This window comes from Hordeum vulgare, chromosome 2H, assembly GCF_904849725.1.
Source record: "Hordeum vulgare subsp. vulgare chromosome 2H, MorexV3_pseudomolecules_assembly, whole genome shotgun sequence".
Classification (NCBI taxonomy): domain Eukaryota; kingdom Viridiplantae; phylum Streptophyta; class Magnoliopsida; order Poales; family Poaceae; genus Hordeum; species Hordeum vulgare.
The window spans coordinates 620,828,459-620,900,169 of NC_058519.1; the positions used below are offsets into that span (position 1 = coordinate 620,828,459).

The 71,711-nt window shown below is 45.9% G+C and overlaps 3 protein-coding genes and 1 pseudogene across 5 annotated transcripts; 3 read left to right on the forward strand and 1 right to left on the reverse strand.

The window, feature by feature from the left end:
- Positions 1–40,146: 40,146 nt before the first annotated feature.
- Positions 40,147–42,718, forward strand: LOC123427937 (pentatricopeptide repeat-containing protein At3g20730-like). The gene is made up of 2 exons (XM_045112076.1): positions 40,147–41,024; positions 41,403–42,718. Exons 1-2 carry the CDS (start codon positions 40,427–40,429, stop codon positions 42,455–42,457), a joined length of 1,653 nt encoding a protein of 550 aa, XP_044968011.1. The 5' UTR covers positions 40,147–40,426; the 3' UTR covers positions 42,458–42,718.
- Positions 42,479–46,472, forward strand: LOC123427939 (peroxidase 1-like). 3 transcript variants are annotated; one of them, XM_045112079.1, is made up of 5 exons: positions 42,479–42,689; positions 44,442–44,539; positions 44,616–44,804; positions 45,024–45,192; positions 45,871–46,472. In XM_045112079.1, the coding sequence occupies exons 1-5, from the start codon at positions 42,677–42,679 to the stop codon at positions 46,302–46,304; spliced, it is 903 nt and encodes a 300-aa protein (XP_044968014.1). In that variant the 5' UTR covers positions 42,479–42,676; the 3' UTR covers positions 46,305–46,472. The 3 variants fall into 3 exon arrangements, with proteins under 3 accessions (XP_044968014.1, XP_044968015.1, XP_044968013.1); XM_045112080.1 differs by lacking the exon at positions 44,442–44,539 and having other exon boundaries at positions 42,481–42,689; XM_045112078.1 differs by lacking the exon at positions 42,479–42,689 and having other exon boundaries at positions 43,842–44,539.
- Positions 46,473–50,933: 4,461 nt separating this feature from the next.
- LOC123428792 (mitochondrial metalloendopeptidase OMA1-like) lies at positions 50,934–52,381 on the reverse strand. The gene is made up of 3 exons (XM_045112935.1): positions 51,665–52,381; positions 51,459–51,553; positions 50,934–51,195 (listed from the first exon to the last, which is right to left on the reverse strand). Exons 1-3 carry the CDS (start codon positions 52,379–52,381, stop codon positions 50,934–50,936), a joined length of 1,074 nt encoding a protein of 357 aa, XP_044968870.1.
- Positions 52,382–54,261: 1,880 nt separating this feature from the next.
- Positions 54,262–55,998, forward strand: LOC123428793 (annotated as a pseudogene).
- The last annotated feature ends 15,713 nt before the right edge of the window (positions 55,999–71,711 follow it).

The window sequence follows — 71,711 nt, forward strand, 5'->3', positions numbered from 1 at the left end:
CCCAACATTGGTGTTAATTTGCTAATCACTTAATAATAAACTGCATAGGGAATAGCTACCCCGAGGACTTTAATCAACAACCCGGGCCAGTGCTCCTCATGAGTGTTGGTCCAATCTGAGCACTGTGCGGGGCCAACTCAGGGCAACTTGAGAGATTTCTATCAGGCCACTGTACGCGTAGCTCATCCGGCGTGTCCTGAGACTGAGATACGCGGCTCTTATCGGGGTCGTCGACACGTCGGGAGGTCCTGCTAGCCTTGCCTTACCTTAGCGGTATATCTTGCGTATAGGAATCCCGATGAAGCTTTGGTTTCCCCCAGAGTTGAGGTTTTCCTCTAAGGAATCCGACGAGATCACGAGATTCATGATACAGGATGCCTTTGCGGCATGTGTTCGTTTGTGATGGACTAGTTGGAGCACCCATGCAGGGTTTACTCTTTCGGAAAGCCGTGCCCGCGGTTATGTGGCAACTTGGAATATTTTGTTAACATCCGGTATTAGAGGACTTAAACATAAGCTAATAAAATTGCCAACTGTGTGCGTAACCGTGACTGTCCCTTTGAAGATCTCTCTTCGATCGGGAACACGATGGGGTTATGAATGCCGTAGGTAGGTGTTTAGGGTCACTTAGTGATCAAGTAATCCCGACCGCTAGCGTAGACCACCTTCACTTCTACTTGCGTAAGTTAGCCACTTAATCAAGCATAGGATGCTGCAGTCTGATACACTTCACCCTTACCCTACCTAATAACATGACTAGTTCTCGCACCAAGGTCTTAGATTGGTGAGTCCCCGTGTCTCACGGATTCCTCCGAAACTCCCAGCAGGTACAGGTACCCCAGAGACAGATGATCCCGACGGCACCCAGCTGGTGTGGCAGTACGACGAGGAGACAGACCGCCTCTACGTGAACTATCCAGAGGACTGAGGCGTGGTCGTGATCGTGGGCCTGCAGCAGGGTAGCATAGCATTTTCCATGTTTTGTAGTCGTTAGCGGAACTACCTTGATTGTATCTGTGATGTACTCTGAGTTATTAATAAGAAGACAGTTGAATCCCGAATTGTCTACTTCTATTATTATTTGTGCTATGTTACTTGCTTGCGAAACGCTTAGATGCGCTTCTTTCCTATTCGGGGCCTCGACCCCCAGATCGAAAAGGACCGCATCTTGGTCGTTACACACTATCTGCCCTCTGGGAATTGTGAGAGACGTAGAAGTTCTGTGTGGTAAGACAAAGTATCCTACTGATTTCCTCGTCCTCGCTACTGCACAAGATAGCTTTTGTCCCGTCATATTTGGTAGACCCTTTCTCAACACAGTCAATGCTCACATTGATTGCATTAAACAGACTGTCACTGTTAGTTTTGATGGTGTGTCTCATGAATTTAACTTCTCCAAGTTTGGGAGACAACCCCATGAAAAAGAGTCGTCTGGTAAGGATGAAATCATTGCTCTTGCCTCTATTGCCGTACCTCCTACGGATCCTTTAGAGCAATATCTGCTTGAGCATGAAAATGATATGCATATGGATGAAATAGATGAGATAGATAAAATTGTTTTAGAACAATACCCTATTCTCAAGAATAATCTACGTGTTGAACTGCTTGGGGATCCTCCCCCACCAAAGGGTGATCCTGTGTTCGAGCTAAAACTGTTACCAGATACTCTTAAGTATGCCTATCTTGATGAGAAGGAGATATATCCTGTTATTATTAGTGCTCACCTCTCGAATCACGAAGAGAAGAAGTTATTAAAAACTTTGAGGAAGCACCGTGCTGCTATTGGATATACTCTTGATGTTCTTAAGGGTGTTAGTCCCACTCTATGTCAGCACAAGATTAAAACCGATCCTGATTCTAAGCCAGTTGTTGATCATCAACGGAGATTAAATCCGAGGATGAAAGAGGTCGTGAGAAAAGAAATATTAAAGCTTCTGGAAGCAGGAATCAATTATCCTGTTGCTCATAGTGATTGGGTAAGCCCAGTACATTGCGTACCTAAGAAGGGAGGTATCACCGTCGTTCCTAATGATAAGAATGAACTAATCCCACAGAGGATTATTACTGGCTATAGGATGGTGATATACTTCCGGAAACTAAACAAGGCAACTAGGAAAGAACATTATCCTTTGCCGTTTATCGACCAAATGCTAGAAAGTCTATCTAAACACACACACTTCTGCTTAGACGGTTATTCAGGTTTCTCACAAATACCCGTTGCACAATCTGATCAAGAGAAAACCACCTTCACCTGCCCCTTCGGTACCTTTGCTTATAGACGTATGCCTTTTGGCCTATGCAATGCACCTGCCACCTTTCAAAGATGTATGATGGCAATATTCTCTGACTTTTGTGAAAAGATTGTTGAGGTTTTCATGGATGATTTCTCCGTTTACGGTTCTTCCTTTGACGATTGCCTCAACAACCTTGATCGAGTCTTACAGCTATGCAAAGATACCAACCTCGTCTTGAACTGGGAGAAGTGTCACTTCATGGTTAATGAAGGCATCGTCTTAGGACACAAAATCTCTAAGAGAGGCATTGAAGTTCATAAGGCTAAGGTTGATGCAATTGAGAAAATGCCTTGCCCCACAGATATCTGAGGTATACGAAGTTTCCTAGGTCATGCTGGTTTCTATAGAAGGTTCATTAAAGACTTCTCTAAGATTTCTAGGCCTCTTACCAACCTCTTGTAGAAGGATGTTCCTTTTGTTTTTGATGAGGATTGTGAGGAAGCTTTCAAAATACTTAAGAAGGCCTTGATAACCGCACCTATTGTTGGGGAACGTCGCATGGGAAACAAAAAATTTCCTACGCACACGAAGACCTATCATGGTGATGTCCATCTACGAGAGGGGATGAGTGATCTACGTACCCTTGTAGATCGTACAGCAGAAGCGTTAGTGAACGCGGTTGATGTAATGGAACGTCCTCACGTCCCTCGATCCGCCCCGCGAACAATCCCGCGATCAGTCCCACGATCTAGTACCGAACGGACGGCACCTCCGCGTTCAGCACACGTACAGCTCGACGATGATCTCGGCCTTCTTGATCCAGCAAGAGAGATGGAGAGGTAGAAGAGTTCTCCGGCAGCGTGACGGCGCTCCGTAGGTTGGTGATGACCTTGTCTCAGCAGGGCTCCGCCCGAGCTCCGGAGAAACGCGATCTAGAGGAAAAACTGTGGAGGTATGTGGTCGGGCTGCCGTGGAAAAGTCGTCTCAAATCAGCCCTAAAACCTGTGTATATATAGGTGGGAGGGAGGGGACCTTGCCTTGGGGCTCAAGGAGCCCCAAGGGGGTCGGCCGAGCCAAGGGGGGAAGGTCCCCCCCCCCAAACCGAGTTGGACTTGGTTTGGTGGGAGGGAGTCCTTCCCTTCCTTCCCACCTCCTCTTTTTTTTCTCTTGATTTTCTCTTCTTGGCGCATAGGGCCCTTTTGGGCTGTCCCACCAGCCCACTAAGGGCTGGTGTGCCACCCTCAAGGCCTATGGGCTTCCCCGGGGTGGGTTTCCCCCCCGGTGAACTCCCGGAACCCATTCGTCATTCCCGGTACATTTCCGGTAACTCCGAAAACCTTCCCGTAATCAAATGAGGTCATCCTATATATCAATCTTCGTTTCCGGACCATTCTGGAAACCCTCGTGACGTCCGTGATCTCATCCGTGACTCCGAACAACATATAACTCTAATACGCATAAAACAACGTCGAACCTTAAGTGTGCAGACCCTGCGGGTTCGAGAACTATGTAGACATGACCCGAGAGACTCCTCGGTCAATATCCAATAGCGGGACCTGGATGCCCATATTGGATCCTACATATTCTACGAAGATCTTATCGTTTGAACCTCAGTGCCAAGGATTCATATAACCCCGTATGTCATTCCCTTTGTCCTTCGGTATGTTACTTGCCCGAGATTTGATCGTCAGTATCCGCATACCTATTTCAATCTCGTTTACCGGCAAGTCTCTTTACTCGTTCCGTAATACAAGATCCCGCAACTTACACTAAGTCACATTGCTTGCAAGGCTTGTGTGTGATGTTGTATTACCGAGTGGGCCCCGAGATAACTCTCCGTCACACGGAGTAACAAATCCCAGTCTTGATCCATACTAACTCAACTAACACCTTCGGAGATACCTGTAGAGCATCTTTATAGTCACCTAGTTACGTTGCGACGTTTGATACACACAAAGTATTCCTCCGGTGTCAGTGAGTTATATGATCTCATGGTCATAGGAATAAATACTTGACACGCAGAAAAACAGTAGCAACAAAATGACACGATCAACATGCTACGTCTATTAGTTTGGGTCTAGTCCATCACATGATTCTCCTAGTGATGTGATCCCGTTATCAAGTGACAACACTTGCCTATGGCCAGGAAACCTTGACCATCTTTGATCAACGAGCTAGTCAACTAGAGGCTTACTAGGGACAGTGTTTTGTCTATGTATCCACACAAGTATTGTGTTTCCAATCAATACAATTATAGCATGGATAATAAACGATTATCATGAACTAAGAAATATAATAATAACTAATTTATTATTGCCTCTAGGGCATATTTCCAACACCTATTGTTCAACCACCTGATTGGAACTTGCCCTTTGAAATCATGTGCGATGCTAGTGATTATGTTGTTGGTGCTGTTCTAGGACAAAGAGTTGACAAGAAGTTGAATGTCATTCACTACGCTAGTAAAACTCTAGACAGTGCCCAAAGAAACTAGATTTTTTAGCAGTCGTGTTTGCATGTGAAAAGTTCAGATCTTATATAGTTGACTCCAAAGTCACTATTCACTCTGATCATGCTACTATTAAGTACCTTATGGAGAAGAAGGACGCTAAGCCTAGGCTAATCAGAAGGGTTCTTCTGCTACAGGAATTTGATTTGCATGTTGTTGACCGAAAGGGTGCTGATAACCCTATAGCAGATAACTTGTCTAGGCTAGAGAATGTCCTTGATGACCCACGACCTATTGATGACAGCTTTCCTGGTGAGCAATTGAATGTCATCCGCACTTCACATAGTGCACCGTGGTATGCTGATTACGCAAACTATATCGTAGCCAAATACATACCACCCAGTTTCACCTACCAGCAAAAGAAGAAATTCTTCTTTGATTTGAGACACTACTTTTGGGATGATCCTCGCCTTTATAAGGAAGGAGTAGATAGTGTTATTAGACGTTGTGTGCCTGAACATGAACAGGGACAGATCCTGCAGAAGTGTCATTCTGAGGCTTACGGAGGACACCATGCTGGAGATAGAACTGCTCATAAGGTATTGCAATCAGGTTTCTATTGGCCCACTCTCTTCAAGGATGCCCGTAAGTTTGTCTTGTCTTGTGACGAATGCCAAAGAATAGGGAACATCAGTAAGCGTCAGGAAATGCCTATGAACTATTCACTTGTCATTGAACCATTCGATGTCTGGGGCTTTGATTATATGGGACCTTTCCCGAGTTCGAATGGGTATACTCACATCTTAGTTGTTGTGGATTACGTCACTAAGTGGATAGAAGCTATCCCCAATAGAAATGCTGATCACCACACCTCTATTAAGATGCTTAAAGAAGTCATCTTCCCAAGATTTGGAGTCCCTAGATATCTGATGACTGATGGCGGTTCACACTTCATTCATGGTGTTTTCCGCAAGATGCTCGCTAAGTATGATGTCAACCATAGAGTTGCATCTCCTTATCACCCTCAGTCTAGTGGTCAAGTGGAGTTGAGTAATAGGGAGATCAAATTGATCTTACAAAAGACCGTCAATAGATCTCGGAAGAATTGGTCTAGCAAACTTGATGATGCACTATGGGCTTATAGGACTGCTTATAAGAATCCCATGGGCATGTCACCGTATAAAATGGTTTACGGTAAGGCCTGTCATCTACCTCTTGAACTGGAACACAAAACTTATTGGGCAATCAAAGAGCTCAACTTCGATTTCAAACTTGCCGGTGAGAAGCGGTTGTTTGATATCAGCTCATTAGATGAATGGAGGGCCCAGGCATATGAGAATGCCAAGTTGTTCAAGGAAAAGGTTAAGAGATGGCACGATAAAAGAATACAAAAACGAGAGTTCAATGTAGGTGATTATGTCCTACTATACAATTCTCGTTTAAGATTCTTCACAGGCAAGCTTCTCTCTAAATGGGAAGGTCCCTACGTTGTCGAGGAAGTATATCGTTCCGGTGCCATCAAAATCAATAACACGGAAGGTAATTTTCCTAGGATGGTAAACGGGCAAAGAATCAAGCATTATATCTGTGGTACTCCCATAAATGTTGAGACCAATATCATCAATATCACAACTCCAGAGGAGTACATAAGGGATGTTTATCAGCCTGTTTCAGACCCTGAAAACAAAGAGGTATCTGTTTCGGTAAGTAATTGGACTCCGAAACTTTTCCAATAGGAAATTTTCTCCGTTTTGGAATTTATGGAAAATTAGAAAAATAAAAAGCAGTCCGGAGAGCGCACGAGGTGGCCACAAGCTTGGTTGCCGCGGCCTACCCCCCCTGGCCACGGCAACAGGGCTTGTGGGCACCTCGTGTGCCTCCCGGACTCCGTTTTCTTGCGGAGCACTCCTTCTGGTCCAGAAAAAATCATTATATATATACGCCCGAGGGTTTTGATCTCCGTATCGCGCAGTTTTCCTCTGTTTTCGTTTCAAGCCTGTTTCCCCAAAATTTCCTAAGGAAAAGATCTTCGAGAAGGTCATCAATCCCTACCTCACAGAAGTATTGCAGCACCCCCAATCTATCAAGATGAGCGAGGGGATGTTGCACATCCGTGATGTTTAGGGGCCTAAGAAGACCGGAAGCGTGGAGACAAGGCTCGAAGCAATGGAGCAACAAGTCTTCAAGTGCCAAGGGATGGTGGAGTGTGGACTCAACGCCAACCACATGATGATCACGGAGTTCACCAGCAATCACAAGATGGATGCCATTGACATTGGGAAGCACCTCTCCAGGCTCTATGACAGGGTTGATCAACTTTAGGGCCAGATCTATGACCTGCAGAACCAAAACTGTGAGTACGAGTATAGATTTAAATCAATACGGTTGGCTGCAGATTTGAGGATTCCAGCGACTCGTTCATCCTGCCATCATGGAGCACCTATGCCTTGGAAGACGGAGGACCAGACTACTTCAACAACACCACCACCATCACCACCAAAGGAAGACAACTAAGCATTGCTATGGGCAATCCCCTTGGCTTATGCCAAGCTTGGGGGAGTTGCCCTGGTATCGTATCATCTTTATATATTTTGCTTTTACCTTTGTTTTAGTTCTTTCCTTTTCAGTTTTATTTCTTCTCTTAGTGGAATAAATCTTTAGTGTTTTAGTTTGAGCCTTTTGCCTTGTGTCTCCCCCGTTGTATTCGAGCTTGCGAGCTATATAATAAAGAGTATCTTAGTCAAGGGCTTTGCTTTGTGCCGGGATCAAAAGTATGAAAAGAACGATAGCATGAAAGATCATGAGATGATCTTATGGAAAGTGATAGCTTCACATATAACAAGTATGATGATTGAAACTTGTTGAGAGTAGACCAACATAGACCTCAGTCATTGTTGCAATTAATAAGAAGTAATAAGGAAAGAGAGGTTCACATATAAATATATCATCTTAGACACTTTCTATAATTGTGAGCACTCACCAAACTATTACATGCTTAGAAGTAGATGACGGACAAGGAAGACAACATAATGAATTATGTTTGTTTGGTTCCAAACAATGTTATATGATTAGAGATCCCTTAGCATGTGACGATTGCTTCCACCTCATATTAGCCAAAACTCCCGCACCAAGTAGAGATACTACTTGTGCATCCATAAACCTTCAACCCAGTTTTGCCAAGAGTGTCCACCATATCTATGGATTGAATAAGATCCCTCAAGTAAGTTGTCATCGGTGCAAGCAATAAAAATTGCTCTCTAATATGTATGATCTATTAGTGTGTGAAAAATAAGCTTTGTACGAACATGTGATGAGAAGACATAAAAGCGACATACTGCATAATAAAGTTCTTTATCACAAGAGGCAATATAAAGTGACGTTCCTCCGCACTAAGAGGACACGCATCCAAACCTCAAAAGCGCATGACAACCTCTGCTTCCCTCTGCGAAGGCATATCTTGTACCTTTACTTTTGTCCTTGTGAGAGTCATGGTGATCTTCACCAATTCCTTATTTAGCCTTTTTCTTGGTGATCGTCATATGCTTGGGAAAGATCTATATTCATATATCAACTTGGAGATGAGTACTTATGCTTTATTATTGTTGACTTTACCCTTGAGGTAAATGGTTGGGAGGCAAAATTATAAGCCCCTATCTTTCTCTGTGTCCAACTGAAACTTTGATACCATGAGTACCACGTGAGTTGTAACAATTGTGGAAAACAAAAGAGATGATTGAGTATGTGGATTTGCTTTACGAGTTCTTATTTGACTCTTTCTGATGTTATGATAAATTGCAATTGCTTCAATGACTATAGACTGTTGTTGGCTACTTCTCGGTAAGGTTTTTGTTTCATACTTTGCTTTGTGAAGGAATTGTTACTTTCCCTTAAGAATCCTTATGATGTATTGTTGTTCTACGTGTGATCATGATGCCCTCATGTCCGTATTTTGTTTTATCGACACCTTCATCCCTAAAAATGTGGACATGTTTTGGGTCTTGGTTTTCGCTTGAGGACAAGCGAGGTCTAAGCTTGGGGGAGTTGATACGTCCATTTTGCATCATGCTTTCATGTTTATATTTATCGCTTTTTGGACTGTTATTATACCTTGTGGAACCTTACTTACGCCTTTTCTCTCTTATTTTGCAAGGTTTATTTGAAGAGGGAGAATACCGGCAGCTGGAATTCTGGACTGGAAAAGGAGCAAGTCTGAGTCCTCTATTCTGCGCAACTCCAAATGCCCTCAAAATCAACGTGGATTTTTTGGGAATATATAAAAAATACTGGGTGAAAGAACTGTCAGAGGGGAGCAACCAGGGGCCCACAAGCCTGGATGCCGCGGCCTACCCCCCTGGCCGCGGCAACAGGGCTTGTGGGCACCCTGGTGGCCCACTGGCCCCCCTCTTTTGCTATATGAAGGGTTTTGTCCGGGAAAAAATCAGGGTGGAGCTTTTTCATGGGTTCTCCGCCGCCACGAGGCGGAACTTGAGCAGATCCAATCTAGAGCTCCGGCAGGACGATCCTGCCGGGGAAACTTCCCTCTCGGAGGGGGAAATCATCGCCATCGTCATCACCAACACTCGTCTCGTCGGAGGGGAGTCATCTCCATCAAACATCTTCATCAGCACCATCTCCTCTCCAAACCCTAGTTCATCTCTTGTAACCAATCTACGTCTCGCGACTCCGATTGGTACTTGTAAGGTTGCTAGTAGTGTTGATTACTCTTTGTAGTTGATGCTAGTTGGATTACTTGGTGGAAGAGTTTATGTTCAGATCCTTGATGCTATTCATTACACCTCTGATCATGATTATGATTATGCTTTGTGAGTAGTTACTTTTGTTCCTGAGGACATGGGATAAGTCATGCTGATAATACTCATGTAAATTTGGTATTCGTTCGGTATTTTGTTATGTTGTATGTTTTTTCCTCTAGTGGTGTTATGTGAACGTCGACTACTTAACCCTTCACCATACTTGGGCCTAGAGGAAGGCATTGGGGAGTAGTAAGTAGATGATGGGTTGCTAGAGTGGCAGAAGCTTAAACCCCAGTCTATGCGTTGCTTCGTAAGGGGCTGATTTGGATCCACTAGTTTAATGCTCTGGTTAGACGTTGTCTTAATTCTTCTTTCGTAGTTGCTGATGCTTGCGAGAGGGGTTAATCATAAGTGGGATGCTTGTCCAAGTAAGGGCAGTACCCAAGCGCCGGTCCACCCACATATCAAATTATCAAAGTAACGAACGCGAATCATATGAACATGATGAAACTAGCATGACAGAAATTCCCGTGTGTCCTCGGGAGCGTTTTTCCTCTTATAAGACTTTGTTCAGGCTTGTCCCTTGCTACAAAAGGGATTGGGTCACTTTGCTGCACCGTTGCTACTACTTGTTACTTGTTACTTTTCGCTTGCTACGTTTCACCTCACGACACCATCACTTGTTACCGCTACTTTCAGTGCTTGCAGTTATTACCTTGCTAAAAACCGTTTATCAGAGCCTCCTGCTCCTCGTTGGGTTCGACACTCTTATATATCGAAAGGACTATGATTGATCCCCTATACTTGTGGGTATCAGGTACTAGCCATGGAAAAGTGAGAATACAGTAATCTAACACCAATATAAATAGAAATCAAGTTTGCTACAATACCTAAAGAGGTGGTAGTTTGTTTTCTTGTGCTAATGATATCACGAGTTTCTGTTTAAGTTTTCTGTTGTGAAGTTTTCAAGTTTTGGGTGATGTTCCTATGGACGATGAGATAAAGAGTGGAAAGAGCTCAAGCTTGGGGATGCCCAAGGCACCCCAAGCCAAATTCAAGGACACCAAAAATCCTAAGCTTGGGGATGCCCCGGGAAGGCATCCCCTCTTTCGTCTTCAATCCATCGGTAACATTACTTGGAGCATATTTTTATTCACCACATGATATGTGTTTTGCTTGGAGCGTCTTGTATCGTAGGAGTCTTTTCTTTTTGTTGTGTCACAATCATCCTTGCTTCACACCTTTTGAGAGAGACATGCACTCATCGTGAATTTGCTAGAATACTCTTTGAGCTTCGCTTATATCTTTTGAGTTAGGCAATTTAGCTCACATGTGCTTCACTTATATCTTTTGAGCTAGATAACTCTGCTCTATGTGCTTCACTTAGATCTTTTAGAGCACGGCGGTGAGTAACTTGGTAGTTGGCTTGTGCCATGAAAGTAGTCCCAAAGGTGATAGGCACCCAAAGAGGATACAATAAAACTTCCATCTTCATGAGCATTGATTAGAAAGAGAAGTTTGATTCCTCTCGATTAGTTTTGAGACGTGGATTTGGTAATATTAAGAGTTATGTTAGTAGGGTGTTGTTAATCTAGAAATACTTATGTTGAAGTTAGTGATTCCCGTAACAAGCACGTATGGTGAACCGCTATGTTAGGAAGTCGGAGCATAATTGATCTATTGATTTTCATCCTTTGTGTTGCGGTCGGGATCGCGCGATGGTTAACACCTACCAACCACTCCCCCTAGGAGTATGCGTTTAGCACTTTGTTTCGATTACTAATGAAAACTTTCGCAATAAGTATGTGAGTTCTTCATGACTAATGTGAGCCCATGGTATAGATGCACTTTCACCTTCCACCATTGCTAGCCTCTCTAGTGTCGCGCAATTCTCGCCGGTACACAAAACCACCATATGCCTTCCTCAAAACAGCCACCATACCTACCTACTATGGCATTTTCATAGCCATTCCGAGATATATTGCCATGCAACTCCCACCATTCCGTCTCATGACTTGTGTCGTCACTCTCATATTGCCATTGCATTATCGTAAGATAGCTAGCGAGATGTTTCAACGTCATACGCCAAGCTAGATCGTTGCACATCCCGATACACTGCCGGAGGCATTTCCTATAGAGTCATCATTGTTCTAAGCTTTGAGATGTGAGTAAATAAAAGTGTGATGATCATCATTATTAGAGCATTGTCCCATGTGAGGAAAAAAATAGGCCAAAGTTGCCCACAAAAAAATAGATATGGAAAGAGGCCAAAGAGCCCAAATAAAAAGAGAAAAAAGAAAAAAAAAGAGAAGGGGCAATGCTACTATCTTTTCCACACTTGTGCTTCATAATAGCACCATGTTCTTCATGATTGAGAGTCTCTCAATTTGTCACCACCATATGCTAGTGGGAATCTTCATTATATGACTTGGCTTGTATATTCCAATGATGGGCTTCCTCAAAATTGCCCTAGGTCTTCGTGAGCAAGCAAGTTGGATGCACACCCACTAGTTCTCCTTTTGAGCTTTCACATACTTATAGCTCTAGTGCATCCGTTGTATGGCAATCCCTACTCATTCACATTGATATCTATTAATGGGCATCTCCATAGCCCTTTGATATGCCAAGTCAATGTGACCATCTCCTCCTTTTTGTCTCACAACCTCCACCACACTCTATTCCACCTATAGTGCTATATCCATGGCTCACGCTCATGTATTGCATGAGAGTTGAAAAAAGGTTTGAGAAAGTAAGAGTGAGAAAACAATTACTTGGCCAATACCGGGGTTGTGCATGATTTAAATTAGTTGTGTGGGGATGATGGATCATAGCCAAACTATATGATTTTGTAGGGATAACTTTCTATGGCCTTGTTATTTCAAAAGTTCATGATTACCTTGCTAGTTTGCTTGAAGTATTATTGTTTTCATGTCAATAGCAAACTATTGTTTTGAATCTTACGGATCTGAACATTCATGTCACATGAAAGAAGTTACAAAGGACGAATATGCTAGGTAGCATTCCACATCAAAATTCAGTCTTTATCACTTCCCTACTCGAGGACGAGCATGAGTTAAGCTTGGGGATGCTTGATACGTCTCCAACGTATCTATAATTTTTTATGGTTCCATGCTATTATCTTGTCAAACTTTGGATGTTTTGTATGCCTTTTATATCCTTTTTGGGACTAACTTATTAACTCAGTGCCAAGTGCCAGTTCCTGTTTTTTTCGTGTTTTTGACCCTTTTCAAACGAGAATATTGAACGGAGTCCAAACGGAATAAAACTTCTGAAAAGATTTTTTCCAGAACAGAAGATACGCACGGGACGTGAGAACCAAGGCAGAGGCCACCAGAGGAGGCCACAAGCCCCCTAGGCGCGGCCAGGGGGGCACCTAGCAGGCTTGTGGGCCCCTTGTGGCTCGTCTGCCCTACTTCTTCCGCCTATAAATCCCCAAAAAATACAAAACCACGAGAGAGATCCACGAAAATACTTTTCCGCCGCCGCAAGCTTCTTTCTCCGCAAGATCCCATCTGGGGCACGTTCTGGTGCCCTGCCGAAGGGGGGATTCGGATACGGAGGGCTTCTTCATCAACACCATTGCCTCTCCGATGATGCGTGAGTAGTTCACCATAGAACTTCGGGTCCATAGCTAGTAGCTAGATGGCTTCTTCTCTCTCTTGGATCTTCAATACAAAGTTATCCATCATCTTCATGGAGATCTATCCGATGTAATCTTCTTTTGCGGTGTGTTTGTCGAGATCCGATGAATTGTGGATTTATGATCAGATTATATATGAATCTTATTTGAGTTTCTTCTGAACTCTTATATGCATGATTTCATATCCTTGTAATTCTCTGCGAGTTGTGGGTTTTGTTTGGCCAACTTGATCTATGATTCTTGCAATGGGAGAAGTGCTTGGTTTTGGGTTCATACCGTGCGATGACCTCACCTAGTGACAGAAGGGGTAGCGAGGCACGCATCGTGTTGTTGCCATCAAGGGTAAAAAGATGGGGTTTATAACTATTGCATGAATTTATCCCTCTACATCATGTCATCTTGCTTAAGGCGTTACTCTGTTCGTCATGAACTCAATACACTAGATGCATGCTGGATAGCGGTCGATGTCTGGAGTAATAGTAGTAGATGCAGAAAGTATCGGTCTACTTGTCTCGGACGTGATGCCTATATGTATGACCATTGCCTTAGATATCATCATGACTTTGCGCGGTTCTATCAATTGCTCGACAGTAATTTGTTCACCCACCGTAATATTTGCTATCTTGAGAGAAGCCTCTAGTGAACACTATGGCCCCCGGGTCTACTTCACATCATATTTCCAGCCTTACACTTTTACTTTGTTGCACTTTCCGCCTTCAGATCTCACTTTGAAATCAATCTTGAAGGGATTGACAATCCCTTTATAGCGTTGGGTGCAAGCTCGTTTGTGTTTGCGCAGGTACTTTGGACACTTGGCTTGATTCTCCTACTGGATTGATACCTTGGTTCTCAAACTGAGGGAAATACTTACTGCTACTGTGTTGCATCACGATGACCCACAAGTATAGGGGATCAATCATAGTCCTTTCGATAAGTAAGAGTGTTGAACCCAACGAGGAGTAGAAGGCTGTGATAAACGGTTTTCAGCAAGGTAATAACTGCAAGCACTGAAAGTAGCGGTAACAAGTGATGGTGTAGTGAGGTGAAACGTAGCAAGTGAAAAGTAACAAGTAACAAGTAGTAGCAATGGTGCAACAAAGTGGCCCAATCCCTTTTGTACCAAGGGACAAGCCTGAACAAAGTCTTATAGGAGGAAAAGTGCTCCCGAGGACACACAAGAATTTCTGTCATGCTGGTTTCATCATGTTCATGTGATTCGCGTTCGTTACTTTGATAGTTTGATATGTGGGTGGACCGGCGCTTGGGTACTGCCCTTACTTGGATAAGCATCCCACTTATGATTAACCCCTCTCGCAAGCATCCGCAACTACGAAAGAAGAATTAAGACAACGTCTAACCATAGCATTAAACTAGTGGATCCAAATCAACCCCTTACGAAGCAACGCATAGACTGGGGTTTAAGCTTCTGTCACTCTAGCAAACCATCATCTACTTACTACTCCCCAATGCCTTCCTCTAGGCCCAAAGATGGTGAAGTGTTATGTAGTCGACGTTCACATAACACCACTAGAGGAAAAGACAACATACAACATATCAAAATACCGAACGAATACCAAATTCACATGACTATTATCAGCATGACTTATCCCATGTCCTCAGGAACAAAAGTAACTACTCACAAAGCATAATCATAATCATGATCAGAGGTGTAATGAGTAGCATCAAGGATATGAACATAAACTCTGCCACCAAGTAATCCAACTGGCATCAACTACAAAGAGTAATCAACACTACTAGCAACCTTACAAGTACCAATCGGAGTCGCGAGACGGAGATTGGTTACAAGAGATGAACTAGGGTTTGGAGAGGAGATGGTGCTGATGAAGATGTTGATGGAGATGACTCCCCTCCGACGAGAGTAGTGTTGGTGATGACGATGGCGATGATTTCCCCCTCCGGGAGGGAAGTTTCCCCGGCAGGATCGTCCTGCTGGAGCTCTAGATTGGTTCTGCTCAAGTTCCGCCTCGTGGCGGCGGAGAATCCACGAAAAAGTTCCACCCCCATTTTTTCCTGGACGAAACCCTTCATATAGCAAAAGAGGGGGGCCAGTGGGCCGCCAGGGTGCCCACAAGCCCTGTAGCCGCCGCCAGGGGGGGTAGGTGGCGGCTACTAGGCTTGTGGGCCCCTGGTAGCTCCCCTTTGGCACTTCTTTCGCCCAGTATTTTTTATATATTCCCAAAAAATTCCACGTTGATTTTCACGGTATTTGGAGTTGCGCAGAATAGAGGACTCAGACTTGCTCCTTTTCTAGTCCAGAATTCCAGCTGCCGGTATTCTCCCTCTTCAAATTAACCTTGCAAAATAAGAGAGAAAAGGCATAAGTATGGTACCACAAAGTATAGTAACAGTCCATAAAGTGATAAATATCAACATGAAAGCATGATGCAAAATGGACGTATCACATCACCCTTTCCTCTTCAAGGGAAAAACCAACACAAGCTCAAGAGGTAGCAGCGCCACAGGAACAACTCCCTGCGCCCTGCTACACACTGGTTCAAGTGACAGTTCAATAACCTCATCAAGTTCCACCACCCTCACACCCAATTCTTCTGAGAGAAACTTTTCCTCGAGAAAGGACCCATTTCTAGAAACATGCACTTTGCTTCCGGATCTGAGATAGGAGGTATACCCAACTGTTTTGGGTGTCCTATGAAGATGCATTTATCCGCTTTGGGTTCGAGCTTATCATGCTGAAACTTTTCCACATAAGCATCACAACCCCAAACTTTTAAGAAACAACAGGTTTCTCCAAACCATAGTTCATACGATGTCATCTCAATGGAAACATGTAGTGCCCTATTTAAAGTGAATGCGGTTGTCTCTAATGCATAACCCATAAACAATAGTGGTAATTCGATAAGAGACATCATAGTATGCACCATATCAAATAGGGTGCGGCTATGACGTTCGGACACACCATCACACTATGGTGTTCTAGGTGGCATGAGACGTGAAACAATTTTCACATTTGTCTTAATTGTGTACCAAACTCGCAACTCCGATATTCATCTCTATGATCATATCGTAGACATGTTACCCTCTTGTCACGACGATCTTCAACTTCACTCTGAAACTACTTGAACCTTTCATTAATTCATATGTGTGTTTCATCAAGCAAATATACTAGTATCTACTCAAATCATCCGTGAAGTAAGAAAATAACGATATCCGCTGTGTGCCTCGGCACTCATTGGACTGCATACATCCAAATGTATTACTTCCAATAAGTTACTTTCTAGCTCCATCTCACTGGAAAACGAGGCCTTCAGTCATCTTGCCCATGTGATATGATTTGCATGTCTCAAGTGATTCAAAATCAAGTGAGTCCAAACGATCCATCTGCATGGAGTTTCTTCATGCGTTTATACCAATAAGTATGGTTTGCATGTCTCAAACGTTTGAAAAATGAGTGAGTACAAAGATCCATCAGCATGGAGCTTCTTCATGTATTTTATACCAACATGACTCAAGCGGTAGTGCCACAAGTAAGTGGTACTATCATTACTACTTTGTATCTTTTGGCATCAATATTATGAACATGTGTAGCACTACGATCGAGATTCAATAAACCATTGAAGGTTTTTATTCAAGCAAATAGAATAACCATTATTCTCTTTAAATGAATAATTGTATTGCAATAAACACGATCTAATCATGTTCATGCTCAACGCAAACACCAAATAACAATTATTTAGGTTTAACACTAATCGCAATGGTAGAGGGAGCGTGCGATGTTTGATCACAACAACCTTAGAATTACTTCCAAAACACATCGTCACCTCACCCTTGCTACTATCCATTTAATCCGTAGCTATAATTTCGAGTTACTAACACTTAGCAACTGAACCAGTATCTAATACCCTGGTGCTACTAGGAGTACTAGTAAGGTACACACCAATATCATGTATATCCAATATACTTTTGTCGACTTTGTCAGCCTTCTCATCTACCAAGTAACTAGGGTAGTTCTGCTTCAGTGATTGTTCCCCTCATAATAGAAGCACTTAGTCTCGGGTTTGGGTTCAACCTTGGGTTTCTTTACTAGAGTGGCAATTGGTTTGCCATTTCATAAAGCATCCCTTTTAACCCTTACCCTTCTCGAAACTAGTGGTTATACTAACCATCAACACTTGATGCTCCTACTTGATTTCTACCTTCGCGATGTCAAACATCAGAAATAGCTCAAGGATCATCAATTCTATCCCTGGCATGTTATAGTTCATCACGAAGCTCTGTAGCTTGGTAGCAGTGACTTTGGAGAACTATGCCAATCACTATCTTATCTGCAAGATCAACTCCCACTCGATTCAAGCGATTGTAGCACCCAGACAATCTGAGCACATGCTCAACGATTGAGCTTTTCTCCCTTACTTTGTAGGCAAAGAATCATGTCGAAGGTCTCATACCTCTCAACACGGGCACGAGCTTGAAATCCTAATTTCATCTCTTGGAACATCTCATATGTCCCGTGATGTTCATAACGTCTTTGGCGCCTTACTTCTAAGCCGTTTAAGCATTACACACTGAACTATCATGTAGTCATCAAAAACGTATATGTGAGATGTTCGCAACATCTACATACGACACTCTGGGTTTAGCACACTGAGCGGTGCATTAAGGACATAAGCCTTCTGTGCAGCAATGAGGACAATCCTCAGTTTACGGACCCAGTCCGCATAATTGCTACTATCATCTTTCAACTAAATTTTCTCTAGGAACATATCAAAACAGTAGAGCTACAACGCAAGCTACAACATAATTTCCCAAGACATTTGGACTATGTTCATGATAACTGAGTTTAGCTAATCATATTACTAATAAACTCCCACTCAAATAGACATCCCTCTAGTCGTTCGAGTGGCGCATGATCCAAATCCACTAACTCAAGTCCGATCATCACGTGAGTTGAGTATAGTGTCAGTGGTGAACATCTCCATGTTGATCATATCAACTATACGATTCATGCCCGACCTTTCGGTCTCTTCTGTTCCGAGGCCATGTCTGTACATGCTAGGCTCGTCAAGTTTAACCCAAGTGTTCCGCGTGTGCAACTGTTTTGCACCCGTTGTATGTGAACGTTAAGTCTATCACACCCGATCATCACGTGGTGTCTCGAAACGACGAACTGTCGCAACGGTGCACAATCGGGGATAACACAATTTTATCTTGAAATTTAAGTGAGGGATCACCTTATAATGCTACCGTCGTTCTAAGCAAAATAAGGTGCATAAAAGGATTAACATCACATGCAAATCATAAGTGACATGATATGGCCATTGTCGTGGGTATAAGCCTGACAGTAGATGTGTAGGGTACGAATGAGACGGGCAGAGTCCTAGCTACGGCGAGGTTGTATGAGTTCAGGCCCCTCTGCGGTGGAGGTAACAGCCCTACGTCTCAGTGCTCTCGGAGCTTGTTACCGAGTGTGATATGGAGTACAAAGATTTGCTAACCCCTTTACCAGTGGGGGAGGGCGGCTTATATAGAGTGCGCTGCCCTCCACAACGGTTCTGACTCAGGGGTGGAGTAGTGGCGATTGAATGTGTACGTTACAGGTAACGTATGCTCTAAATGCACCCGGAAACGTACGGTAGTTTCCCTCCGGAGAGGTTATGACGTACCGAGTGTATCCACTCGGTGAGCCTAGTGTCCTCCGAATGCTAGTTACCGACTGGATGATTCAGTGCCTGTTACCGACTGGATGACGGGGATACCTTAACTCAGTCGGGGCAGACTTAAGGTCCTGTCCCTTGCGTGGGGTAGTCCTTGGGTAGGACATGTACGGCAGGCCTATGACCCTACCCTAGGACTATGACCCCATCATTAGTCCCCGAATGGATTGGGGTTGAAACGTAGAAGCGGTGTTTGAGGTTCAGATCCGACTGAACTAGGTTCGGCTTGGGCGTTGCTTGCCTCTATCCATTTTATCTCTCTCGACCAACGCTCCGAGTGGAAGTGCTTGCAAAACAGACTGTCGGGAACTGAGTGCTTCCATGACATCTTTTGACGCGACCGGTCAACTGACAGCGGCGGATTTTCCGGGATCTCAAATTTCGGGTTCCGCGCCCTCAGCGGGGACGATGTCAGCGCGCTCGAGAAGCGCCTGACTCCTCGATCCTCGCGCCTTCAACTCCTCCACTGATATCGCCGCGGCTGGTTGGGCAGATAAGATTTCGGGCCCGCTCGCCAGCGACCCAGTCGGTGCTCTATTTAACTCTGGGCGACGAGACCCTTCGGTTACGCTCGCCGAATCTTTCGCTCCGCCTGCTCCGTCTTCCTCGCCACCTCCTGCGCTCATACGCTCCTTCCTTCTCCTTCTCGAGAGCTCGCCGTCGCCGCCATGACCAAAGGTCAGACCAGCAAGATGGAGGCGAGGAAGAAGAAGAACAAGGCGGCGGCTGCTCAACGGCGGCAGCGGCCGTTGCCGGCGGGGTGGATCCAGGGAGACTTTCTCCCCTCCATGGTGACGGAGGGGGACCTGCTGGAGCTGGTGGAGCATGGCATGCTCGTGCATAAGTCCTGGAGGCTGCCGGCGGACGACGAGGTCGAGCCAGCGCCACGGGAGGGGGAGCGTGTCTTGCTCCTCAGCCATGTTCACGGAGGTTTTTCTCTGCCCCCGCATCCCTTCTTTCAAGGCATCATGAACCACTTTGGTGCTCAACTCCATCACTTCCCTCCGAATGCCATCGCCCACCTTTCTGCCTTCATTGTTTTGTGCGAGTGTTTTATAGGTTGCCCCCCCATTGGGGTTTATTCAAACATATCTTCTCCGCCCGCTCTCAAACCATCAAACGCCTTAGTCAGTCGGACGACAAGACGCATCTCCTCCAGCTCTGTGGGGGTTTAGGGTTTCAGAAGAAGAGTCGGAGCAGCTATCCTGCCCTCTAGTTGAGTGAGTCGGTTAGGAACTGGCAGTCGACGTGGTTCTACTGCCAGGACATAGCCTGTCCGAATGCATCGACTGGGCTGCCTCCGTTTAGTCTTGACCGGCCTGCCCCACCTAAGCAGCTCGCGCTCTCGAAAGCCGAGAAGAACGACATCCAGCCTTTGGTTGAGGCACTTGTGGATGTTGTCAGGAAGGGGGTCACCGGCATAGACGTGCTGGAAGTCTTCTTGGGTCGGCGGATCCAGCCGCTGCAGGCTCGCGATCACGCTATGTGGCACTACACAGGGCCCGAGGATTCCACTCGGACCAACGTGGTGGGCGTACCCGAGGAGAGGGTGACCTCGTGGGTGCTCCAAATCACGGGCCCTTGTGAGAACCCCAAAGGAGCTCGCCGAGTGACGCCTTTCAGCGCGGATCACCCTCCACCGAATCAGGTGAGTGACATGAGCCGAGTGCATTGAACTATATCAATTCCTGTCTTTTATTTATATCTCCGTATGATGTCTCATGTTTCCGACTGAACTTCATGCAGGCGTGGACCAACTGGTTCTCACCCGTCTCGAACGGGAATCCGGAGGAGGAGGAGGAAGAAGGCAGCCAGGAGGGGAGCGTGGAGAGTGCCGAGTATGTCTCCGACAGCGGGGAGTCGGAGGAGGAGGACAGCGAGGAAGAGGACGAAGAGACAGACTCGCCACCTCCGCGGCCAGAGCATCGGAGCAAACGTCGGCACGAGCCTGCCATCCCTTCAGCTCCTCCTGCGTCGTCGAGTGCTCCGCCTCTTGCCCCGGTGGTCCCGAGTGTTCGAGGCACCAAGAGGGCCAGGGACGCAACCGCTGAGCCCGTGGGCCAGTCTTCCAGGGCGCCTAGGCCGAGTGGGCCCAAACCCCGGAAGGCTCTGCCGCGGATGAGGGTTGCCATCCCTGTCACCTCCACGTAAGTGAATCTAACTTTCGGATCTTTCTGTTGTCCGAGTGAACTCCCGTTTTATAAGTCGAATGGACTTCACTCGACAGGGTCGCCACTTCTGCAACTTCTCCGGCCCGCCAAGGGGACGACCCCATGGACACGGACAACGTTGTCTCGTCCCAGCCAGGTATGTTGTAGGAGAGTCGGGTGTTTTATTTCTGTAGACTGCACCATTCTTTCTTTTTCTGAGTCGTCGTGCCATTCGGCTTGTCAGGGGCGATTCACCTGGACGGGGACGACCAGGGAAGAGCCGACCCCGTCGTGGAGCCTGTTCCGGAGCTAGTCCCTGAGGCTGCTCCTCCTGCTGCTGCCCTTGTCGCCGACGCTCCGCCGACCGAAGCGCCTCCACCGACTGAACCGATGCCGGTGGGGGAGGAACCGACTAGGGTGGATCTTGGGATGCCCCAGGGACCTCCCACGATTCCCGGTTCGTCGAATGTTGAATTCAGCATCCGGCGTCTTCCAGAGGAGCAGGTGGGAGCTGCCAAGGGGGCCATGGTGCAGGCGGAGCTCATGGCTGGAGAAGCCAAGAGTGCTTACGACTCCGTTGCGGTCCTGTACCAGCGGAGCTTGGAGTTGCGCGACGACATCCGAGTAAGTAGTCTAGTAAGTATTTGCTTTTCTCTTGTAACCCACTGGATGGTATTGTTTTTGCAATGGGTTCACTCCGAGTGAACCCAGTGGGTGTAGTCCCCGAGACTTCTGTCGAGTGCTTGCACCGACAGTTGTCTTTATACATTTTGTCTTCAGTTTGGTTGTGTCCGTAGGCAGGATTTCCTAGTGCGAGTACTTATTGCAGTCGGAGCGCTCTTGCGGTAAGGGTCTCCGAGAGTAAGTTGCGCGCAGGTCGAGTAGTATTGGCCTCTGAGGCGTAGGTGAAAACATGCATCTCAATAGGGCGGGCCTGCTTGAGGTGCATGCCAGTGGGGTCACTCTTAGTGAACCCACTGGGTGTAGTCCCCGAGACCGCTGTCGACTGCTTGCGTCGGCAGGGGTCTGAAGAACTTATACTGTGTATTGAGAAACTTGCTGATTACCCTTTGTTTGTTGGTGGCAGAAAACTTGTGAGATGGGAACGGCCTATGAGGCCCTGAGGGATGAGAGGAACCAATATGCTGGTGAACTAGAAGCTGCGATGCTCACCATGGCCGGCATGAAGAGTGCACTAGAAGTACGAGAGAAGTCCTTGGAGGAGGCGCTGGAGGCAAACAGGGTGTTGACGGGGGAGGTGGAGAGGATTGGGAAACAGAGGACTGAGCTGCACAAACAGATGGGCATCCTGAACAAGCGATGCATAGCCCAAGAGAAGTATGTCACCGACTGGGCTGCGCAGATGATGACTCGTCTGGCTGGTAAGTCTTATGCTTTGTCGAGTGGTTGGACCGTGTGACGAACACTCGGTTTTTACTGTCTGCTTGCTCGTTTGGTGTAGACTTTTGCGGTGACGCCGAAGCTGAAGCGGCGGCTGTGGAGCGGTCCATGAAGGACAATGTGCCACTCGGCGAGGACGCCAACCGGGATCTGCTTCGGGCGCATATTCGCGTAGGCAAAGTGGGTCCTTTCATCAGCCGACTGAGAGCAGTCATCGGCCGCATTGACCAGGAGCTTTGGCCAGAGGACGAGTCGCGGCAGGAGATGGAGACTCTGTTGGGGCGACTGGAGGAGATTCCGGGCCGAGTGCAATCTTGGAAAAAATCGACAGCGCGTTGCGGCGCTGACGTTGCACTGCCCTTGGTCCGAGTCCATTGCAAGGAGGTGCGGGAAGATAAGTTGAAGACATTGAAGGTCGCCAATACGAAAAAGCTTCAATTCGAAGACTGCATGGAGACGTTCCTTGAGACTGCTACCCGCATCGCTGATGGAATCGACTTGGACACTTTTGTGGAGCCCTCCAGTCCTGGCGCCGGCCCAGCTGACGCGTGATAAAACTGTGTCCTCGGTATGCCGAGTGTTTGCCTGTAAGATACTCTAGCCACTTCTGTTGGCTATCGTACTTTTAAATCGGTGCGGGTAAGCTTGATCTGCACCGAGTCAGTTATCGTTGCTAAACTTGTGGAATCTGAATGAAAACCTTTAGTCTTTTGTTTGAATGCTGTTTTGAGTGCAACACTTAGTGCGTACTCGGAGAAGATTAAGACTTAGGTGATTGTTGGCCACGTCTAAGTCTCCGAGTGGGACTTGTAGTGCACACTCGAATGAGTTATTACTTAGGTGATTCATGATCACAGCTAAGTCCCCGAGTGTGACGCATAGTGCACACTCGGAGGAAGTTAGTACTTAGGCGATTGAGGATCGCAGCTAAGTCTTCGAGTGCGACGTATAGTGCATACTCGAAGGAGGTTAGTACTTAGGCGATTCAGGATCGCAGCTAAGTCCCCGAGTGCGACGTATAGTGCATACTTGAAGGAGGTTAGTACTTAGGCGATTCAGGATCGCAGCTAAGTCCCCGAGTGTGACGTATAGCGCACACTCGGAGGAGGTTAGTACTTAGGCGATTCAGGATCGCAGCTAAGTCCCCGAGTGCGACGTATAGTGCATACTCGAAGGAGGTTAGTACTTAGGCGATTCAGGATCGCAGCTAAGTCCCCGAGTGTGACGTATAGTGCACACTTGGAAGAGGTTAGGACTTAGGCGATTCAGGATCGCAGCTAAGTCCCCGAGTGCGACGTATAGTGCATACTCGAAGGAGGTTAGTACTTAGGCGATTCAGGATCGCAGCTAAGTCCCCGAGTGTGACGTATAGTGCACACTCGGAGGAAGTTATTACTTAGGTGATTCTTGATCACAGCTAAGTCCCCGAGTGCGACGTATAGTGCACACTCGGAGGAAGTTATTACTTAGGTGATTCTTGATCACAACTAAGTCCCCGAGTGTGACGTATAGTGCACACTCGGAGGAAGTTATTACTTAGGTGATTCTTGATCACAGCTAAGTCCCCGAGTGCGACGTAGAGTGCACACTCGAAGGAGGTTAGTACTTAGGCGATTCAGGATCGCAGCTAAGTCTCCGAGTGCGACGTGTAGTGCACACTCGGAGGAAGTTAGTACTTAGGCGATGCAGGATCGCAGCTAAGTCCCCGAGTGTGACGTATAGTGCACACTCGGAGGAAGTTATTACTTAGGTGATTCTTGATCACAGCTAAGTCCCCGAGTGCGACGTATAGTGCACACTCGGAGGAAGTTATTACTTAGGTGATTCTTGATCACAGCTAAGTCCCCGAGTGTGACGTATAGTGCACACTCGGAGGAAGTTATTACTTAGGTGATTCTTGATCACAGCTAAGTCCCCGAGTGCGACGTATAGTGCACACTCGGAGGAAGTTATTACTTAGGTGATTCTTGATCACAGCTAAGTCCCCGAGTGTGACGTATAGTGCACACTCGGAGGAAGTTATTACTTAGGTGATTCTTGATCACAGCTAAGTCCCCGAGTGCGACGTAGAGTGCACACTCGAAGGAGGTTAGTACTTAGGCGATTTAGGATCGCAGCTAAGTCTCCGAGTGCGACGTGTAGTGCACACTCGGAGGAAGTTAGTACTTAGGCGATGCAGGATCGCAGCTAAGTCCCCGAGTGCGACGTGAAGTGCACACTCGGAGGAAGGTATTACTTAGGTGATTCTTGATCACAGCTAAGTCCCCGAGTGCGACGTATAGTGCACACTCAGAGGAAGTTATTACTTAGGTGATTCTTGATCACAGCTAAGTCCCCGAGTGCGACGTAGAGTGCACACTCGAAGGAGGTTAGTACTTAGGCGATTCAGGATCGCAGCTAAGTCTCCGAGTGCGACGTGTAGTGCACACTCGGAGGAAGTTAGTACTTAGGCGATGCAGGATCGCAGCTAAGTCCCCGAGTGCGACGTGAAGTGCACACTCGGAGGAAGGTAGTACTTAGGCGATTCGGGATCGCAGCTAAGTTTTTTTTTTGTGTGTGTGTAATCGTAGTCTACAGCCGCGGAAGAACTCTGAATCTGCAAAAAACTGAATCTGCTGTATATTATTTCATCAAAACTTGTTTGTTACACTGCTTCAGTCGACGATCACGTATAAAAACGCTTGAGGAGATCTCCGTTCCATGCACGCGGCTCGTCTGTCTCCCTCTGAATGTTGTATAGTCTGTATGCTCCGTTGTTCAGCACCTTGGAGACGATGAAAGGCCCCTCCCAGGCCGGAGCCAACTTGTGGGGTCTTTGTTGATCCACTCGGAGCACTAAATCTCCTGCTTGGAACGTGCGGCTCCTGATATGACGCGCATGAAAGCGTCGCAGATCTTGTTGGTAAATTGTTGAACGAGTGAGTGCCATCTCGCGTTCCTCCTCCAGAAGATCGACTCCATCTTGCATTGCTTGTTCCGCTTCGGCTTCGGAGAAGAGTTCGACTCGCGGGGCATTATGAAGCAGGTCACTCGGAAGTACCGCTTCTGCTCCATAGACGAGGAAGAACGGCGATCGCCCCGTTGATTGGTTTGGAGTGGTGCGGAGGCCCCAAAGCACTGAAGGTAACTCGCTGACCCATGCACCAGCAGCATGTCCTACCTCTCGCAAGAGTCGAGGCTTCAAACCTTGAAGGATAAGTCCGTTCGCACGCTCAGCTTGTCCATTGGATTGCGGATGTGCTATGGAAGCAAAATCCACTCGGATACCCTGACTCGCACAAAAACCTTTGAATCTGTCCGAGTCGAAGTTTGTCCCATTGTCCGTGATTATGCTGTGAGGCACTCCGAATCTGGAGATGATGTCCCTGACAAACTTAACGGCTGTGGAGGCGTCGAGTTTCTTGATGGGCTTGGCTTCTATCCATTTTGTAAACTTGTCGACTGCCACCAACAGATGTGTGTAGCCTCCTTGGCCTGTCTTGAATGGCCCGACTGTGTCTAATCCCCAAACTGCAAATGGCCACACAAGTGGGATTGTCTTTAGTGCAGATGTTGGCTTGTGGGACTTGTTGGAGTAGAACTGACAGCCTTCACATCGGTCGACCATAGCTTTGGCCATCTCGTTAGCCTGCAGCCAGAAGAATCCAGCTCTGAACGCCTTGGCGACGATTTCTCTCGAAGAAGTGTGATGGCCGCAGGTTCCCGAGTGGATATCCTCTAGGATCAACTGTCCTTCCTCTGGGGAAATGCAACGTTGGAGGACGCCTGAAACACTCTCCTTGTACAATTGACCGTCAGTGACAGTGAATGCCTTCGACCTGCGAACTATTTGCCGGGCTTGGACTTCATCTTCTGGAAGTTCTTGTCTCAGGATATATGCCATGATCGGCACAGTCCAATCGGGAATGACAACCAGAATCTCTGTGACCAGATCAACCACAGCAGGCACATCGACTTCAGTCGGATCTGTTGCGCTCTTGGGTTGTACTGGTTCTTCCGTGAAGGGATCTTCTTTGACTGAAGGAAGATGGAGGTGCTCAAGACAGACATCGCTCGGGACTGGTCTCCGAGTGGATCCAAGTTTCGCCAACTCGTCAGCTGCTTGGTTCTTCAGTCTTGGAACATGATGAAGTTCTAGACCTTCAAACTTCTTCTCCAGCTTCCTGACTGCATTGCAGTATGTTTTCATGGTGGGGTTCCTTACGTCCCACTCTTTCATCACTTGGTTGACCACCAAGTCCGAATCGCCGTAGACCATCAGGCGACGGACGCCGAGTGAGATGGCCATGCGCAATCCGTAAAGAAGAGCTTCATACTCTGCCTCGTTGTTAGAGGAATCAAAGTGTATCTGAAGCACGTACTTGAGCTTGTCACCCTTTGGCGATATGATCACAACACCAACGCCGGATCCATTCAACATCTTAGACCCATCAAAGAACATTGTCCAATGAGCCGAGTAGATGTGAGTCGGTTGCTATTGTTCTACCCATTCTGCTATAAAGTCAGCCAGGGCTTGAGACTTGATAGCTTTCTTGGCCTCGAACTTGATGTCGCAGTACAGCATCTCCATCGCCCACTTCGCCACTCGGCCCGATGCGTCCCGATTGTGGAGAATTTCCGACAACGGAGCATCAGAAACGACAGATACCGAGTGGTCTTGGACATAATGGGCCACCTTCTTTGCAGTCATATAGATCCCATAGATAAGCTTTTGATAATGGGAATACCTCTGCTTGGAAGGGGTCAGGACTTCAGAGACGTAGTACACTGGCTGCTGAACTTTGTATGCTTTGCCTTCTTCTTCTCGCTCGACTGTAAGAACAGTACTGACGACTTGATTTGTAGCCGCGATATATAGAAGAAGGGGCTCTTTACTGAGCGGGCCAGTAAGAACCGGCTGGGTGGAAAGTAGGACTTTGAGGTCGTCGAATGCGACTTGGGCTTCGTCTGTCCATTCGAAGGTATCTGACTTCTTCATGAGTCGGTACAGAGGAAGCGCTTTTTTGCCGAGTCGACTGATAAACCTGCTCAAAGCCGCTAGGCAACCTGTGAGCCGCTGAACATCGTGTATTCTGACCGGCCTATCCATTCGGACGATGGTCCCGATCTTTTCGGGGTTAACATCGATCCCTCGTTCGGAAACGAAGAAACCGAGTAACTTTCCGCTGGGAACACCGAATGAACATTTGGCTGGGTTTAGCTTGATATCGTACCTACGAAGGTTGGCGAATGTTTCTGCCAAGTCAGTCAGCAGGTCGGAACCTTTGCCTGACTTGACTACGATATCATCCATGTATGCCTCCACATTGCGACCGATCTGGTCGAGGAGACATTTTTGGATCATGCGCATAAAGGTAGCTCCTGCATTCTTCAGACCGAAAGGCATAGTGATGTAGCAGAAGCACCCAAACGGGGTGATGAAGGCTGTTTTCAACTCATCGGGACCATACAGACGGATCTGATGATAACCCGAGTAGGCATCAAGGAATGACAAACGCTCGCATCCCGCAGTCGAATCGACAATTTGATCTATGCGGGGGAGCGGAAAATGGTCTTTCGGGCAGACCTTATTGAGGTGCTTGAAGTCAATGCACATTCGGAGTGACTTGTCCTTCTTGGGCACCATGACGACATTGGCGAGCCACTCGGAGTGGTGAACCTCGCGAATGAAGTTGGCAGCCAACAGCTTGGCTACCTCTTCTCCGATTGCCTTCCTCTTGTGCGCGGCGGACCGACGCAGGCGCTCTCGGACGGGCCGAGCGACGGGATCCACATGCAGTCGGTGCTCAGCCAACTCCCTGGGTACACCTGGCATGTCAGAAGGTTTCCATGCGAATATTTCCCAGTTCTCACGGAGGAATTGGGTGAGCTCGGCTTCCTATTTAGGATCGAGGGTGGTGGAGATGTTCGTCGGGGCGGCAGACTCGTCCGTCGGGTGGATGCTGACCTTCTTAGTCTCTCCCGCCGACTGGAACGCAGACTCAGAAGATGGCTTCTTTGAGCGCATTAAGTCGGCAGGGTCGACTGTCTTCTTGTACTCTTCGAGCTCGAGTACAGCCATCTGCTGGTCGGCGATCCTTGATCCCTCTTGCAGACACTCCTCGGCTCGCTGACGGTTGCCAGTGATGGTGATAACGCCTTTTGGACCTGGCATCTTCAACTTCAAGTACACATAGCACGGGCGTGCCATGAAACTCACGTACGCCGGGCGGCCCAGAATTGCGTGGTAAGCGCTCTGGAAATCCACCACCTCGAATGTGAGCTTCTCCTTGCGAAAGTTTTTGTCGGAGCCGAAAGTGACGTCCAACGCGATCTGGCCGAGTGATTTGGCCTTCCGCCCGGGGACGACTCTGTGGAACTGCATGTTGCTCTCGCAGAGTCTAGACATCGGAATGCCCATTCCCTTGAGGGTGTCGGCGTACATGATGTTCAGTCCGCTACCACCGTCCATGAGGACTTTGCGCAGTCGGACTCCTTCCACCACCGGGTCGACGACCAGAGCCTGTCTTCCTGGAGTGGGAACATGCGTTGGATGGTCCGACTGATCAAAAGTGATCGCAGTCTGAGACCATTTAAGGAACTTGGGAGCAGTCGGAACGGCCATGTTGACCTCTCTGTTCACTAGCTTCAGTCGGCTCTTGCTTTTGACGTCAGCAAAAATCATGAGGGTTGCATGGACTTGGGGGAACGGATCCTCCTTGTCCTCCTCATCTTGTTCAGGATTCTTCTCACTCGGTTGTCCTTCGCTAAACCCCTGGATCAGGAGACGACACTGCCGAGTGGTATGCTTCGCGTATATGGGGTTGCCTTCTTCGTCCATCTTCGTGTGAATTGGACAAGGCTGATCCAGGATGGGATTGTTGAACGGCTTCTTCTTGGGGGCAGACTGCGCTTTCCCTTTGCCCTTGAACTTGGCGCTGGTCACAACTGCAGCTTCTGCCTGCGGTGTGCGTGGAAGTTTCTGTTTCTGCTTCCGAGTGTTACCTCCGTCGGCATCGCCGACTGTCTTGTGTTTGCCGCTCCGGATGCGGTCTTCTTCCTCGCCATTTGCATAACGAACTGCTATCTCCATCATCTTGCTCATGGAGATGTCGCCTGTCCGGTCGAACTTTAGGTACAACTCTCTGTACCGTACGCCTGCCTTGAATGCACAGACTGCTTGATGCTCGGTGACGTTCTCCACCGTGTGGTAGAGAGTTGTACATCGCTGGATGAAGTCGCGCAAGGGCTCATTCGGTTTCTGGACACAGTGCTGAAGCTCCACAAGGCCTGCAGGGCGTTTGCACGTCCCTTCGAAGGTCCTGATGAACACTCGGGCCAGATCTGCCCAACTGTAAATGCTTGAGGGGGCTAACTGGTTCAGCCAAGCTCGCGCCGAGCCGTCGAGCATCAGAGGGAGGTGCTTCATAGCGACATGGTCGTCCCCTCCTCCGATCTGGACTGCCACTCGGTAGTCGTCTAGCCATGTTTCAGGCTTGGATTCCCCCGTAAATTTACCGATTCCCGCTGCCAATCGGAAGTTGGGCGGGATGTCAGCCGAGCGGATGGCTCGACTAAAACACTCGGGGCCGGACGCGATGGTCCTGCTGCCACTCGGACGATCCAGATCGTGGCCATCGCGGTGGGCTCGACCCCTGTCGACTCTTCGCTGGGCGATTCGCCCTCTTGCGTCGGGTCTCGGGTCGTAAGTGTCGCCGACCGAACGCCGATCATCATGATTTCGGGACCCATAGGGCCCACCCCGCGGAGGGGTGCGCGAACGGCGGCGATCTTCACGGACCATGGAACGACTGCCTCCCCTGTGGTGCTGATAGGAGCCGGGGCTGTGAACCGACCGATGCGTGTTTGCATGGACGGAACTATTGTGGATCCGATTGTGCGACTGGGAGACCGCCGAGTTCTGCTGCTGCGCCGTGTGCAACAGAGCACGGATCTGCTCGATTCCCCTTCCTGCCTCTGAATCAGTCGGCTGGAGGGAATCGGCAATCTTGGCTGCTGCAGCCAAGTTGAGAAGAGGTGTGCGGAACAACTCTACATTGCTCTGTCGGGTGTGCCGACTGGCAGAACGGCGAGGCGGACGGCGTGCACCGGATGCTTCACCGACTCCGCGCTCGTTCCGGCCGGCCTGATGGGGATCTTCATGGGTGTTGGCCATGTGAACTTCTGCTGCAGGCCCGCGGCCCACGTACTCGGAAGGGAGCTCAGTCGGAACCGAGCCCGAGCACTGGGAACGCGGGGCAACCACAACAGACTCCAGAACTGCCACCTGAGAGGACGCGAACTGACGCGCTCGGGCATGCTGCACCCAATGTTGTAGACGCGGACTGCGAGATCGCTTGCCGCGGCGCGTGACGAAGGTGCAAGCCGGCAATGGAGCCGATTGTTGGAGAAGAAGAACGCCGCGAGCGCCGGCATGGAAGTGCATGGCCCCGCGACGGGGAAGCGCCTCGACGTCGAGCGGTGCCTCCCGAAGCCACGCCGAATCGTCGACGACGAAGGAGAGAGCGCCGAAGAGGATCTGGTGATCCATGCTCGAATCTCCACCAGACGACACGACGAAAGGAAGTAGTCGCAAACTCGCGGAAAGTCGCTTAGACGCCTGCCCCACAGTGGGCGCCAACTGTCGTGGGTATAAGCCTGACAGTAGATGTGTAGGGTACGAATGAGACGGGCAGAGTCCTAGCTACGGCGAGGTTGTATGAGTTCAGGCCCCTCTGCGGTGGAGGTAACAGCCCTACGTCTTAGTGCTCTCGGAGCTTGTTACCGAGTGTGATATGGAGTACAAAGATTTGCTAACCCCTTTACCAGTGGGGGAGGGCGGCTTATATAGAGTGCGCTGCCCTCCACAACGGTTCTGACTCAGGGGTGGAGTAGTGGCGATTGAATGCGTACGTTACAGGTAACGTATGCTCTAAATGCTAATAAATGCACCCGGAAACGTACGGCAGTTTCCCTCCGGAGAGGTTATGACGTACCGAGTGTATCCAGTCGGTGAGCCTGGTGTCCTCCTAATGCAAGTTACCGACTGGATGATTCAGGGCCTGTTACCGATTGGATGACGGGGATACCTTAACTCAGTCGGGGCATACTTAAGGTCCTGTCCCTTGCGTGGGGTAGTCCTTGGGTAGGACATGTACGGCAGGCCTATGACCCTACCCTAGGACTATGACCCCATCAGCCATGCTCTTGTGATTCTTGATCTCCATCACCAAAGCACCGGCATGATCTTCATCGTCACTGGTGCAACACCATGATCTCCATCATCATGATATTCATCATTGTGCCGCCATCGAGGTTGTCGTGCTATCTATGCTATTACTTCTAAAGCTACTACCTAGCAATATAGTAAACACATCTGCAAGCACAAACATTAGTTTAAAGACAATCCTATGGCTCGTGTCGGTTGTCGTAGCATCGACGTGCAAGTCGATATTTAACTATTACAACATGATCATCTCATACATCCAATATATCACATCATGTCTTTGGCCATATCATATCACATGCATACCCTGCAAAAACAAGTTAGACGTCCTCTAATTTGTTGTTGCATGTTTTACGTGGCTGATATGGGTATCTAGTATGATCGCATCTTACTTACGCAAAGCCACAACGGTGATATACAAATTGCTATTTAACCTTCTCCAAGGACCGCCTCGGTCAAATCCTATTCAACTAAAGTTGAAGAAACATACACCCGCCAGTCATCTTTATGCAACAAGTTGCATGTTAGTCGATGAAGCCGGTCTCTCGTAAGCGTACGAGTAAGGTTGGTCCGGGCCGCTTCAATCCAGCAATAGCGCCGAATCGAGAAAAGACTAAGGAGGGCAGCAAATCAAACATCAATGCCCACAAACTCTTTTGTTTTCTACTCGAGATTTCATCTATGCATGAACGTATCTCATGATGCCACTATTGGTGAACGTCGCATGGGAAACAAAAATTTACCTACGCATACGCAACACCTATCCATGGTGATGATCATCTACGAGAGGGGAGAGTGAATCTATATACCCTTGTAGATCTCTAAGTGTAAGCATATATAACGCGGTTGATGTAGTGGAACATCTTCGCAATCCAAATCGCAACCCGTCCCGCGATCTCATCACGATTCGTCCCGCGATCCCATCACGATCCATCCCGATCTAGTGCCGAACGGACAGCACCTCCACGGTCAACACACGTACAACTCGATGACGATCTCCTCCTTCTTGATCCAGCAAGAGGGGCGAAGAGGTAGATGAGTTATCCAGCACGGCGACATGGTGGTGGTGGTGGTGGAGCTATTCCAGCAGGGCTTCACCTAAGCACTGCTGAAACTAGACTAGAGGAGAAACAAATCTAGAGAGAGAGGGCAGCACATGGCTGAAATTGCGTGTCTCAAAAAACCCTCAGTACCTCTAGTATATATAGGAGGGAGGGAGGGGAGGAGGCAGCCTAACACCCTCAAGGTTTGGCCGAAATTGGAGGTGGAGGAGTCCTACTCCAATCTTACTAGGAGTAGGATTCCTCCTTTCCACTTGGAAACCCTTTCCACCTTTTCCACCTTTGGGTTTTTGCCTATCAAACCTCATGGGCCTTAGTGAGAGCTTATGTCAGAGCACTAGGGGATGGTTTGTATCCTCCCACAGCCCATACGGCCCCTCGGGGCGTGACACCACTCCCGATGGTCCCCGGTACCCTCCCGGCACTCCCGGTACACTACCGATGAGCCCGAAACTTTTCCGGTGACCAAAACAGGACTTCCTATATATCAATCTTTACCTACGGACCATTTAGGAGCTCCTCGTGGTGTCCGGTATGTCATCCAGGACTCCGAACTACTTTCGGTTACCAACACCTATAACTCAACTATACCGAAACATCACCGAACCTTAAGTGTCCAGACCCTACGGGTTCGAGAACTATGCAGACATGACCGAGACACCTCTACGGTCAATAACCAATAGCGGGACAAGGATGCCCATATTGGCTCCTACATATTCTACGAAGATCTTTATCGGTTGAACCTCTATGTCAAGGATTCAGTTAATCCCGTATGTTATTCCCTTTGTCCTTCGGTATGTTACTTGCCCGAGATTCGATCGTTGGTATCTCTATACCTAGTTCAATCTCCTTATTGACAAGTCTCTTTAATCGTTCCATAGTACAAGATCTCGTGGCTAACTCCTTAGTCACATTGCTTGCAAGGCTTATTGTGATTTTGTATTACCGAGTGGGCCCCGAGATACCTCTCCGTCATATGGAGTGACAAATCCCAATCTCGATTCACGCCAACCCAATAGACACCTTCGGAGATACCTGTAGAGCACCTTTATAGTCACCCAGTTATGTTGCGACGTTTGATACACACAAGGTATACCTCTGATGTTCGGGAGTTGCAAGATCTCATGGTCATAGGAACAGATACATTGACATGCAGAAAATAGTAGCAATAAACTGACACGATCATATGCTACGTTTATAGTTTGGGTCTTGTCCATCACATCATTCTCCTAATGATGTGATACCGTTATCAAGTGACACCACTTGTCTATGGCTAGGAAACCTTAACCATCTTTGATCAACGAGCTAGTCAACTAGAGACATACTAGGGACAGTGTTTTGTCTATGTATCCACACATGTATTTGAGTTTCCAATTAATAGAATTCTAGCATGGATAATAAATGATTATCATGAACAAGGAAATATAATAATAACCAATTTATTATTGCCTCTAGGGCATATTTCCAACACCACCCTCCACCGCAAAGCTTGGCTGGCATCTCCGTGTCACCGCGACCTTGCCCAAAGCCGCCCCTGCTCGCTTCGCGCCGCCAGCACCGAGCCTCCGCTTCTGCGAAGACTGAGCGAGCCCCTCCGCTGCTCCGGTCGGCGAGCACGTCGCCGTCTGTGTGCCCCGATTCCTCCATGGCTCGCCATCTGCAATCCAACTCCGGCCAGGAAGCCTCGCCACCCGCTTGACCATGGTGGTGCCTCCTGGCAGCCCATGCTGTCGGCGACCTCGACGCCACGAGCAACCTCTGCTGGGCCTTGTTGCCTCCTCCAGCAGTGGTGCTGCACCGCCTCGATCGAGCCATCGTCTGCTGCTGCCCGTGACCTTGCTGTTGCCTGTTGCTTCATGTCCGTGTCTCCCCTCTGCCTCCTCGCTGTTGCCCCGCACACCACGATGCTCGTGCCCATGGCTGAGCCGCCTTCGGTCGCCTCCCCTTGAGTCCCTATAGCATCTCCGTCCCGTTGTTGTTTCTTGCATCCGCCAACCCCGCCTCCATGGCCGCGCCAGAACCCCTCAAGTCCAAGGCCGAGATTCGTGCATAGCTTAGCCGGCGACCACCAAACCGAGGCTTGTCGTCTTGCTTCATTTTTGGACCGACAAGGCCGAGATGGCAAGTACCTCTACATCGCTTGCGAATGGTGATGATCTCTGAAAAACTTGGATTCGACAAGACTTGTTCGCCAAGTGTACGACTACCGTCGACAAGATCACGAGTACCACTACTTCCATGATGTCCACGACGACCCATGTACAACTACATCGCTACGACTTGACCCGCTCCGAGATGCACGCTTCAAAGGTATAACAACCGACACGATGACCCGTGGACCGAATGCATTGTTGCATGAGAGGCGATGTTGTCCGTTTCGTAGGTGCCATGTTAGCTTCACGTTGTCCCCCTTTTGCCGTGCCCCCGACACATGGGAACTCCGTAACCGGGATCAACCCATCATTCTTGGCATGACACGCACACACTCCCAATTCGTTGGCACCGGTACCTCATCGAGTTATCGGGACTGGACGGTTGCCGTGGCATCGTTTCCATTTTGCCGCCATGGTTCCCTTTCGTTCGCCATGGAGACACATGCTTCATATCCTTCTTGCCAATGTTTTCATAAAAAATTCATGCATGTTGCATTCTTGTCATAATATCTTGTGTTGCATGTATCTTTTAACCGCAGCTGCGTTCAAATGTGCTATATGTGTAAACCGACTAGAATGCCGTGTAGAATCACATGCTTCACCCCCTGCCATGTTTAAACAACATTTAATATTGCCGTGTACCTAAACAGGAGTGAACTAAATAATTTGAATGTGGAGTTTTGTCAATATGCAACTCGTTGCATATTGAGCTTCACTTAATGTGTAGTGTTTGGTTGTTGTGAATTGCCATGACATGCCTTGCATAATTGAAATGACATGCATCATATTAGGTTGTGCATCATATCGTGCGTGTGTCGTGGTGAATATCGTGTGTTGATTTTTGTTTCTGGTTTGCTTCTTCTCAATAGAGTTTCGATCCGCTTCGGAGTGTGAGGATCCGTTCGACTACGTTGGTTCGTCTGCTTCACGGTTTCGTTCTTCTTCCAAGCTGGATCACAGGCAAGATGATCATTTCCCTAGATACCATTACTATCAATGCCATACTAGTTGTCTCGTTTCTTTCGTTATGTCTCGTTGCCTACCACCTGTTAAATGTCAACCTCTCAACATTACCATGAAACCTTCAACCTTTCTACAACCTAGCAAACCACTGATTGGCTATCTTATCGCTTGCTTAACCATGTGTTAGCGTTGCTAGTTGCACATGCAGTTGCTTCCATGTGAAAACATGGGTTCCTTGTTATATCACCATATTAATGCTATTTATTTTTAAAGCACCTATATACTTGGTAAAAGGTGGAAGGCTCGGTCTTTCTAGCCTGGTGTTTTGTTCCATCTTTGCCGCCCTAGTTTCGGCTACCGGTGTTATATTCCATAATTGAGCGCTCCTAACACGATCGGGGTTGTTATGGGGACCCCCTTGATAATTCGTCTTAGATTAAAACTGGTCTGGCAAGGCCCAACTTTGGTACTATATTTTCCTAATTAACTAATGAACCGCATAGGGTTTGATCACCCCATGGATAATTAATCAACCCCCGGGCTAATACTCCTCATGAGTGTTGGTCCAAAACGTGCTGCATGAGGGGCCACTGCGAGGAAACTCAAGGTTTGGTTTTACTCATAGCTAGTCCCATCCGGTCGTGTCCTAAGAACGAGATACGCGGCTCCTATCGGGTTCGTCGACACGTCAAGCGGCCATGCTGGACTTGTTTTTACCTTTTACGAAATATCTTGTGCATCGGGATTCCGGTGATGCTTTGGGCTATCTCAGAGTTGAGGTTTTCCACTAAGGAATCCGAGGAGATCACGAGTTTCGTGATCGATGATTTCGATGCGGCTTGTGGTAATTTGTGATGGACTAGTTGGAGCACCCGTGGAGGGTTATATCTTTCGGAAAACCATGCCCGTGGTTATGTGGCAACTTGGAAACTTTGTTTAACATACAGTTCTAGATAACTTGAAGTAAACTTAATTAAAATATGCCAACTGAGTGCGTAACCGTGACTGTCTCTTTCATGAGCTCCTTCTAAAATTCGAGGACACGGTGGGGTTATGTCTGATGTAAGTAGGTGTTCAGGATCATTCATTTGATCCTTAGTAGTTCACGTCCACTATGTATAGATCATACCCCTCTTTTATTCTTGTACTCGTAAGTTAGCCACCTCAAATAAATGCTTAGTCGCTTGCTGTAGCCTCACCACTTAACCATACCTCACCCATTAAGCTTTGCTAGTCTTGATACCTTTGCAAATGAGATTGATGAGTCCCTGTAGCTCACAGATTACTACAACAACAGTTCCAGGTACAGGTAAAGAGTTACTTTGACGTGAGCGCGATGATTATTCTATTTGGAGTTTCTTCTTCTTCATCATCGATCTAGGATGGGTTCCAGGCCCGCAGCCTGGGATAGCAAGGATGGAGGTCATTCTTTTATTGTTTTTTTTCGTCCGTAGTCGGACCCTGCTCTTCTTCATGATGATTGATTAAGTTATTGTACTGATGCAAACTTGATGTAGCTTGTGGCGAGTGTAAGCCAATTCCATATTCTCATCTTTTCAGTACATGTACTTGTAACGATATCCATTCTTGCAAAACAACGAGATACGTTTCTATCCCTGTCGAGGCCCTCGCTCCAAAATAAGGATAGGATCGCATCTTTGGTGTTACAATATTGTTCTCAGAATTTAACAGGCGGGGGGAGTCCAGAATCAATCAATGATATAGTCATGGTCCTGATTCCAAAGGTAACTAACCCCACGATACTTGCTCAGTTTCGACGAATAAGTTTATGTAATGTTCTGTACAAGATAGCCTCAAAGGTAATTGCGAACAGACTGAATGTTTTAATTCCCAACATTATTTATGAGGAGCCGTCCGCCTTTGTCCCTCGAAGGCTGATCACAGACAATATTGTAAGTGCTTATGAATGTCTGCACTTTATGAAGCGGTCGAGAGCAAAAACTAACAATTATTGTGCCCTGAAGCTAGACATGATGAAGGCCTATGACAAATCGGAGTGGGCTTACCTGAAGGGGATGATGCCCAAGCTGGGTTTTGAGCACCATTGGATTGATATTGTAATGGGCATGGTCTCCTCAGTCTCTTTTTCTGTCTGTTTCAATGGTGAAAAATTAGATCCTTGGAAGCCTACTTGAGGTATCCGGCAGGGAGACACAATCTCCCCCTACTTATTCTTGATTGCAGCACAGGGCCTTTCGTGCCTCCTTAAATCAAGTTCTCAATCGTCTTTGACAGGTATACGGGTGGCTCCTACGGCTCCAACCGTTAACCATCTCCTGTTTGCAGATGATAGCTTGTTGCTTTTCAAGGCTAGTGGGGAGGGATCAATTTTGGTGTCAAACCTACTCGATACGTATTGTAATGCCTCCGGACAGAGGATCAACAACGAGAAATCTTCCATTTTCTTTAGCAAGGGATGCCCTGTGCAGACGAGATAAACTGTTAAGAACAACTTACAGGTACACAATGAATCTCTCGGCGAATGCTACCTTGGCATGCCTACCGATGTGGGCCACTCGAAAAATGGCACATTCAAATATTTGCGAGACCGCGCCTGGGAGAAGATTAAAGGATGGATGGCAAAGTTACTCTCAGCAGCCAGAAAGGAAGTTCTCATAAAATCTGTTGCACAAGCTATTCCTATGTACTCGATGGCATGCTTCAGGCTGCCGCAGGGTCTATGTGAGAGCATAACATCTACCATCAGACAGTTCTGGTGGGGTTCTAAGCAAGGGAGAAGGAAGCCCAACTGGATGGTATGGGATTCTATGACCATGCCAAAACATTTGGGAGGCTTGGGATTTCGAGACATGGATATTTTTATCCTTGTACTACTAGCAAGGCAGGCCTGGCACACACTGACGGGCAGTTCATCGCTGAGTGCTCGAATTCTAAAGGCCGTCTACTTCCTAGAGTGCTCTTTGCTCCAAACTGAATTAGGGGCACACCCATCCCAGATTTGGCGGGCGATTCTAGATGGCCGGGATATCTTGGCGCAAGGGATCATTTGACGAGTCGGGGACGGACATGCAACGAAGATATGGTGTCACAATTGGACCCCGAGGGACAACTTCAAGCAGCCCATCACTGCTCTTGTTCCAAACCCCCCAGAGAGAGCTGCTCAGCTCATAGATGTCACCACCTCAAGCTGGAAGGAGGATGTAGTCCGTACTGTTTTTACTCATTTTGATGCAGAGGCTATTCTCCAAATCCCGTTGTGTATGCGTCAGGTGGCAGTTTTTTGGGCTTGGCATGAGGAGCCTCGCAGACGTTTCAGTGTTCGGTCAGCATACCGAATGATTCTCAAGACTAAGCATAGCCGGGAGGCATGGCTGAATGAGGAGGGTGGAATGTCTTACGATCGACACGAAACCAGCAAATGGTCTATGATCTAGCATCTGCAGGTACCCTCCAAGATCAAAGTGTTTTTATGTCGGCTTGCAAGATTGTCAATGCCGACGGGTTCTGTCCTGAAGCATCGACATATGGCGACAAAGGATACTTGCCTTCTGTGTGGGGCGGTGGATACCTGGAAGCATGCGCTGATCACTTGTCCATTGGCGGCAAGTGTATGGGCTCTGGCACCGGAGGATCTAGTTCAGTCCATGGTCGAGCAAGGGGAGGAAAATCCAAAAGAATGGTCGTTTGCACTCCACGAATCATTACCCAAGGACCTCTTCGTCCGTTTGGTGGTTACGCTTTGGGGCCTTTGGGGTGTCAGACGGAAGGCAATCCATTAGGGCATCTTTCAATCCCCATACTCGGTAAACAACTTCACATCAAGCTACTTGGCCGACCTGCAGTTCCTCAATCCAAAGCATCCAGCTGTAGCTGCGCCTCCTCGTGTGAGACCATCTACATGGCTGCCCCCTACCACCGGCAATGCAAAGATGAATGTGGATGTTGTTGTGTCCATAGATGGTTTTGGTGCGGTGGGGGTGATCTGCCGGGATCACAACGGTACGTTCATGGGTGCTTCGATTCTTGCCTTCCGAGATATTGTGGACCCGCCGACCCTTGAATCCCTTGCCATCAGAGAAGCCCTTGCCCTGGTAGACGACCTATATGTGAGAAGACTCCAGGTGGCATTGGATTGCAAAGTAGTGATATAAGATATAACGAAAGAGAATTCAACTACCTATGAAGCGGTAATACATGAGATTGTTGATCACGCTGTAGTTTTTGATTTTTATACCTTTAGTCATGAATTTAGGAGTTCCAATTATAAGGCTCACAACGTTGCGAAGCATGCTTTGACTCTCGGAGATGGTCGCCATGTTTGGTCAGGACATCCCGAAAATCTCCCATCCTCCATGTAAAGTGACTGATTTAATGAAGCTTGACGATGTTGTCTAAAAAAAAATAGCGCCCCTCACTCCTCGTCTGGCGACCGCTGCCGCCGCCGCCTCGTAGCCCGGAATCTCGACTAGCCCTGCCGGCCATCGCCTTAATGCTAGCCATCATCAACACCAGCACCGCAACCTGAGAGCTTGGGCATGCCATGGGTATGGGATCGGAGCCTCGGCAGCAACGCCGCCGTCCCTGCGCCATCGTCATTGACCAACCCAGGCAGCCGGAGCTCCCACGAGGAGACACACATGCTCTGGTAGACTGAGCTCTTCCTAGTCCGGAGGCAAATCTGCTCCATCCGCAGTTCAGAGGGGAAGAACTGCGCGCGATAATGGCCAGGGCCGCGGACTACTACTCTCTCCTCCAGAGCTGCATGAGCTGCTTCCGGCAAGGCAGGTCCATCCACCACAGGTTCGTCGCGTCCGCCTCTCCCCCGGACCTGCACCTCAGCACCAAGCTCGTCCTATTCTATGCCAAGCACGGCGACGTGGCCTCCGCCCGCAGGATGTTCGACGGAATGCCGCACCGGAGCGTCGTGTCCTGGACGGCCATGGTCTCGGGGTACTCCAGGAACGGCCTCCCACGGGAGGCGCTGGAGCTGTTCGCCCTCATGTGTGCGTCCGGCGACACCAGGCCGAACCAGTTCACGTATGGCAGCGTGGCCAGCGCATGCGCGGCGGTTGGGTGCGCGAGGAGCGGGGAGCAGGTGCACGCTTGCGCGGCCAAGGGGAGGTTTGCTGGGGATATGTTCGTGCAGAGTGCCCTGATGGACATGTACCTGAGGTGCGGGTCGGTGGAGGATGCGAGGCGGATCTTTGCGGCAATGGAGAGGAAGGATGTGGTTTCTTGGAATGCCTTGCTCAGGGGTTTTGTGGAGCGTGGGCATTGCAATGACGCGCTTGGGTTGTTATCCTCAATGCTGAGAGAAGGTATGTGCTGGCTTCAAATCTGCTATTTATCTCGCTACGTGCTGCCCTGAAATGTGTGGACCCTGTTCACAACAAATCCACGCCCTTTATTGTATTCATTCATAGTGTGTCATGCTATGCCATGCTATAGTTAAGAAAGACTAATGTGATAGTACCAAGCTTAAGACTCTCTGAATATATAATTTTTTCTCGACGAAATGTATCAGACAGGGTAACCAAACTTTAGTCATCTCTGAGGTAACGTTGACATAAAATTAGCACTGCTCAATTTCTGTTTGTGTTTTAGGATTGTTAGTTTAAATTCTGTTATGCTGTTGTTGAATATTCAAAATGCATTTTTTTCCTTGATTGTTAATCATTCACATATATTTTTGGCAGAAATGCTGCCTGACCATTTCACATTTGGAAGTGCTCTAAAAGCTTGTGGAGCAGTCAGTGTGCTCACTAACACAGAGCTGATTCACACTTGTATAATAAAGTTGGGCTACTGGAGCGAAAAGGTTGTTATTGGATCACTTATTGATGCTTATGCAAAATGTCGGAGCATGAGAAGTGCACGAGTGATATATGACTCCATTTGTGAACCAGACCTTGTGTCGTCTACTGCACTTATCAGTGGGTACTCCATGGATAAAAACCATACTGAAGATGCAATGGAGCTCTTCTGCAAGATTTATCGCAGGGGTTTGAGGATTGATGGTGTTCTGTTAAGCTCTTTGCTTGGCCTTTGTGCTAATGTGTCATGTCTCAGATTTGGAACACAGATTCATGCTTACATGTGCAAAAAACAGCCAATGGGAGACGTGGCATTGGACAACTCTCTAGTTGATATGTATGCAAAGGCAGGAGAATTTTCAGATGCCAGGCGCGCTTTTGATGAAATGCCCTGCCGAAATGTGGTTTCATGGACTTCACTCATTACTGCCTGTGGGAAAAATGGTTTTGGGGGAGATGCTGTGAGCCTTTTTGAGAGGATGGTGGAGGATGGTGTGAAGCCAAACGATGTGACATTCCTTTCTCTTCTGTCTGCGTGTGGTCATTCTGGTCTGATGAGCAAAGGGATGGAGTATTTCACTTCCATGATGAGCAAGTATGGTATTGATCCAAGAGCTGAGCATTACAGTTCTGCCATCGACCTTCTTGGCCGTGGAGGTCAGTTAGATGATGCATGGAAGCTAGTGGAGAATGTGGATACTGAACCCAACTCGTCAATATTGGGCGCTATGCTTGGAGCTTGTAAAACGCATGGAAATATTCCTCTCGGAGAAACTGCAGCCAAGAATCTTATCAGTAAAGGTGCTGAGAGTTCTGTACACTATACCGTGCTTGCAAACATGTATGCAGAATCTAATTTATGGGAGGAGGCTCAAAGTACAAGGAAATTAATGGCTGAAGCATCTGGTGGCAAGGAAGCTGGTTGCAGTGTCCTCTGAAGATTACTAATAAAGTTTTGCTTTCCAAGATATTCAGATAATGGTCATTTTCCCTGATAGATGTACCAGATGCATCTGTATCACTCTCAGACCTTTGCCCACAATGAACCTGACCAATCCAACATGTAGAGCTTCCACATCTTTGTTAACTCTAAACGACGTCAGAACCTTACCTGTTTGATTAAGCAGTGAGAATCTTATGACTTATCAGCAGCCATCATGTTGGTTCAGGGTAAGTGCAAATTATGCTTAATATTAAAACTTTTGTATAGTTTGTTCGTTTGGATACTCCCTCCGTTCCTAAATATAAGTCTTTTAAGATATTTCACTAGGAGTCTACATACGAAGCAAAATGAGTGAATCTACACTCTAAAGTATGTCTATATACATCCGTATGTAGTTCACTAATGAAATCTCTTTAAAGACTTATATTTAGGAACGGAGGGAGTACATCTGTTGGGTTACATTCCCTGTGAATGCATATCTTGCAACTTTTACTAACTGTAAAAGATTTGCGGATGCATGTTTGACTCATAAAGTCTTGTCATTTGTCAGCATTCTCAATTATGTCCGTTGTATTGATTGTACAGTTACAGGTTTATGATATTAACCCTTTTTTCTTAGCATTTATCAGCTGATACCTATAAGAATACTGTAAAACATGCAGTGGATTAACCAGTTTGTTATTCCCTTCTGTACATGACTATAGGGCGATGCACCTTTTCCCACTCTACGCTTTCCATTTCTCTTTTCATGTGGTTACAAATGTTGATTATTTTTTTCAAATAGGTGGACACATGATTTATGACTAATCTGTGATCCTTCCTTTATATGTTGGAATCTGACAGTGCCAATATCATGGCCTTGATCTATTGCATACCCTGTGTTGGTGTCGGGTGAAGCAGATCTTAAACTTTTAAGTCTCGAGAAACCAAAAGCCACCACGTTTCAGTTACTAAGTAAATAATTGAATATGTTATCGAACCCATGTGCTGTTGACTTAAGTTTTGTTTGTTTAGTTGTTTACCTTGTAAAATATGTTAATCACTACTTCGATCTGAACTGCACAAATTTTTTTATGTGCCTTTGTAGAAAATGTCATATTTGTTGAGAATGGCATACATTTTTTCAGTATCATATTGTAGTATAGTCCTGATTGATACGCCAAGCTTGCTCGTCAGCTCGATCATGACGAATCATAGAACTGAAACGTCTTCTTATTTAGCTTGCATGCATTTGACAAGTGGTTGCTGCTCTATGAACTAGCATTGTACGGTTATTCTTCTTTCACATTATTTGCTTTCAAATTGCATCTGACGATAATTATTACCAGAATCAGTCGTTCCCTAAATAATATTAAAATAGGGGATGATAACAGATAGCAACTTACAGTTCAAGTCTGTGATTTGGCACTTTTTAGGAACATGCCGTATTCACATCTTAAGAGTGTCGGTTACACAAGTGCATGGTCCACGATGGATGGTCATTATTCATCCAATGCCTGTTGGCTAAAATAACTTGTAACTGGTAGATTGCAGATCCTTAACTTCTGGAACACTTGCTATCCAATCATACTCCCTAGATGCCTCATCCGAGACCATTCTTCAATTCTTGTACATCCACGCTAACCACAGGATTCCTGAAATACTGACATTCAATCATATGCCGAAGTCTTAGGCCATCTACTGGCTGCGTGATATAAGAAAGTAGTACAGCTGTATGGGCATGTAGGCTTCTAGAGCCACTATACTAATATAGAGCAAAATGGCTTGCTTACATCACTTATGTGCAAGCTAAGCAACTGAACTATATAAAGCAGGCTGTGAGCTCTAGTTCACCTCAAAAATCAGCAAGGACATTCACAACATGGTTTACAGACTCCTCTTTGGATTTCTCCTTCCTCTTGTCCTACAACCCTCCTTAGTGTTGTGCAATCCAGCAGAGTTGAAGGTTGGCTTTTACCAATACACATGCCCGTATGCAGAAGTCATTGTTCGCGATGAGATGGCCAGGATCATCTCCCACGTCCCAAGCCTCGCTGGTCCTCTGCTTCGCATGCACTTCCACGACTGTTTTGTGAATGTGTGCACACACCTTAGTCTCTTCTGAACCGCTTCAGTTTAATTTAGAGATGTACTGAACTGTTTGTGCTGTGCAGGGTTGCGATGGTTCTGTTCTTCTTGATAGCATACCAGGATTACCATCCGAAAAGGAATCGGAACCGAACCTCAGCCTGCGAGGCTTCGGCACAATTGACCTTGTCAAGGCTAAGCTGGAGCAAGCCTGCCCTGGAGTGGTCTCCTGTGCTGATATCCTAGCTCTTGTGGCAAGGGATGTTGTACTACTGGTAAGAACTAGCAGCTCATTAATTTTGGTTTGTTCTTCAAGTAAGATAAGTTAACATAGTTCAGGAAAATGGGAAGGATAGAACGATTCAGGCCAACAGTGGTGGCAGAACCCACACGATTTAGACTGCTTTCACTAAGTTTGATAATCTTTTATTTACTTATTTCTGGAAAGTATCTGCTCTCTTGCTAAGCCAACTTTCGTTTTCACTATGCAACAGACCCATGGGCCTTACTGGAATGTCCCAACTGGGCGGCGAGACGGGTTGAGATCGGTGAAGGATGACGCTTTGAACAACCTACCCCCACCCTTTTTCGATGCCATCCGTAATCTGAACCAGTTCTTCATCCCGAAGGGCCTTGATGCAAAGGATCAGGTGGTTCTGCTAGGTATATACTACTCGTACTATTCTTCAGGAACTAAGCTCAATGCAGCATTATCTAATACAGTATAAGCTAGGCATCTTCTCTCCTAGTTTTGCGTAGGCTATGCTCTTCTCCGTTGTAGTTTATCTGAACTTCCCCGATCCCAACGAATCTCTAGTTGCATTCTCCAATAAAGGTGCTCATTTGCATGCACAACTAAGCAATGGGTTAATGAAGCAAGGCCGTATGCTGCATGCACGTGCCAAGTCAACAGAGACCTGGGAAAACAAAACTTTGTGGGCTCTTGTAGTTGAACTGCATGATGCAAGACCAAGAGTCACTTTGCTCTGGTAGAAAAAAAACAAAGTATAGCTCCTTATTCAAAAATTAGTAAGTACTCCCTCTGTAAACGAATATAAAAGTATTTAGATAACTAAGATAATGATCTAAACGCTCTTATATTAGTTTACGGAGGGAGTACAGTACATTATTTGCTATTCGTTTTGCACACGCAGAAGAATGGGAGAAGAAAAACTCTGCAGTTCACGATAACTAGGAATGTGTTGCAACTTTATTTCTGATTGTCTTGCAACCGTACAAAATATATACGATGAAAATTCCCGATTATTGCAAATATGGCAATTCAAGCTCTGTAGGAAACTGTGGAAACTGACACATTCTATCTTGTTCATGCATTGACAGGGGGGCACACCCTGGGGACCTCCCACTGCTCGTCCTTCTCGGACCGGCTGTACAACTTCAGCGGCACGCAGATGACAGACCCGGCGCTGAACAAGCAGTATGCGGAGCGGCTGAAGAGCAAGTGCAGGCCCGGCGACACAACGACGCTGGTGGAGATGGACCCAGGGAGCTTCCGGACATTCGACGCGAGCTACTACCGTCACGTCGCCAGGGGCAGGGCGCTCTTCACCTCGGACGAGACGCTCATGCTGGATCCCTTCACCAGGGACTACGTCCAACGCCAGGCGTCCGTCGCCATGGCCGGCAGCTATCCTGCGGAGTTCTTCGCAGACTTCGTGGCGTCCATGGTGAAGATGGGGAACATGCAGGTGCTCACCGGCGCGCAGGGCGAGGTCAGGCGGCGCTGCACCGCCGTGAACCAGATGGGCATGTAGGCCGGTGGCCTGTCTGATCATACATCAGCTCGTAAATTATTGAATTCTATTGGTATTGTATGATTGATGTGTATTACGCGCGTGCATTGTGTGCATAATGTATTGTTCGTTTGTACGTCCGGTGTATTCAAATTCGAATAAAATGTTTGCTTGATTGATTGGGTAAAATAATGTCCTCCTCGGCTCCGCCTGCCTCGATGAGCGCACCACAACAGAGAGAAGTGGAGTTTGTATTTTCCGATTATTGTCGGCTGCGTGCACGTACAGGAAACTTGAGGCTGGGTGGGATATGCTTCTGGCAGAAGAGTTTACTTGGTGCTCTGGATATTCTGTTTCCATAGGCCGTACCTATAGCTAGCTAATGGATTAAGCATAACAGCAAATTAAGCTAGCTCCACATGCATGGACGTGGACCACGCCATTCACTCGTCAACCCTTCAAGCTTGTCACACACTCCTTGTACGCTAACTTTCCAGCCTTTCGTTTATATATGTACGGTAAATTTGTAGTTAAGGCCAGTTGCGAGTAAAAAGCAGATAATTAATTAATAATTGTACGAGACGATAATTAATTAATAATTGTACGAGACCCGGATTTACAATGGTTTCAGATTACTAAGGACAGATAAGAGGACCCTGATAAGTGCAGTGCGTCACGTACGGGCACATGGCAACTCCGGTTCTGACATTTTTCGATGGCAATTCTAGACAAATTTCAACGATACACGGTAAGTTTGCATCAAAAATAGGCTGAAGGATGAAAGTTGTCATGCTTCTCAACTAAAATTGCCATCTTCACGTGACTGAACTTACTATAAAAAATGTACGGAGTTACCATGTGCTCATGCTTGACATTCAACACTTACCAGAGTCCTTTAGTATACACCACATTTCTTTGCTCGTCCAATGGTATCATCCCAAGTTTCCCAACCGAAAGACGAGGAATATGCCCTACACCAAAGCTCGAAGAAACCTAGCTGGTCTAGCTTTGGCATCTCCATCCCATCGCTTTCCGTTCCCTTCCACTTTCTTCCAAGAATCGCCTCTCCAACGTATAACTCAGACGAACGTAATTAAACATTTAAACTTGCAGTGCATGCACCGCCATGCTCGCCGACACGGACACGGCGACCATGCACAGACCAAACGAGCACGCACGCACCATGCCGCCGACCACCACGACGACGGCCGGCTGGCTCCACCGCCCGCTCCCGAGGGAGCGGCCGCACCTGACCCGCTGCACCAAGAACGTCTGCTCGGCGTTCCTCACCCTGCTCCTCGTCGCCGGCGTGCTCCTCTTCGTCGCCTACCTCGCCGTGCGCCCGCACAGGCCGCGCTTCCACGTCACCGCCTTCGCCGCCGCTGGCATCCAGCAGGCCGGCGCCGCCGTGGTCCTCTCCGGGCAGCTCTCCATCCGTAACCCGAACCAGGACGTGGGCTTCTTCTACGACCGGCTCTACATGTCCGTGCTCTACCGCCAGTACGGCGCCGTCGTCAAGGACCACGACCTGGCCGGCGGCGCGCCCATGTACCAGCCGCCCAAGACCACGTCGCCCCTCGCCTTCGAGGGCGTCGCCGTGCCGGCGGGCCCCGCCACGGCCGACATGGCCAGGGCCGCGGCGGAGGCAGGCGGCGCGGTGGAGTTCACGGTGAAGGTCCGGTCGAGGATCCGGGCCAAGGTGGCGGTCTGGGGGTTCCACTGGCACCCGCTCCACGTGGACTGCGACGTGGCCGTGGGGTCCGACGGGCAGCTTCTGCCGGAGGCCCGGCAGAAGCGCTGCGGCATAGACTTCTTGTAGGTGTAATCCGCCTGCCTTTCATCACTTCCAAAAAATACCCAAGGATTACATAACAAAGTGTTTAGCAACATTCCAATGTAACCCGCCTCTAGCTTATTCCTACGATAGAGTAGCTAGTTAACATCCTGTTATCTTTTTTTATGAACACAATACAAACGCAAGCCTTCGTATAAACACAAACGTACATATGCTCATCCTTATAAACGCACACCCTATTTCTATGAACGCCGACGATGAGACGTCTCCTTCCATTGAATACGCATTGCAAAATTCTAAAAGAAATTCAGAAATAATGCAAGCATCAGGACTTGAATCAGATGGGCTCATCCAACCACATGTTGGCTCGCATCTTTATCTTTACCTAATAATAAAGGACAGACTGTTTCTGGTCATACGTCATTCAAATTACCCTCAAAATTGACGAGAATTATCCACCAATGCCAACAGTAAGTGAAGAAAAGTGATTTGTTTTTTATTTTAAAATCGCCACTAGGTTCTGTTCTTATACACGGATACAGTCTTATAACATGATAACACAAGCATCACGATGGTTAAGGTCATAGTTGTCCACACAAGAGATCAGGGTTTGATCTTTGTGTCTACTCCTTTTTTCTTCCCTTTTCCTCTCTTAAGGGCGTCTCCTCCTACGGCATGCGGTAATGGGCCGGTCCATATGCAGGTCATGGCGTCACCTGTTATCTATTTTCTTTTACTTTTTCATTTTTGTTTTTGTTTTTTCTTCTCTAAACTAATTCTGGATTTTGAAAAGAATCAAATTTCAAAAATATTGTAACTTTTGAAAAAAGGGAGAAATGATAATCTGTTTGTGATGATAAAATATTCCAAAAATCATAAAATGTTTATGAGTTTCTACCTTTTTCCCTTTTTTCTCTCTTAAGGGCGCCTCCTCCTACATCGTGCGGTAATGGGCCGGTCCATATGCGGGTCATGGCGCCCCCTGTTATCTATTTTCTTTTATTTTCTCATTTCTGTTTTTGTTTTTTCTTCTCTAAATTAATTACGGATTTTCAAAAGAACCAAATTTCAAAATATTGTGAGTTTTAAAAAAAGAGAAAAATGATAATCAGTTTGTGAATTAAAAAATTATTCAGAAAATCATAAAATGTTCATGTGTTTAAAAACTTCCTCGCATATTATAAAAACATATGATTTCAAATAAATTTGCATGAAATAAATTTTTTTCATGAGTTTTAAAAAATGATCCCATATTCAAAGCATATTCAGGAATTTGAAAAATATGTCCATCAGCTTTTAGAAACTGTTTATAAAATTTAAAACACATCCGTAAATAATGAACAAAATGAACGGTCCCTTACGTAGAGGTTTTATTAGGAGATTTGTAGATGTCGTTTTATGATTTTATTTAATCGCTCGCGTCAGCAAAAGAAGGTTTACGTCTTTTGTACAACACTGAGCCCAAACAAAATGGACACAAGTTTTTATGGGTTAGCTCTTTTACGCTATATTAAAATGACTAAATGTTAATTTTGCTTCCATATACAACTTTGTTTATTCTGGTATCATAGTACTGGTTGTGGTAAAAACCGCTATTGTAGGTCAAGAAGAAACACACCATTCACCAGTCTAGCTCAGTCAGGATCCGTCAATGCAGTTTGCTCAACCAAAAAATATTTAGTTGTGATGCCTTAGGAAATCAAGTCATGATGAGAATCATATTTTTAGTTTTTGAAATTACCTTTTACAAGTCCCTTATCTCATCATGACATCACTCAGATATACTTTGTGAAATGATATTTTAAAAGTCCTTATCTCATCCTTGCATTTGATTCATACATTTTTTATATCTACGACACCTGCATAATCTGATATTTTTTTACTGTTATAATGCACGTGCATATTTACTAGTATTGTAAAAGAAACATTTTCTATACGTTAATTATATAAGACAAACCAAATCCTTAAGGCCTTGTTCGGTTAATCCCTCCCAGGAGGGGATTGGAGAGGATTAGAGGGGATTTGACCCTGTTTGGAACCACCCAAATTATATAATCCAGTTTTTATAATCTATTCTGTCTTCAAACAGAACAACTTATGGTGTAGATTATAAAAACTAGATGGATATATTATTAAAAACTCATAATCTACTCTATACTAGCTAAAATCAGATTATGGATTGCTAATAACCCATTACCCTTGTAAAGTTGGAGATAATTACATTCCTACCACCGCGACCCTTCTCTTTTAAAAAAAACAAAGGACAGACAGGTCATTATGCAATGTAAAACCTGAATTACAGTTTATATAATCTGGCCTCCAAACATGGTGACCTAGATTATTTTTATAAACCAGATTATATATTCTATCTTCATAATCCAGATTATCATAATCTTTTATGGTTCTAAACAGGGCCTTAGGTGGAATTTGACTTATAGAAGATTTAATCCCTCTCAATTCCCTCCAAACCCCTTCAAATATAAAGGAACCGAATAAGGCCCAATGGCTCGTTTGGTAGCCCGTAATCCCGTCGGGATCCCCCCTCAAAAACTAGGGCGGCGAGTCCGGCATCGGGTCGCAAGATCATCTGTCCTCCGGCGATAGAGACGAGTCAGCAGCCGTACTTTTCCTTCCATCAAGATCTTGACGGCCAGAGGAATCTCTGTCATGTCCCGGCGTTCGTCTTTCTCTTCCTTCGACCAAGGTCTTTTCTGGACGTGATCTTCTCCCCTCTCTCCTGTTATCCCAACTGATGCGGTGATCTCCCCGTGGTGGGAGGAGAGGATCCCCGATGGCCATGTAAATCCCCCCGAGTGGGATTAGAGCCCCTGGGATACTTTGCCCTTGTAACCAAACTAGGCCTTGTCGGGCCCATCATCACTGGTTGCTTCTCTGTATAATTTCATTGCCTCCTCCATGACTTTGGGTTGCGATAAAAGCCATGCTCTTCGCCTCCGCGACGGATGAGCTTTTAATTGGAAGAAACAGAGCAATTTTGTCAACACCGACTGCCCCTTTATCCTTTCTAGCTTTTCAAACAACAAAGGGGCAGCATGGGGATCGAAACCAGCAGCAGCAAGTAGCAACATTCCAATGTAATCCGCCTCTAGCTCGTGCCTACGATACGGAGTATATGTAAATATGTAATTAGCATCAGTCTCCATATATACATTCTTACTCTTACAAAACAGCACCTTCTAATTAGCACAAAGTAAATATTTGCATGCATACATATTCTAGGTTCATTTAATGTTTCCGAAAACTAGGTACGTATAATCCTGAGTAGCTGGAAACAACCAGGGACAAAGGCATACACAAACACTTTGTTAAGGTGCATGTATGAACAAGGTGGGTTAAAAGAAGTGATGGGTTTAATATACCTTTGTAACAATGGCGTCACAAGGAGGCGGGTTGGGAAGCACAACGTGAATATTTTGATCATCTCAATCGAGTGCCTCGCAATAACATGTCCAACCTACACACATATATATATAGAAACCAATAAACAATACTATCGGCTTCAAAATTAACAACCTCGGTGATGGAAAATGAAGAAACAAACAAACATATGTATGTACGTACGTACCTCATGCGCGATGACGGTGGCAACCTCAGCATCCGTGCTGAAATGATCAAGTAATCCCGTGTAGACTATAATCTTACCGCCGCCGGCAAAGCATGCTGCTTTCTTGAATTTGTCTTCGATAACTATCACCTCCCAGTTGAGGTGGTCGATCCAATCCAGACATGTCACCATCTGTGGCGGTTCCTTTCTTCGTTGTTCTAGCTTGCTCTTGATGGACAAGCCACGACGAATAGCGCGAATGATCTTCGAACCAATGGCGTGGACACGAACGCTTTGGTGGTGGTGCGGGTCTAGGATCTTGGAGGCGTGCTCCTTCTTGAAATTGGCAAAGACGTGCTCTGCCGTCCTGCGCACTCTCCTGGGAGAGAAGAGGACCTTGTGGGTGCGGTTGGTGTAAGGCACAGTCTCATATTCAAATTCACGGTAGATGATGATCCTTGTGCTTGAGCGGAAAATTGGTGGCACAATTGCCCTCCTGGCCCTCCACAGCGCGTGGGAGCACCCGTGAAGAGCAAAGTGGCCGGTCACCGACCTCCAGAGGGAAGTACAACAGTCCTGAGAAACATGCAATGACATAGGCATAGGTTGGCAGAAGAGTCGCATGACGCGGACGGCTGCCGGGAGGAGGGAGCGCGAGCAGCTGCTCAGGCACGTGGTACCGGAAGGAAGGAGTCCTGAATAACATGCGATGCCATAAGCATCACTCTCCCAGTTCATGATTCCTTGGTGTGTTTCTTCCCCTGTACGTGGTGCACCTTTTCTTTCCTCGAGATAGAAACAAGTTCCCACCTGTGTTTTTTCAATGTAATAAAACTGCTACCGGTGCGTGCGAGGGTGTATTTTATGCCCGCTGCCACCTGCCATTGCCGTGGAGGAGTAGGGGTCCGAATCGGATGTCCTCTCGGAAACCTACCGGGCTTTGATTTGGCGAACTACTCCCTCCGTTTCTAAATATAAGTCTTTAAAGATGTTTCATTAGTGGACTACATACGGATGTATATAGACATATTTTAGAGTGTAGATTCACTCATTTTGCTTCGTATGCAGACTCTTAGTGAAATATCTTAAAAGACTTATACTCCCTTCGTCCGGAAATACTTGTCATAGAAATAGATGTATCTAGACTTATTTTAGTTATAGATACTTTCATTTTATACATTTCTAGAACAAGTATTTCCAGACGGAGGGAGTATTTAGGAACGGAGGGAGTAGAAGGGATTTAATTCTCAGACTAGGCTGGCCTTGATTGGGCTAGGCTAGGTCAGTGCTAGGCGCCGTTGGGCAGGCCCAACTTTCGGGGGTCAGCGTCAAGCGTCCGATCTGACAACATACAGTCGTTTCATTCCTTCTTCCTATCATAGAAAAACTAACGTTTCACGCCCATAATCTAGTTTTTTTTTTTTAAATATTGCATTTTTTATTGTTTTTGAAAAATATTGCATCATCTGAATTTTTTTTTAAAATGTGATCCCGTCGGCCTAGCCAAGACCAATTAGTCCCTGTCGGTTATGTCTAGACCGACAAGCCTGTCGGTTTTGCACGCGGGCTCCTATCGGCCTTGGCTAGGCCGATTAGTACTAATCGGCCTAGCCGTGAGCAATCTCTACTATTAAAGGGGGATCTGCCGTCGTGATGGTTCGACCTCTCGTTCGCTCGTCCCCCCTTTTCATCCTTCCACCGATTTTTTTTAATCCCTTCATAAACCAGTCAAAAAACCGCACCCATCTAGGATCCCGCCGCACTAGAGAACGAACCCACCTTTCCCACCCCTTGTCGCTACAAAAAAACTGCCACGTTTCCCACCCCACCTCTCCCCACCCCTCATTCCACCACCACCGTGGAGCACCCTCGGATCAGACACCGGATACGTGGCTCCCCACGGCCGCCCTCCCTCTCTCTTCACCCCACCCCACAGCCGCCGACCTCCGTCCGTGGCCGCTAGCGAGCGAGCGAGACTTGTAGACGGGACACAGGTCCACGACTCCGGGGAGCCCACCCGGGATCCATCCTTCCCTGGCGCCGGCGACGAGAACACAGACAGCTCCGCGGGTAAAGATCGATCCACGCCCCGCCCCACCCCCTGCTCCTCTCCCCGACATTTATGGTTCTCGATGTACTGACGAGACAACGCCGGCAACCGGGTAGAGCCGGAGGGACAGGGAGGTGGGAGCTTGGAGAAGGCGACGTGAAATGCTCTTCTTCTTCTTCTTCTTCTTCTTCTTCTTCTTCTTCTTCTTGCCGCCCCACGCAGTAGCTTCTCGTTGGGGAGGAGGCGCCCCCTGAGCGCGGTTCGACTGACGGATCACTGGTAATTAGCTCTGCTTTGTCCCCCTTCCTCTCTCCCTGGAGCCCGCTGCTTATTGTTTTTGTGTTCCGTGTGGCCGTGGACTGGATCACGGAATCATGGCGCCTTTGCCTTTCTCGTGGGGGTGCCACTGTCACCCGATTCTATTCCCCTTTTTCTTTCACCGTTCGGCAAATATCTCCACTTGTCGGCATGGAACAGGGGAAATGCCTTTTTTCCTTGGTCACAACCACAAGCATGGTATATTAGTACCCAATTTTGCAGAAAAGCCTGATAAAATATGTTGCTGGAAGCGTTGCAATCAGCCATGGTCATGGATACCACTGACCCGGGCTACTGGCTCAACTGGAGGTTCGTGCTCTGCGCCACCTGGGTCTACTCCTGCATGGCCCTGGCGTGCTACTTGATTTGGAAGTACGAGGGGCCCAGTTCGCCGGCCGGCAATGACGAGGGGGTCGACAGAGAGGAGGCGCGGCCCAGGATCGGACTCGGAGTTGTGTATCTTGATGATTGCTGGAAGCCGTGCCTTGATGAGATCCATCCTGCTTGGTTGCTGGCTTTTCGCCTTGTGTCGTTCTTGTTTATGGCTTAGGTGATTATCTATGATGTTATTGTCGATGGGTGGACCGTCTTCCTTTACTACACCCACTAAGCTACTTCATCTTTCCTCGTGTTACTACCTGTAAAGCAAATTGTCCATTTCATATCAAGTAATATTCACAAAATTATTTGATTCTGTTTGTTCTCTACATTTGATAGGTGGACCTTCTTGCTTGTCACCTTGTACTTTGGGGTATGTTTTTTGCTACAATAAACTCATTGTGACCACTTATTCTTACCTACACATGAGAATGACAACAACATATTATGCCAAAATTTGTTGTATTGTGCATGCTTGCTCATTGCCTATTTTGTTGGCACTTACTAGGTGATACCTTTAACGTGCACCTTTTTCATATTTAGCTTGGCTCGGTGCTTTCGGTTTATGGATGTTATCAATACGCTTGCAAGATGGATAAATCTGATGCAGAACGTGGTTCTTATATCATTGCTCCCATGGAGGAAAGTACATACGACAATTCCATCAAAAGTTCTTGTTTGAATAAAACACATGATGGTCGGGAAATTGCAGGATTTTGGGGCTACCTGTTTCAGATCATGTTTCAGGTAACTCGTCATATACATTTGAGTACAAAATGCACATGCTTTTCTGAGTTTTAATTGCTGAACAATAGGTGTGTTGTGACTTATGCAGAAAAAAACGAAAAAAACATAATCTGAAAGTGTAATTGCTTGACATGTAATTCTTCTACATTATTGTAGCTATTCGCTTAACTAAAAGCATTATGAACTGTGGCCGGCTCATGAACGGTGATGATTACATGTTTGGTGTTTGTTGCCCACCCAATTTTGATCTGCTTGTTTTCAGACAAATGCAGGTGATGTGATGCTTACTGATATGGTGTTTTGGTTCATTATGTACCCTTTCCTTGCATGGAATCAATACCAAATGAGTTTTGTGAGTTTTCAATCAGAGATTTTACAAACTGTATTCTCTTGGACCTTTTATCATACTAAGGTTATTATGTGAGGAGATACTGTAGAAGAAGAGGTTATTCCATGAGGCATGCAAAAGAAGGGTCAGGGATTAAGATTAGGCCATTAGGATCCTCGGATCAGATCGAAACCAGGAAAATCATCACGAAGCCAGACATGTACTGTAAAAAAAGGATTGTAAGTAGTAAATTGAGAGTTTTGGAGTTCCCCGTAATTGCATAAAAAATGTGCAGCTTAGTGTTGTGTTACTTTAGATAATTGTGTTACTTTTGGGTTGGGGTGGATTCTGGAGTGGGATTGGTTCTGTTTGAACTTATTAGCTTTGTAATATGGTTTTGTCCCTTTTGCACATTGTCAGTTAGGTGGTCAAATTTTGCCCTTGGAGCACATGCACATGGGAGGCACGCCGCGGACCACCACCGCCTTGTTATTGAGCGCATCAGTGCGCAACTGGCCCATGAAGGGTTGGTGACGGTACTCAAGTAGATGCAGAGTGTGGCTATGAACTCCTCTCGCGGCTTGGCAGCGGCACCGGACAAAGCATGCATCGGGTACGCCCTATCTTTCTGCGGTTGTTGGTAATACAACACTTGCCCTGTCGTCCCTAACACGCGCACTGTCCAAGCTACTCCTCTCATGCCCCATATCAGCCAAGACGATGGTGTTCGTCCACCTGCAGTAGTCGCCCAATCATCTGTGTCACTGTGTGTTATCTCATGTGAGCTTCTCTCTCTCCAGTTGGTGCCTCTTGTTCCCATTCATTCACCCGTTTTGTGAGCGTGCAGTTTGATGTGTGCACTTGTGATTTTTTTCTTTGCATGAAGTTAACACATGGGATGAATCTGGCATGATGGATTTAGCTCAGTTGAAGATGGTTCTAGGTAATCAGTCTGTATATGGAAAGATAAAATGTTCTTATCCATTAATGTTCCAATGGTAGGGAAGGGTGACCTTAGTCTAATTATGGTCAACAGGTGGACTATTGAGTTGCCGATGTCTGAATGTGAGTAATCTTTTCCATATGTGCTTGGTTTGCGAACTCATTGGATAAATTTATCTCTCCACTGTTATTCTGAATAATTGCATGTTGTTATAGATTTCAAGTTTTCTTCTTCATTATAAATCTTCCAATTTCTTTTTACAAGAATCTTGCATACACAGAAAAGTGAGGCTTTGACAAGGGATTACGTGTGGACCCTCTCGAACTCAATGAATATGTATGCTCCTTATGTTATATTATTGATTGTTTTTCTTGTTAGTTAACATAAAAGATTTCTATCATCTTGTTGAATTTGTTAATAATTAGAAAATGATTAAATTTTAGTGTTGATTAGTTTTCCATGCTGTGGAAGGCGGAGGCAGTCTTGATCTGGACAGGTGAAAGGTAAAGGTTGAGGGAACGAGGGCGTCGAAGGATTAGATGGCAATAGACGACCATTTGTAGTTGCGTACCTTTTTTCTTAAAATATCTGTAGTGGCGTACCTTTTTTCTTCATATGAGTGGGATTTTAGATATCATTTTTAATGCTACCTGAAATACTAAACAAATTAGTTTAGAGGTCAGTGTAAAGTGTTTAAGAGGATTTTTTTCTCTGCACTAACAAAATCTGATGGCAATTCTTGTGAACTGATCCAAGGCCAGGTTTCAAAAGGTTATCTCTGCAAGGACTGGATTTTGCCTTTTGTATTCTAGCTGCCATGCTGATGGGTTGTAGACGACGGCGAATGTACAAGAGAAAACATTTGCTCTTTTCTGTCATACATCTATGCAGTTTTTCATCATTCTCAGTATCATAAATCAATTTTGCACGTACATATGATGAATATGATTGCTCATTTTCCTTTCATGGTAAAGAAATCTATGCGGCGTTGACAATATATGAACATTTTATTAGATGGCACATTAGGAAAATATGCTTTCTACTTTTTTATATTTGCTTCCAAGAGGTTTAGTCTATTGTGAATTTGTTCTATGTATTAATTTGTAAGGATCTAAAGCCACATTTTCAAGCTGAAACAATAAAGGTTAGCATGTCAGATGATACATATAGGAATTCATCCTACAACTAAAATTTGACGGATTATTATCTTCATCTTCAGTTCTTCTGATATATTATTCACGATCCCAGTGTTATGAACGAGGAGTCTCAGAAGAAGCATCATATTCCAATGTTGATATGTTCTTCAAGCTTCAATAATACTCCTCCTTGTCTATTATATGATGGCATCAGACTAATTCTTTTTTCAATGAACAACAACAACGTGTAGCACGAAGCATAGGTCGGGACCTGATGCCGGTGCTCCGGAGGCAATGAGCTAGAACTGGGCTCACGTGCGAGCATAGTTTGAGAAACTTGGCGAGCCTTCAAGTGCACCGTGTCAAAAATTGTTGTGGTTCTGCTCTTCTACACTAGCCACAAGAGACAATAGACGACCATGTTGTCAATTTCAAATGGGAGCTCATGTAGAGGAGCAGCAAAAGCATGTCACACATGCTCTAATGTAGTTGTACGAGCGGTGTACACCAGCAATGATAACTGGGAACCCAATCAGAAGGTGGTTTAGACTCTCTTTAGCCACGTATCTGCATTTTTTCTCTTGCAGTCGTAGAGGGATCAAGACACACAGAATTAGAAATGAGATGATAGGCCTGAAAATGTAAGAACTAAAGAAATATATGTCCCCTTTCCTGTATCTCTTCTCGAAATAAAACAATGTTTTTGCAATATTACTTCCTGTAAAATCTCATATCGAAATAATCTTTAGACTTTAGTATTGCAAGGTGTAAGATGTTGATCGTGAGTTGCAAATCTTACACCAAGAGGTAGTTTCTCTCAGAAAAGTATCCTTGTTTTTCTCATTTTTATTCTTTGTGTTCCAAATATCCAATGCTTTCACTACCTGATTAGTTGGAATTACAACCTTCCTACCAAAATAGACGATACTTGGCCCAGCCTTCATTATCCATATTAAGGGTGGAAATTTACAAGTTTGATAGAACACGAAGTTGATGATGGAGACACAATGAAGTGGGATCGCATTAAATTAGAGAGAAAGAAGAACATGAAGATGTGGAGGTTGCTAAATAGGACGGAGGAAGACACCATGTTTGTGAATACATTGTTAGAAATAGAAAAAAATATATGATATTAATTTTTGCAGTGGCAACGCACGAGCAATCAACTAGTTAGTACTAATTGGTGTTGGAAAAGCCAATAAATGCATGAACTCACTAGTGGGGACAGGGCCTATAGTCCCGGCCCGTAAGGGGCTTTAGTCCCGGTTCACCAACCGAGACCAAAGAGGCGGGACTAAAGGCCTAACCTTTAGTCCCGGCCCTGTTCCAAGCTGGGACCAAAGGTGCTCCACGTGGCCGCCTCGGAGCGCCCTTAGGGGCATGCCCTTTAGTCCCGGGTCTTAACACGGACCGGGACTAAAGAGTTTCTGCAGATTTTGTTTATTTTAGGGTTTTAGGGTTTTAGGGTTTAGGTGTTCGGGAGATTAACGTGATGCCTCGTTTGGTGTTCGGGAATTAGTTTTCATATAATTCTAAATATACATGTTTATGCATATATATATATAAGATTAACTTATCTTACAAGCGAGCATATATATACAATTATATGGAGATCTGAATTATCGGGACTAGAGCCCGTCTATTCGATTACATGGACCAACATCAGTAATGGCCCCTAGCTACACTAAATCGTCCTTTGTCATCTATAGCTTCCGTCCTCAGAAAGGTCGCAAGCTCCTCTGCAACAGTAATCGCGCGTTGCTCTGGTAGGTACTTCTCCCTCATGGCCGTGTACTATATAAGAAGAGGAGATGAATATGAATATCAATCATGATAACAAAGAATGACGGGTAAAAATAGAGGTGTGAATGTTCATTGCTTACGTTGTATCTGTAATCCTTGTGCTCAGAGGTAAACGTGCGAATGGTCTCGCAAACATAGTATCCGCATAGATGCGTCCCCCGTGGCTGCTGGCCACACTTTACGAGAATAGAATATATATAATCAAAATAATAATCTAGCATCATAAATGTATTGAAAATAGAAGTATATCATACTACTACTTACCTGAGCCTCTCTAAAGGTCAGCTTCTCATGCTCGATACCGGGAGTCACGCACTTGAACCGCTTCCAAACCCTGCCCGACAAGGAAAATGATTTGCTAAGTTTTTCATTAATTGATATATCAGAAAATCATCGAAAGAGACCCATAGAGCGCAAGAATGATTGAAATTACCCTTGGAGCATGTCCTGCAGGCTTTGGAACTGTTCCAAGGGTCTCGATAATGGGTCGAAGGCATCAACTCTTCCCTTATCAATTTGAATGTCCAACAGAATCCAATGGTAGTTGCACATGTATATATATATATATGTGTGTGTGTCAGTAACTTATCAATTACACTTATAAGTGAATGGACACAACAGAGTAAAGACCCTCACTTGAAGTTGTATGGAAACAGTATGTGGTCACAGAAGTTTTGATCTGTTAGAAACCTTAGAAGGTTTTCCTCCGTCTCCTTGGGTTTATCAGTTAGCGTCGCTATATGTATTTTATCTGGGTCAATAAACCCAATATTTAGGATGTTCCTACTTTTACATTCCAGAATCTTCATTCTGCATAATAGAGTACAAGTTATATGTAGACAATAAATTGAAATAACTAAACAAGTTATATGTAGACAACGAATTGAAAAACTTACAGACAATAGCAACTCATAAGCGATTTGTCGAGGGCGTCGGCATTGTACATCTGGAAGAGTTCATCAAAGTCGATATGGATTTCTTCGGGGCGGCCATAGTACTCCCTGGGACACGCGCCACGATCATCGTTCTCCCATTCTTTGATTCACTTAAGTACCATGTATGCAAGTAACGCATATTTGTTGGGAGATCATCAAACTTATCTTTGGTGACTAAAGGCGCTCCCATGACAAACTGTGGCTTAGGGGCTACCACAGCCTTGGGTAACCTGTCGTCTTGGGAAGCCAGAACGTCTTCAACCGGGATACCCCATTCATCCGCCCACTTCTTTGCTAATTCCAAATCTTGCCCCTGCACCAGAGAGGGAACATTCTCGGGTAACACCCTGAGGGGTGGGATCGACTGTTTGGCCTGTTGTCCAAGCTGAGGAACGTATGATCTTTTTTTGCTTGTAGTTGAACTTGATTTGCTCCCACTTGCACTTGCACGTGATCTGCTCTTTTTCCCTTCCTTCTGCAATGTGCGTGTATAGTCATCAGGCTTATGATGTAAATCATACTGTGATGGAAGGGTCGTGAAGTATTTTGCATATGCTATTTGCTTCTCGGTGTATTCCGGGCGGGGCTCGGGTTCCTTCTTTTTCATCTGCGCATCATAATGTTCCTTTGCTATCCTGGCGTTTTCCTCGTCGGTACGATCATAAGGTCTGATAGGAAGATTAGCATGAGGTACCTTTGGGAGGGGCGACAATTTGCGCTTTGGGGAGCTCGGTCGCTTAGAACTCATCGACGGAGCGTTCTTGTTGTCACGCTTCCGCTTAGTGGGACGACCCAAGTCCGGCGGCGGTGATCGAGATGGACTCGTGTTGTGCTGGCCGTCGTCATGTGGAGGGCTTGGAGGTGATGGAGGTGTAGTTGACCTGCGACGACTCGGAGGCGGTGTTGTCCTTGGGGCCGAGCCTGGAAGCTTGATGTAGTTCTTGTCCCATAGGATGACTCCACCCAGTACTTCCCCGAGTGTCCTCTCATCTTCGGGTCCAGCTATGTCGAGCTCCATATCATGAAACCCCGCCATTATTTAATCCACCCCGACTTTAGCAAAGCCAGCTGGAATCTCACGTCCATGCCAGCATGCATCAGGGCCAGAAGGTAAAGCTTGTCCGACGACCACCTTCATGGATATGTTCTTGAATTTCTTATAGAGTTCACATGATATTGACTCCTTGATTCCATCCGCGGAGTAGCCGGGACCGTCCTCTATCATTCTTCGTGCATCGTCGGGCGGGGCCTCAGATTCATCCACGCTGCTTTTCCGCTTAGATGGGGCGCCGGTAATATCGAGTGCAGGATCTTCCTGGCGCGCTACTGCTCTAAGCTCATCAATCTGCTTCTGTTGCTCGTTAAGCCTGGCAAGCAACTGGTTGAACTTGTCATTCTCCTCATCCTGATGTCGCTTCTTTGCTCTCGCTCGGCTTCTGTAAGTGTCTTGGTCTCTGGCAAACCCAAGCCACCACGGGTAAGAAGGACCGAAGCCTCGCGTTCGTCCTCCATGTTCGTCATTGCCGAGGACCAGTGTGAGCAAATCTTTCTCTCTATCTGCAGTGATCTGTCTTTTTCCCTCCTTAATTTCTTTCACTATCTTTTTCCAATTCTCCCTGGGTATCCTAAGACCGTCACTGCAGATGAGGTCCCCTGTTTCTTCGTCGTACGAACCACCATTCGCAAGGAACCAATTTCTTGCTCTCAATTCCCACTCATCACGGATGGGTTCAGGTATGATGCCTTTAGCTAGCAGATCTTGCTCTTTCTTATCCCACTTTGGGATGGCAGTCTCATAGCCCCCTGGCCCGAGCTTGTGGTGATATTTCTTCTTGTCGGCATTTTCCTTGTTCTTTTCCGATAATGCCTTGGCATCTTCTGACTCCTTGTACTCTTGAAATGCCTTCCAGTGATTCGCCTGCTTGGCTAGATACCCCTCGAATACTGGCACTTTCTTTGTCTTCCGATAGTTTTTCCATAGCTTCTTCTTCCAGCTACGGAACAGTTCGGCCATCTTCTTTAGAGTCCACTGCTTGACTTTGTCCCTCGGTTTTTTGCGGCGTCTTCATTCTCACATTCTGGCAGGTTGAAATGTGACATGAGATCATTCCAAAGATTATCTTTGTACCTTTCGGCGACATAGTCACTATCGGCTGCCGCTTTGCGCTTGTTCCACTCCCGAACGCTGATCGGGACGTGATCCCTAACGAGAACTCCGCATTGCTTCTTGAATGTGTCAGCAGCATTCTTAGGAAGCTTGGGTTCGCCCGTAGGCAATATCACCTCAAAGGTGTAATGTGTCCGTGCATGCAACTTTTTAGTCGGGCCTCGTTTCATAGCTTTGCTCGATGTGGAGGCCTAAGAGGGAGAAACATTCATCAAATGAATGTATATGTATACAATATAGAGCTATCTCCAATATTTTTCACATATTACAAGTGATTGTCGAACTTCATATGTATACCTCGCCGGACTTTATTATTTCTCCACCGGCTTCTCCATCATTGGAGCTATCACCTTCTCCGTCATTGGAGCTATCTCCTGCCCCATCGGCTTCATCTTCGCGTCGGTCGACCTCCATTCCATATCCGGTGGGGTTTAGATATGATAACGGAGATTCAGCTGGTTCAACGTCGGGGGCCGTCTTTGATTATATCTTCGAGAAGTTCTTCCTCTTCGAGGTTCCTGATATGTGGATCCATAGTTCTGCAAAAAACGGACATTTTATTAACTAATAAACTAACAAACTATATATGATGCAAAATAATTCTATTTCTATGCACTCGATATGTCCTAGTTTCTAGCACAAGTCATGCCGAAATTCACTAAAATTTTCGGCATGACCTTTGCTAAAAATGGACATATGGAGCGCCTAAAATTTGCTGAAACAGAAATAAATCAACATTCCGGCAAAACATAGGCCACTCGGACATTCGGGAAAACTGAGGATATTTTTAATTTGCATGACCATGGAAAAAACAACCAACATTACTGAACAAAGTACTTAATTAACACAAAATAATATGTGATGAATTAACAAAAACTTAGCAAGCAAAATTAATACCAATAGCAATCAAATGACAAAAAATAAAAATAAACAGATTTAACCTAGCACACTAGCTAACCTATTTCTTCTTCTCCTCCTCTTCTTCTTCCTTTTCTTATCTTCTTCTTCTTCTTCTTTCTTATTTTCTTCTCCGCTTCTTCTTCTCCTATTTTTCTTCAACTTCTCTTCTTCTACTTCTCCTCTTCTTCTATTTTTCCTCTTCTTCTCCTCTCCTCCTCTTCTTATTCTCCTTTTTCTTCTTTTCTTCTCCTCCTCTTCTTATTTTCCTTTTTCCTAATCTTATTTTCTTATTTTTGTTCATCTTTCTTCTTCTTGTAACCCTAACCTAATTCTAAATATTACTAACCCTAATAATCTAGCACAAACCTAATAACAATAGGAATTAAATGACAAAAAAAATCTTCTTCTCCTCCTCTTCTTCTTCCTTTTCTTCTCCTCTTCTTCTACTCCTCCTCCTCTTCTTCTACTTATCCTCCTCCTCTTCTTCTACTTCTCCTCCTATTCTTCTCCTGATCTCTAGCTACACCATAGCATGGGGAGGAGGGGGCGTGGGCATCCGAAGCAAGGTACCGAGGCATGGGGAGGAGGGGGCGGGGGGCTTACCGGAGTGGGAGGGGAGGGGGTCGACCGACGGTGCTTGGAGCGCGGGGGGGGGGGGGGGGGGACGGCGGGCGTCAACGATGGCGAGAGCGAGGCGGAGGTCCGGCAGCCTGGCGGCGTCGATCGCGTCGTCGTCCGGTGTGCACGCGATAGCGAGAGGAGGAAGAAAATGAGAGGAGATGGGTTGGCAACTTCGAAGTGTCGTTTATATAGGAGGACCTTTAGTCCCGGGTATTGGCTAGAACCGGGACTAAAGACACCCTTTAGTCCCGGGTCTAGCCGTGATCCGGGGCTAAAGACCCCTTTTCGGCAGGCGAGGAGGCGGGAAACGAGGGGCTTTAGTCCTGGGTCGTGGCTCCACCCGGGACTAAAGGTCGTCTTTAGTCCCGGGTCTAGCCGTGACCCGGGGCTAAAGACCCCTTTTTGGCAGGCGAGGAGGCGGGAAACGAGGGGCTTTAGTCTCGGGTCGTGGCTCCACCCGGGACTAAAGGGCGTCTTTAGTCCCGGTTTGAGCCCCGATCCGGGACTAAAGACCTGGGCTGGCTCCGGTGCGACGCAGGGCAACCTTTAGTCCCACCCCGCCTAGCGAGGGGCGCTCGCAGTGCTTTATAGGCATTGCCGCGCCTTGCTCAATTGAGCTTCTCTCTATTGCAGGCCTATGGCCCTAACTCTCCTCTCACTGCATGTTGGGCCTATTGGGCCCGCGAGCCTGCATCCTGGCCCACCTGTCGGGTAGGGTTTCTAGTCGTATGCAGGTCGTGATGGCCCAATAGGCGGCATTTTTTTACTTTAATAATTTTTAGTCCTAGTTTATATTTTAATTCTTTGCTACTAAATATTTTTTTTCTCTTCTATTTTAGTTTTCTATTGAGTTGATCTTTTTTTGTTTCTTTTTAGTTAATGTTTTACTTGATTCTTTCCAACAAATAAGCACTTTGATAATTTTAGTTAATTATTTTTAATTCATTCATTTTAGTTAATATTTTAGTTGATTCTTTTTAGTTGACTCTTTTTTTGTTTTCTATTAAGTATTTTAACAAAAAAAACTTTATGAAATTTCTGACTTCATTTGATATTTTTCGTGAATTTACTTTTTTTTTGAGCTAGTTGACCCTGAAATTGAAAAGCACTACAAATGAACTCTAAAAATGTCGAAAGTTGGCATGGTATCATCATTTTCACGCACATAGCATGTGCTAGAAAGTTGAGAGGGTTATGGCAAAAACTGGATGCACTTCGTGTACAAAACGGACAATCTCTCTCGAAGTATGAGGGTTTCGAACGAGAACTCATGTGTTACAAAGGGATTTCATTTTTTGTACTTATTTGAACTCCATACATTTTGTGTGTTCAAAAAGCACCATTCAAAGGCACATCACAAAATTTCAACAATTTCTGACTTCATTTGGTATTTTTCGTGCATTTAATTATTTTTTTGAGCTAGTTGACCCTAAAATTGAGAAGCACTACAAATGAAATCTGAAAATGTTGAAAGTTGGCATGGTATCATCATTTCACCCACACAGCATGTGCTAAAAAGTTGAGAGGGTTACGACAAAAACTGGATGCACTTCGTGTACAAAACGGACAATCTCTCTCGAAGTATCACGGTTTCGAACGAGAACTCATCTCTTACAAAGCGATTTCATTTTTTTGAACTTATTTCAACTCCATACTTTTTGTGTGTTCAAAATGCACCATTCAAAGGCACATCACAAATTTTCAATAATTTTCGACTTCATTTGGTATTTTTCGTGCATTTACTTTTTTTAGCTAATTAATCCTGAAATTGATAAGCACAACAAATGAAATCTGAAAATGCTGAAATTTGGCATGGTATCATCATTTCAGCCACAAAGCATGTGCTAAAAAGTTGAGAGGGTTACGGCAAAAACTGGATGCACTTCGTGTACAACACGGACAATCTCTCTCGAAGTATGAGGGTTTCGAACGAGAACTCATCTGTTGCAAAGGGATTTCATTTTTTTGAACTTATTTGAACTCCATACTTTTTGTGTGTTCAAAATGCACCATTCAAAGGCACATCACAAATTTTCAACAATTTCTGACTTCATTTGGTATTTTTCGTGCATTTACTTATTTCAATTAACTATTTTGTTATTTTCAATTAAAAACTATGTTTATTAAAATTCTTTTTGCATATTTGAGAATTTGACAAAACTATGACAATGAAAAGTGTTTGAAATTGAATAAATAATTCAAAACTATTTTCTATTTTCAAAATTAATTATTTTGACTATCCAAACTATTAACTATTTTGTTATTTTCAGTTAAAAACTATGTTTATTAAAATTCTTTTTGCATATTTCAGAATTTGACAAAACTATGAAAATGAAAAGTGTTTGAAATTGAATAAATAATTCAAAACTATTTTCTATTTTCAAAATTAATTATTTTGACTATCCAAACTATTAACTATTTTGTTATTTTCTATTAAAAACTATGTTTATTAAAATTCTTTTTGCATATTTGAGAATTTGACAAAACTATGAAAATGAAAAGTGTTTGAAATTGAATAAATAATTCAAAACTATTTTCTATTTTCAAAATTAATTATTTTGACTATCCAAAATATTAACTATTTTGTTATTTTCAATTAAAAACTATGTTTATTAAAATTCTTTTTGCATATTTGAGAATTTGACAAAACTATGAAAATGAAAAGTGTTTGAAATTGAATAAATAATTCAAAACTATTTTTAAAATTAATTATTTTGACTATCCAAACTATTAACTATTTTTTTAATTTCAATTAAAAACTATGTTTATTAAAATTCTTTTTGCATATTTGAGAATTTGACAAAACTATGAAAATGAAAAGTGTTTGAAATTGAATAAATAATTCAAAACTATTTTCTATTTTCAAAATTAATTATTTTGACTATCCAAACTATTAACTATTTTGTTATTTTCAATTAAAAACTATGTTTATTAAAATTCTTTTTGCATATTTGAGAATTTGCCATAGGGACTATGTACCCATGGGCACTGTTTATTAATATGTTTCCAAACAGTGCCCATTCTCGTGTGTTGCATCAAAGCGGACACCACTTTTTTGGTTGGTGCTCTTTTTATCTTGGGCAACCGTGTAAAATGTATTCCCATTTATCTCATACCCTTGGAAAGTACATATAGTCGAAGATGGTGGCCTGGCCAAATAGTACAACTGATCTCCAACGGTGTCGTCATTCATGAGATGTGTCTGCAACCAACTGCCGAAAGTCTTCTCGTGTTCCCCTTTAATCCAAGAGTCAGCCTTCCCCGGGTTTTCGGAGCGTAGAATATTCTTGTGTCTCACGATATACGGAGCCACCACGGTGGAATTGTGTAGAACTGTGTAGTGTGCTTGAGAGAAAGAATGCCCGTCCATACATACTTTTGCTTTCCTTCCTAGTGTGCCTTTTCCTGTCAGCCTACCCTCATACCGAGATTCAGGAACGCCAATCGGCTTAAGGTCAGGAAGAAAGTCCACACAAAACTCAATGACCTCCTCTGTTCCATAGCCCTTGGAGATGCTTCCTTCTGGCCTAGCACGGTTACGAACATATTTCTTTAAGACTCCCATGAACCTCTCGAAGGGGAACATATTGTGTAGAAACACAGGACCGAGAATTCTAATCTCTTCGACTAGGTGAACTAGGAGGTGTGTCATTATATTGAAGAAGAATGGCGGGAACAACAACTCAAAGCTGACCAGACATTGGACCACATCAATCTGTAACTCTGATAGACTTTCTTGATCGATTACCTTCTGAGAAATTGCATTGAGGAATGCACATACCTTCACAATTGCCAGGCGAACATTTTCCGGTACAATTCCCCTCAATGCAACCGGAAGCAATTGCGTCATAAGCACGTGGCAGTCATGAGACTTTAGGTTTTGGAATTTTTTGTCTTTCATATTTACGATTCCCTTTCTATTCGTCGAGAAGCCAGTCGGGACCTTGATACTGAAAAGGACTTCAAAGAAGATTTCCTTCTCTTCCTTAGTAAGAGCGTAGCTGGCACGCCCTTGAAACTGCCTTGGATGCATGCCATCTCTTCCTTTATAATGTTCCTGGTCCTCCCATGCTTCCGGTGTATCTTTTGACTTCCCATACAAGCCCAGGAAGCCTAGAATATTCACGCAGAGATTCTTCGTCACGTGCATCACGTCGATTGCCGAGCGGACCTCATGGACTTCCAGTAGGGTAGCTCCCAAAATATAGATTTCTTCTTCCACATGGGTACGCGCTTATCAGGGCCGTTAGGAACAGGTTGGCTGCCAGGACCTTTCCAAAGATTACTTTTAAATCTTTGACCATATCAAATACTTCAGCACCAGTACGGATGACAGGCTTCCCCCGGGGTTCTGCCTTGCCATTGAAATGCTTGCCTTTTTTCTTTAAGGGATGCTTGGGCGGAAGAAAACGACGATTGTACGGGTACACATTCTTCCTACATTTGTCCAGATATATACTTTTTGTCTGATCCAAACTGTGTGTGCATGCATTGTATCCCTTGTTTGACTGTCCTGAAATGTTACTAAGAGCAGGCCAATCATTGATGGTTACGAAAAGCAACGCTCGAAGGTCAAATTCCTCTTGTTTGTGCTCGTCCCACACACGTACACCTGGTTTGGCCCACAACTGTAAACGTTCATCAACTAATGGCCTTAGGTACACATCAATATCGTTGCCGGGTTGCTTTGGACCTTGGATAAGCACCGACATCATAATGAACTTCTGCTTCATGCACAACCAAGGAGGAAGGTTGTAGATACATAGAGTAACGGGCCAGGTGCTGTGACTGCAACTCTGCTCCCCAAAAGGATTCATGCCATCTGTACTCGGACCAAACCATAAGTTCCTTGAGTCACCTGCAAATCTCGGGAACACTCTCTCAATTTTTCTCCACTGCCGACCATCAGCGGGGTGCCTCAACTTATCGTCTTTCATACGATCTTCCATGTGCCATCGCAACAACTTCGCATGATCTTTATTTCTCAACAGACGTTTCAACCGTGGTATTATAGGAGCATACCACATCACCTTGGCAGGAACCCTCTTCCTGGGTGGCTCGCCCTCAATATCACCAGGGTCATCTTTTCTGAACTTATATCGCAATGCAGTGCATACCGTGCATTTATCCATATTCTCGTACTTCTCACCGCGGTAGAGGATGCAGTCATTAGGGCATGCATGTATCTTCTGCACGTCTCTGCCTTCCACTTCAGCAATTCCAGTGTGCTACCCAGCTTCTTCTGGCCATCTTCACAAGTTGGGTACAACAATTTGTTGTGGTCCTGTAACATCTGCAACCTCTCCTTTTCTGTGTCGCAACCTCGCCGTGCATCAGAAATGACCCGGCCAAGATCATCAGCGGGCTCATCTGGTTCCCGTTCTTCATCCTGATCTTCTTCTTCATTGTCTTCCATTGCGGTATCAACATACTCAGGGAACATAGATCGGTAGTTGTCATCATCGTTCTCTTCTTCTTCATCGTCGTCTTCCATCATAACCCCACTTTCTCCGTGCTTGGTCCAAACATTATAGCCCGACATAAAAACGGACCGAAGCAGGTGGCTCTGAATGACTCTTGAGGAAGTGTAATCCTTCTCATTCCGACATTCAACACATGGACAAAACATATAGCCACCACCATGCTTGTTTGCATCGGCTGCATCTCGAAAAGAATGCACGCCTTCTCTGTAAGCGGCTGTGCCTCGATCACCGTACATCCATGGATGGCTCATCTATGTTATACGACAGTATATCAAATACAATCACGATCCTAAAAATTAATACCGCACGGTCTAAATGAGGAAATATAGTTGCTAACCTTTTAGAATAAGTAGAAATAAAGAGGAAGAGGTTTAAGCGTGGCTCGGGCATCTCATATCGTAGTTGTGTTCGGTGAACTGAAGCGGCATCGCTCTAACACACATTTCAACAAACACCTCTAGTGCATCCAAGAAAAATGGAGAGCTAGCACACACCCACACTCTTCCATCCAATAAAAATGCAAGGAAGAGCGGAGAGGGGGGCTGTGGCCAATATATATAGGCAGAGGACTTTAGTCCCGGTTTGAGACACAAACCGGGACTAAAGGTGGCGCACATGCGGGCTGCACACCGCGTAGACACAAACCGGGACTAAAGGCTCCTTACGGGCCGGGACCAAAGCCTCGTGGGTGGCATTGGGATTTTGGGGCGACGTGGCCGGGCCTTTAGTCCCGGTCCAGATGGAGGTCGGGACTAAAGGGTCCAGGCCAAAGGCCCGTTTTCCACTAGTGACTTTTTTGGCCATGCAATGCACAATTCTTTATGTCCACGATATGAAAATTGCCTCTCTATAAATTTCCCCGCCCTTTCTTGCTCGCCTCAATTTCCCGCCGGGTTTTCCCGCCAATTTCTTTCCCACCTTGTTTCTCGCCATTTTTTCCCAGCCTCGGTTCTCGCCATTTCTTTCCCGCCAATTTCCTTCCCGAAATTTCTTTCCCGCCTTAATTTCCCGTCATTGCCCTTAAGCTTGTCATGTGAGTCTATAAAAGGAGGCATTGGACTGTCTTGTTCCTACATATAATCAAACTTGAAAACACAAACGCTCTGGTCATTATAAGTTCGCCTTGCTCGGATGAAAGCATTAGGCCTCGGAAAATGAGGAGTGCTAGTTTGCCTCGGGGGGTGGAAGTAGTGCGTTGTTGGTGCGGTGATCTATGCAAGGTGAAGGAGGTGACATATTTTTCAGATTGGTTGGGCATGAAATTTTTCATGTGTGTCAATTGTGAGGAAGATCCACCCGTTTCTATTTCTCCGTACATCAGGCCTCCGGTATGCTCATGTCATCAAGAATAAACACTTTGCTGATATTACTTTTTACTTGATATTTATATTTATCTTCTTTCGTAGTCTCCTCCTCCTCTATGCATGTACTATCGTTGGATTGACACGGAAATGCCGGACTGGGCGGTGACCGAGATTCATGAAAGAGGTCATCGTGCATGGGCTAGTTTGGACTTGGAAGAGCGCCGCGACAAGGCCGAAGTAGAGGAGAAGAGAGAGTGGCAAGAGTACTGCATGGAGCAGAGGGCTATGATTGATGAGATGTTGAAGAAAAACCGAGAAGAGGAACTTCGACTGGCGGAGGTTTATAGAGAGCGACTGGAGGCCCGTGATGCTGAGAGTCAAAGAAAGAAAGAAAGGGCTCGTGCAGCCAAGGAAGCAGAAGAAGCTCGTGATGGAAAAGGAAAATATCCACGTTGGACTGAGTAGATTTATGTTACTATATCCTAAAATTGTTGAATAATTTCAGCAAGTTGTATCTTAATTTCAGCAAGTTGTATCTTAGTTTGAACATGTTAAGTTTTCCGGTCATATCTTCCCCGCCATATCTTTCGCTCTCAGGCACCTATAAAACTCCCCTCCGCACTAAGGTTGGATAGCAGTGTAGTCCAGTAGCTAACTTTTGTCAAGATGTCCCATTATCCTTTTGATCGTAGTTCTCACTCCGGTATATCCGAATGTCTTCTGTGCTTAGCTAGCAATTTCAAGATAGACAATAGAATAGTTGCATGGGACGAACTTATCATTAGTGACACGCTACTGAATGAGGTTGCCCATGCATTAGCTAGGAAGGGTTGGCCTGCAAGGACATCTGAGGAGATACGGAAAGAACTTATCAGGTTGAATGAAAGATGGAAGAAGAAAGGCCAACACATACGTGGTGGACTTAAACATCCATTTTTATGGATGGATGACAGCG

Excerpts from the sequence above, each read along its gene's own strand:
- LOC123427937 (XM_045112076.1), top strand. The coding sequence starts at position 40,427 with ATGGCCAGGGCCGCGGACTACTACTCTCTCCTCCAGAGCTGCATGAGC. Across the intron at positions 41,025-41,402 it reads ATCCTCAATGCTGAGAGAAG|AAATGCTGCCTGACCATTTC; the intron begins GTATGTGCTGGC and ends TATTTTTGGCAG.
- LOC123427939 (XM_045112078.1), top strand. The coding sequence starts at position 44,324 with ATGGTTTACAGACTCCTCTTTGGATTTCTCCTTCCTCTTGTCCTACAA. Across the intron at positions 44,540-44,615 it reads TCCACGACTGTTTTGTGAAT|GGTTGCGATGGTTCTGTTCT; the intron begins GTGTGCACACAC and ends TGTGCTGTGCAG. Across the intron at positions 45,193-45,870 it reads GGATCAGGTGGTTCTGCTAG|GGGGGCACACCCTGGGGACC; the intron begins GTATATACTACT and ends ATGCATTGACAG.
- LOC123428792 (XM_045112935.1), bottom strand. The coding sequence starts at position 52,381 with ATGAACTGGGAGAGTGATGCTTATGGCATCGCATGTTATTCAGGACTC. Across the intron at positions 51,554-51,664 it reads CCACCGTCATCGCGCATGAG|GTTGGACATGTTATTGCGAG; the intron begins GTACGTACGTAC and ends ATATGTGTGTAG. Across the intron at positions 51,196-51,458 it reads GTGACGCCATTGTTACAAAG|GCACGAGCTAGAGGCGGATT; the intron begins GTATATTAAACC and ends TCCGTATCGTAG.